The 72,089-nt window shown below is 47.1% G+C and overlaps 1 protein-coding gene across 5 annotated transcripts; it reads right to left on the reverse strand.

The window, feature by feature from the left end:
- Positions 1 to 15,984: 15,984 nt before the first annotated feature.
- On the reverse strand, positions 15,985 to 44,879 carry HNRNPH3 (heterogeneous nuclear ribonucleoprotein H3). Of its 5 annotated transcripts, none has more exons than XM_069610602.1 (12): positions 44,770 to 44,876; positions 43,532 to 43,622; positions 43,139 to 43,294; positions 41,553 to 41,699; positions 40,888 to 41,026; positions 40,260 to 40,450; positions 38,608 to 38,703; positions 32,364 to 32,479; positions 31,705 to 31,840; positions 29,020 to 29,121; positions 24,770 to 24,853; positions 15,985 to 16,235 (listed from the first exon to the last, which is right to left on the reverse strand). In XM_069610602.1, the coding sequence occupies exons 2-12, from the start codon at positions 43,608 to 43,610 to the stop codon at positions 16,153 to 16,155; spliced, it is 1,329 nt and encodes a 442-aa protein (XP_069466703.1). In that variant the 5' UTR covers positions 43,611 to 43,622; positions 44,770 to 44,876; the 3' UTR covers positions 15,985 to 16,152. The 5 variants fall into 5 exon arrangements, with proteins under 5 accessions (XP_069466703.1, XP_069466702.1, XP_069466704.1 ...); XM_069610601.1 differs by having other exon boundaries at positions 43,532 to 43,618; positions 44,770 to 44,863; XM_069610603.1 differs by lacking the exon at positions 40,888 to 41,026 and having other exon boundaries at positions 44,770 to 44,801.
- Between the last annotated feature and the right edge of the window lie 27,210 nt (positions 44,880 to 72,089).

Here is a 72,089-nt window from a genome sequence, read left to right on the forward strand (position 1 = left end):
TTCCGCCCTGTTTCCTGATGTAAAACATGGTGGTGGTGTTGTCGGTGAAGATCCTCACCACCTTGCCCTTGAGGGACGGAAGGAAGGACCTGAGGGCCCAAAACACTGCACGGAGCTCCATGACGTTGATATGCAGGGACTTCTCCGTCGGGAGCCAGAGTCCCCTTGCGTGCGGATTTTCGGTGTGCGCTCCCCACCCTTCTAGGGAGGCATCCGTGGTCACAGTCACCTGGTGGGCTGGGGTCTGGAAGTCCATGCCCGCCGTCAGATGCGCGCGGGTGCCCCACCACCATATCGCTCGTCGGAAACTCTCGTCGAGCTTGATCCTTTCCTCGAAGCTGCCCGTCGTCTGGATCCAGCGCGCATCCAGGAACTCTTGCAACGGGCGCATCCGGAGCCTGCACATGGGAATGAGGTAGATGCAGGAAGACATCATCCCGAGGAGGGACTTGATGGACCTCACCTTGGCCGCGTCGGCCACCAACATCCGTTGCACCTTGCCCAAGATGGTCCTGGTCCTCTCCTCCGACGGGGAGGCCAGAAGGGACACTGTCGAGCCTCGCTCCCAGAAACAGTGCGACTTGCGCGGGCACCAGGTGGGATTTGGCGTAGTTCACGGAGAATCCCAGGTCCGTGAGGAGTTGGACGGTCCTTGCCGTGTGGACCACGGCGAGCTCCCTCGTCTTGGCGCGGATGAGCCAGTCGTCCAGGTAGGGGTAGACGTGAATCCCCTCGCGGCGCAGCTGCGCCGCCACCGGTGCGAGGCACTTGGTGAAAACCCTGGGTGCCGACCGCAGTCCGAAGGGAAGGGCTTTGAACTGGTAATGACGCCCTTGGACCACGAATCTGAGGAATTTTCGGTGCCCCTTTAGGATGGGAATGTGGAAGTAGGCATCCTCCAAATCCAACGACGATAGGAAGTCTCCTTCCTCCAGCTGACCCAGGACGTGCTGGAGGGTGACCATCCGGAACTTCTGCGCCTTGATGAACTTGTTCAGGCGTCGCAGGTCCAGGATGGGGCGCCATCCTCCCGTCTTCTTCTTCACGAGGAAGTAACGCGAGTAGACTCCGGAGCCCCGAAGCCTCTTTGGGACGAGTTCGATGGCGCCCTTTCTGAGCATCGCCTTTACCTCCAGGAGAAGTTGAGGGACGTGAAGTTCTTTCCTGGCCACGGGGGGGACGCGCGGGCACCTTCTTTGAAACTCGAGCGCGTGGCCCCGGGCCAGGGCGTCCAGCACCCAACGGTCGGTGGAGATGGACTCCCACACGCTGACGAAGCCCGCCAGCCGGCCTCCCACCGGGGTGCTTCGGTGGGGGCCCGACCCCACGGCCGGTTCAATCCTGCTTGGACGCGGCCTTGCCGCCTTGGCCTCCTTGGCGACGACGGCGGGGGCCGCCAGACTTGCCTCGTCCTCTGTAGGCCTCTTGCGACGACGAGCGGGCCGCTTGACGGTAGGAAGCGAAACCGCCGCCGGAACCTTTGGAGGCGCCCTTGCCTCCGCCGCTCCGAAAGGGCGTCCGCCGTTGCTGCAGTACTCCAAGGGCCCGGGCCGTCTCAGTATCCGCCTTGATGGCCTGAAGGGAATCGTCCACTGTCTTCCCAAACAGGTTGTTCCCGTCGAAGGGCATGTCCAGGACCCTGGTCTGGACGTCCTGCCGAAAGTCCGTAGCCTTGAGCCATCCGCGACGTCGAAGGCAAACGCCGTTGCCCATCTGGCGGAACCCAGTGTCGGCGATGTCCGTCGCCACGGTGATGGCGTGGTCCGAGGCCACCTCACCTTCCTGCAGGATCTCAAGGGCCTCCGCCCTCTTGTCGTCCGGCAGAAAATCCAGCAGGGGAGCTATCTTGTACCAGAGTTCCCTGTCGTAGCGGGCCACGATAGCCAAGGCGTTGGCCGCTTTAATCGTCGTCGCCGCCGACGAGATGACTCTGCGTCCCATGGCATCCAATTTCTTTCCCTCGCCGTCCGGCGGGGAAGTCGACGTGGAGGCCGCACCCCCCCCCGCTTTCTTCCTGGCTGCCGCGGAGACGACGGAGTCCGGGGTAGGCTGCGCCCGGAGGCATAGGGGGGCCGAGTCCGGGACCCGGTACTTTTTCTCGTACCGGTCTCTTTTCGCTGGCGTCGTGGAAGGGTTCTTGAGGAGGGAAAGGCCCTCATCCCAAATGTCGTCCAACAGAGGCACTGCGAGGACCGTCTTCCTCTTGGTCTCGCGCCGTTGGTAAAGGAAGCCTTCCTTTTTCTTCTCCTCAGGGCAGAGTTGGAAAAGCTCGGATGCCCTGGCGATCATTGAGTGGAACGATCCAATCTCGTCGGGCGGAGAAGCCCTGGGGGGAGGCGACGACGGAAAATCCTCGTCGTATGCCTCGTCGTCCGTACCCGTCGCTGCCGTGTCAGTCCCCGTATCATCCCCTCGGGTGGACGGGGAGGAGGGCTGGACGGGGCGCGACGGTTGAAAAGGAGGCGGTGGATGGATCCTTCTTTTCTTGGTAGGGGGAACACCAGAAGGTCCCGGTTCTGGATCCCCCGACGGGAGAGGTTCCTCCGTCGGTAACGGTAGTCTCGTCCTTATCTCGGAGCATAAGGACTGTATAGCCAACAAAATGGCCGCTGAGTTGTCTTGCGGCGCTGGCAGAGGGGAATCCGACGGGCGAGCAGGGGCCCCGTCGGTATCCTCGACGATGTCGTCGTCGTCACCTGCGTCGGGGCCCATTCCGACGGGCTGGTCTTGTTCCACGCCTAGGCCGTGGCTTAAGACCTCGATCAGTTCCTCTTCTGAGGTTGAGGCCGAATCTACGACGACGCCCTGCCCCCCCTTCTTCCCCACGGAGGGTTTCACGGGGGTCCTATCGATGGGCACGAAAGAAGACTCCCTCCGAGGAGGCAGGGAGATTCTGGGCCCCGAGGCCGCCACCACTGGTGCAGCCTCCACAGGCTGGGCCAGGGCCGCCGCGACCGTTTCGATAGAGGGCTTGGTCGAATGGATCAAGGCCTTCACCACCTTAGGTGCGCTCACCGCCTTATCCTTGAGGGAGGGGGCACTGCCACGCTCCTCCTCTGCCTTAGAGCTCGACCGGGGTCTCTCCAGGAGCTTCGCCGGGTGCTCGGCCTTCCTCTTACCCGACCCAGAGCGTTGGCTCGTGGTTGATGGTGCCGGGGAGGGTGCGCCCTGCCTGGCGCCCGTAGAGCCCGACCGTTCGGCGCTCCCGGTGCCAGCGGACTCGCGGTGCTTGGCCTTATGTTGGGCCCCCGTCGCCGGGGCGCCCTCAAAGGTCTTAGAAGACCGCTCAGATTTCTTCTTCTTCTCGCCAGACGGGCTCTTACCCTCCAGCCAGCTGGCGAGACGTTGATGGCGGTCCTTCATGGTCCGTTCCGACATGTTGCCGCAAAACGCACAGTCCTTCTCCACGTGCGTCTTGTCCCCATGAAGGCAGTAAAGGCAGAAAGAGTGTTCGTCCTCCTTGAAGACGTTCTGCAGCTGGCATCCAGGGCAGGCCCTGAACAGCTTTCCGGGCGTCGAGCTTCCCTTCTCCTGGGCCATCTCCGAGACCGGGCCTGAGAAGCTTCTGGAGTCCTCCGAAGTGTAGCTCGACGAAATCTTCACCCTTGAGGGGCACAGATGAATCCGACACGGGTCCCCATTGATCGGATGTAGGATCGGTGGAGCTTGAGGCTCTTTTGACCGAAAGAATCGAAGTTTTTGTGAAAAAGCGCGAAAAAATAGCACTAACGCTCGAGAGCAATAGCACGAGGATCCCAACACATGAACGTGCGGTAAAAATCTGAAGATGGCTGCCAGAGGCGGTGCTTAGGTAGAGGGCAGTCATTGGCTGTGGTCAGTATGACGCAGAGACCAGTGATTGGTTATTACTACGAAAGACAGATCAGAAACGAAACTGATACTGGTTTTTTCTTTACCGAGGATTCCCAGCCTGACGACGGGGAATATTCATGAGCATGTGAATCCATGCCAGACCCCATGCTGGAGAAAGAACACTACGAAAGCTACCTGGAACAGTATCCTGTCTTCAATCCATCGTTGACTTCAGTTCCACTCACCTGAAGGTACGAACTCCATCATCCGGCACCGCATGCATCCTGGAATACCAGAACCTGGAAAGAGGAGAAAGACAGCTTAGTAAGCGTTTATCCACGTTTCCTCCCGAATGAAGAAAGCCACACAATTATTACCTGGGTAGTCATCTCCTAGTCAGTATCATTGCTGGAACATTACGGCGCTCGGCGAGGAACATCGCAACCTGCAAGGAGAGAAAAGACATGTTAGCAATATAAAATGAAAAACAGCGCCGCACATCGCGCATCACTCACCAGACAGCATAGCGCACACCACGCTTTCGCCTACCGGCCCATGCTCATCTTCAAACTGCATGACACCAAAATACCTTTCCATACCTAAAAGGAAATAAGCAAGACATTATTCGAACTAAGAGGAACATAAAAACTGCATATAAAGACTGTAAAGCAGCAAACCTACGGAATAGCAGCAGGCCTGGATTCCCACAGAAGGGCTTGCACCAGTGAAGTAACTTGGTCGCTGCTCACCCCCCACAACTACACGCCCCTGCCACAAGGAGCAGGACGGAGAATCGACCTTTTACAATATTAAGGTGAGAAGGCCCAAGGCGGAGGAAGGAGTTGAGGCCAAGGGAGGTGGGAAAACAAAGACCATCTGGTATTGAATCTAGCTCTCCTATACTGCAGAACCATCTTTAACCAGAGGCATTACCAAGGGACCGGGAGAGGGTTTGAGTGCGCAAATCATCCAACCAGGGCTGGGTGGCGTCCCCGTGGATACCAGGTGAGCGTAACTCTCCCACTATACAGGTCTCAAATCTAGTAGGGTCTTGGGTCTAAATTGCACTGTGATATTTAGATTGCATTGATAGGCCTCATACAGGTCTCTCAAATCTAGTAAGGTTCTGTCTCCAAACTACACTGTATGATACTCAGATTGCATTGATAGGCCCGTCTTTCAAATCTACCAGGGCTTCTGTGTCCAGATTACATCAAGGGAGTAAGTCTTAGCTGCGTCCCTCAAAGTCACTCCTCAACCAGTGCATGTCCTTCCTAAACCCACATGGCTAACTCACTGCAGTGAACCACGTTCAGGGAGAGACTTAAAAGAACCACAGTTAACACCCAAATATAACCCTTAACCTCCCTACCCCCACCAAGACAGCGACTGAGCGGAGCGAATAGGCAACTTCAGCTGGAAATACCACCTACAGACTAAAACCAGTAGCAGACAGCATCCACACCAAGTACTACACCACAAGACAACCAGACCAAAACAGAACCAACTGGAAATCAGCAAACAAACTATAACTAAACAACTTTGAATGTCATAATGCCGCGCAAACTACCCATCCGAAGGAAAGAAGAACAAACTCAAACTGCAACCAAGAACCGCAACAGAACACACCCCCACAGACAGGACCAAAAATCGAACCAACACAGAAGAGACAAATCCCTCTACCTAACTCCATACCTCGCTGAGAATTGCTCACCAGAAGCAGCAACGTTAAACAACCTAACAAAATCACGAAGAAGGATGAACACCAGAAACAACCAACACGACCGAAGCGATAACACCTTACATCACCTAAGCTAGAAGAACTTCCAATCGACAACTACAACTCCTGGAAGACGAACCCAATAAAAACAAAAACCCAAGACAAAACCTAGAACTAGTCGAGGACGCTGACCACCTGAAACCTACACCTCAACAAGATCAGAAGACTATCCTAACAAGAAAAGACAAACTAAACTACACCTCCAGACTCCAATGCAATCTAATAAACGCAAGATCTATGTCAAAACACTACAGAGATCTTTGACCTACTTGACAATGGCATTGACATCCTATTCAATCACAGAAACATCGCTGAACTACAAAATCACTCCAAAGCTGCCTTCCAGCAAACTTCAAATGCATTCAAACAAAAAAAAGGAGCCGGCATCGCAATAGCATTCAAAGAATACCTAAAAATAACAGACGAACCACTCAACACCCTCAACTGCGAATCCATGGTCATACACCTAACAGCGAGCCCAAAAACCAACATAACATTCATCTTGGTGTACAGACCACCAACTTATGATACATCCTTAGTCAACAACTTCTTAGAAGCCATCACCAGCATAGCCATCAACCACGAACACCTAATGATCCTGGGGACTTCAACATCTGGTTGAAAGGCAGTCACGCCAACGCGCAAAACTCACTGAGCAACTTCCCACCATGAAACTTCGACAACTAGTAAAAGGGGCTACACATTCGGAAGGACACCCTGGACGCAATTTTTGCAGAGGAAAAACACAGCCGATACAAATACTGTGGAGTGACCATCTCATCATCCCATTCGTGATAACTGCCTACTCAAATCTGAATCCAACCTCCTAAACTCACATCCACCACAAAAAGAAAATGGAAAGACGTCAAAGAAAGCAACCTATTCGAACAACTGGAGTTAACCAAACCCTCAACTACAGAAGTAGAGCTAGCTGACCTAGGCGGGAAAGTGGAGATACTACACAAATGGATTGCAGATACAATTGACAAGATAGCCCCAGAAAAACCATTCACACCAACAAAAGAGCAATAGCTAAATGGTTCACCCCACTATTAAGCACCATGAAAAAGGAAAACAAAAAGATGTAACTGGAATGGAGGAAAGAATACAACCCAGACAAAAAAAAACTGTTCAGAAACAAATCTGCGCATACAAGAAGGAAATTCAAAAGGCAAGAGAAGGCATTATGATGACAATTACAAATGCCACCAACACTCAAAAAGAAATGTTGCAACGAGAGAAACTGCAACGACCTTGCAGACCACTTCAAGAAAAAAAATCAATGACTTCCGATAAACCATTCAACAGGGACCAACCAACAGCAACATAGCAAACGAACCTAACTCCGAACCTCAGCACACTCAAAAATGTTCCTGAAATATCAGCAGAGGCATTTGCAATGCTGGTAAAACAGCAAGAAAGCTGGTTCACCCATGGATCCCTGTTCCCCGGAAATCTACAAATCAATCCTTTCACAAGGAACGCCATCAGAATATTACAGAAACGTAAATCTATCACTAACAGGAAACGTACCGAGGATCTTCAAATTAGCTTACATCAAATCACTTCTAAAAAACACAAGCAGCGACGTAGAAGTAGTACAATGCAGTTTGGAGACAGAACCTTACTAGATTTGAGAGACCTGTATAGTGGGAGAGAGGCCTATCAATGCAATCTAAATATCACAGTGCAATTTAGACCCAAAACCCTACTAGATTTGAAACCTGTATAGTGGGAGTGTTACCCTCACCTGGTATCCACGGGGACGCCACCCAGCCCTGGTTGGATGATTTGCACTCAAACACTCTCCCGGTCCCTTGGTAAGGACTCTGGTACAAGATGGGTCTGCAATATAGACTCCGCTTGGAATTAAAACCAAACCTTAAGAAAAAAAATACTTGGCACCTTGTTCCACTACTTAGCCGCAACAACCTGGAACATCCCAAAAGAAATAAACCAAAGATCACCTAAAATTCAGGAAATTACTAAACCTGGCTCTTCAACACTGCAGACTCGAACTGAAAACTGAAAAAAATGACTAAACTGAGAGGACACCGACAGCCCCAGTACGGACGGGGAAAGCCCCCATGGCACCTGGACACGCCAGCTAGTGTGGAGGACAGGCAGCACCCATAGAAACAGTCAACAACCTCTGCCAATCCCACCCTTAGGTGCTACTAGGTACCACAGTGTTGTGGAATTGTCGGGATATCTGCATTCACCACACTAGTTGAGTTGTGTACATGGGCAGGTCCGCTGGCCTTATGAGTGGGAAGGAGGAGACCTGCGTTGACTGATCTGTGGTTGCGGCGGGTCCCCTCCTCCCACAGCGCCGGCCATCTTTGGGGACAGTCTGGCAGCATTTTCTTGGATTGTGCGCGGGGCCGGGCCACCTCGCCTCCTTGCAATACCTGCCGACCCCGCTGCTCTGGGGGGGCGGTGTCCTGGAGGCTGTGGTCGGCAGCAGCTCGGAGGCGGACGCAGCAGAGCGCGAGGGGGCTCTGTTGTGCACCGAGCCAGCTGCTGGTGTGGCCGGGCGGGCTTTGGCCGCCTGGTGGATTTGATCCTGTGGAGCTGGTGTTTGTGAGGCGGAGGCCTCGGCGCGGAGCTCAGGACCGGTAACGGAGGACTTGTGATCCTTGCGCCGAGTTGGGGGATCCAGGGGGAGACTGGTCCATTCTGGCCCTCCGGGTGACAGTGTTCCCCCCCCCACCCCCGCTTCATCTCTGGAGGCTCCTACATCTTCCCTTTGGAGTACTCCCAGTGGCTGTGGGCCGCTGGGGCCCCTTCCTGTGGCTCAGGACTCTCGTGGCGCTGTTGCGGGGGGGGGGGCTGCAGGCCTCTTCAATCAGAATTAGTAGTAGTGCCACTTAATTTGTTGGATGGAGCTCAGCTTCTCTTTATCTTGCCTTGGAGTTGCACTACTGGACATTAGGGGCTCTGCAGTGCGGTTTCATCTGAGAAGCAATGCAAAGTGATCAGTGTGACATTCTGAACCCTTCCTTGCTTCCTCGTGGGCTGCTTGATACCCCACTGGCTCTTGGTTTTATGTGGCCCCCCCACCCCCCTATGTCATGAAGAGTTTGCCCTCGAGTGGGAGTTCGTGCCTGTCTTTACCATTGCGCTGATGGAACACTGGTTCCTCCGCTGAACGCCGAATCATTGTGAGTTACATAACACGCGGTGGGCAGCTTCATTTTGGCCGAGCTGTCTCCTGGACACCAAACTACACTCGGGCTCTGTTGCCTCACCGCCAGTCTCCATTTGGGGTGTCTGTGGGGTGCTCTCTATTCGGTGTATACCATTTGGGATATGGGGAACCAGAAAAAAGTCCAAGATGGATCACTATACACGCGCTGACCCTCAACGGCGAGGTGACGACCCTGAGCCCCCTCAACTGGACATTTCTACACTTCATAAGTCCCTGCTGGTGCTTAAGAGTAGCATGCACAGTCTAGGTGCAAAAATAGATGCACTTACCTGTAAAGTTGATGTCTCAACAGTTCAGATCGATAAGTTATGCGGCAGGATGACTGAAGAGCGGATTGGGTCCGGTGAAGGTAAGATCACGGACCTACGAGAGGTGGCCTCATTGCAACAGTGTTAAAAAGCTGGCCGCTAAGAACGATGATTTAGAGGGAAGGTCGAGGAGAAACATCAGGATCACCGGGGTTGCTGAATCTACTCCGATAACATGGAAGTGTTCGTGGGATACCTACTTAGAGATCCTGGAGAATCCACCAGTCAGACATGTTTATGGTGGAGTGTGCTCACAGGTAGTCAGCCCCTCTGCCTGGGGCCCTCGAAAGAGTTATAATTGCCTGTATTTTTACTGAGAGATACACTGCTTCGGCAGCACAGACCAAGGGGCCGCTGAGGTGGGGCTCTGCAACTATCAGACAGTTTCCGGAGGAGCCTGAGAAACTTGGAAAGAAAAACCGCAGCGTTTTCCAACACAATAATGTATTTATGGTTGCAGTCGCTCAAAAGTGACCGCAAACTAATACGTTTTTAAAGCTGCGGTTTTGTTTCTAAGTTTTCTGGGCTCCTCCAGCCCGGAAAACTTAGAAAAAAAACGCAGCTAGTGCTATTTTTTTTAAAAATAAATAGCACTTACCGAGATTCAGCTGCAGCTTTCCTGCTCTGGTCCCCGTCCTCCGCGTACAGCACTAATGAAGGGAAAGCCACCCAGCAGTAGCTTTCTTTTACTACAGCTGGCTGGCTTTTCCTTCATTAGTGTCGCAAAAGCAAAAGCCAGCACAGGAGGGCATCCATTTCACAAAATGGATGCGCCCATGTGCTTGCTTTTGCGAATTTTGAGCTTGAATAGCTCAAAATTTTACATAGGAAGTTTTAAAAAAAGAATGCTAGTATTTTTTTATGTTGCCCATCTATTTTTTAAATAACATGTTTTACTAGACCATGCCTTTAAGTTTCATAAACAGGTTCTGGATAGTGAAGGGAGGTTCATCTTGGTGGCCGGGGAGATTACTGCTTGGTCTGTTAAATTCATAAATATTTACACCCATAATTTTAACACCTGATTTTTTTTACAGGCATTTTCAGAACACCTGCAGGGCTTCAAAGGTTATGAGGTGGGAGATTTTAATTTAGCCCTTTCCTCTTCTCTCGATAGAAGAAGATTGGCTCAGGAGGCAACCCCCCCGGGCAGCTCTAAAATGGCAATCGCATCAGACTACTCGTGGTTTGATATTTGGCGGTTGCTTCACCCGGAGGCGTGGGACTTCATGTTCCATTCTGGTGTTCATGGGTGCTCAACCCGGATCGATTATATCTATATGTCCTTGGGGCTATCCCGGGTGGCAGATGAGGCAACGATTCTCCGGCATACTCTATTGGATCATTCCCCGATTGTGAGATTTAAGGGTCCCTCCTCCCTGCCTAAGACACTTCAATGGCGGTTTCAGGCTTTGGAGGATGTGGCGTTCCGGGGGGGGGGGGGGGGAGGGAAGATCTGCGTCAGTCAATTGCAGAGTTCTTCCAGCTGAATGCGGAGTCTGTCCCCAGCCCGGGTGTGGTTTGGGAAGCTTTTAAATTGTTCCTGTGGGGATGGTGCATAGCACGCACCCTCAAGAGTATTTGTAGGGCGATCGCTCTGAAAGAAAAAAAAATTAAAAACTTAAGAGCTCCTTCATGACAGGGGTGCTCCCCCCTTCGGACCGTCCTAGAGACGAAAAGGCAGGAAATATGCTCTCTAATGGATGGGGAGGCGCGGTATCTGGGTGAGCACATTGCTGCTGCACGGTACACAGAGGAAGATCATTGTCAGAGCAGAACTCTTGCCTGGGCCATTAGACAGGAGAGCCAACTGGTCCCCATACTAGAAGTCAAGACCATGGGTGGGGATTCCACCAGGCATGCAGTGGAGATGAGACATTCTGCCAATATTAGGGAGCAATTATATTCTGCTCAGTTCTGCAGGACAACGCTATCGTCCAATATCTTCACAGGGTGGCCCTGGGCTGGCTGGCACCGGAGATGTGAATTCTCCTTAATGACCTCCGACAGAGGAAGAAGTTTGTAAGGTGATCAGATCCGAATGGCAAGGCCCCGGGTATTGATGGGATAACCGCTGAATTATATAAGGCCTTTCCGGATCTACTTAACCCCCACCTTTGTAAGATGTTCGAAGAAGCAGCATCCTCCAGAGTACTTCCGGAGTCCACTCGGACCGCCTTGGTCATGGTGCTACTCAAGCCTAATAAAGAACCCAATAAATGCTCATCCTATCACTCCTCGTCATTGATAAACACGGACAATAAAATTTGTGCAAAGTTACTCGCTGACTGGCTTCCCCCACATGCCCGTGCTGATCCTCCCAATCTGCCCAGGATGAATCCTGCATGATCTACTCAGAACAACCTCCGTAGACTTACAATGTGAACCCAAATGTCCCTATTGCGGTGGCGGCCTTGGGCACGGAGAACATGTTTGACTCCGAATGGCCTTTCCTGTTTGAGGTCCTTCGCTGCATGGGCCTGGGCAACACGTTTCTTCGTTGGATTCGTCTTTATTCTGCCTCTCGTGCACTGATATACACTAATGGGATCCAATCCGTTCCCATTTACCCCACACGGGGAACTAAACAAGGGTGCCTTTTTCTCCTCTCGTGTTCGCTCTTGCCATCGAGCCAGTGGCTTGTGCCTCGAGGGAGTTCCACTCTCACCATGGGGTAAAAATCTGCTCCCATGTTTCCATAGTCTCCCTCTACGCGGATGACCCTCGGAGCAACTTTCTCCCAGTGATGGAGATAACATTTGGGGAGCTGTCTGGCCTACAAATAAACTGGTCTAAATCTTAAGTGCTTCCACTCACAGCTGGGGTGGTGCCACAGTATGTGTGGGAGTCTTTTGCGTGGTGCCCACAGGGTATTCGCTATTTGGGTACGAGTGTCCACCCCCCCACATTGTTCAATGAGAATGTCACCACCCTGACAGCTGGAGCATAGAGTAGACACATGGGTGTGTCTCCCTATCTCAGGCGGCCCACATCTCCCTATCTAAAATGGGGAAATGTCCTGGTTTGGCCTCCTGTCATTTTGGAACCGCATAAAGTCCCTTATGTCCAAGCAGATTTGAGCGGGGAAGCATCCCCGCATCTGATTGTGCACACTATGAAGCACGTGTGCCCATGGGGGGTTGGCGGTTCCCAACCTGTTTATTTGATCTGGGCTACCAGAAAATATTGTATTTGGTGGTGGTCAGACTATGAATCCCCACTCGTTTCAGGTCAATCGCCCAGACAGAGGATCTCGGAGGCTTCCTTTGGGCAGCTCGAGCATCAGCGGAACTCCAGCCCTCGGAGATGGGATCAGCTGGCTAAATAGGCCGATATTGTTCTGTGGTACTTTCCAAGTTGGCCATATACAATCGCCATTCAGAATTTACAAATCACTCCCTGGGAGACGTAGCTCTGCAGGGTAAATTTATAACCTGGGAGGAACTTAAGGCCAGGGGTGACTGCACTCGTTACCCTGCTGTTGTATTTCCGCCTCCGGGAGGTGTTGAAAGTTAGGTGGCCCGACTTGCCCAGAGGTGTCTCCAGTATTATGAGTATCCGGTGGCTCCAGCCTCCCTTAAGGGGATGCTCTTGTCCCTGTACGGCCTTGCCCGGGCACTTGGGCCTTCTGCCTTACCCTCGTGCAGGGACAAGTGGGAGAGCTGTTGGCTAGCTCACCATCACAATGGGGTTATATACTGGCTTAGATCAAATCTATCTCCAACAATAGATTCCGTCTGATTCTTTTTAAATTCTCCAGTTATATTACTCTACACAAACTGTTCCCTCTTAGATCTTCAAACTAAGAGATTCAGCTGATTTTTCATGTGGTTTGGTCCTGTTCTTGTATTCAAATTTTTTGGGCAGAGGTTATGATACAGGTGGAGGCCTGGATCCCTTATACACCGGAGACCTAGGTACTGACCTGGGCAGACCTGCAGGCACATAGTGATAGGCGCTTCGTCGGTATGGCCGCAGTCGCAAGATCATTGGTGGCATGCTACTGGGGGGAGGGGTCAGCTTTAGCTCCTTCTGTACATCAATGCCTGAACCTCATGGTGTCTTGTGAGCGGATGGAGACATTATACACTCAAACACTCCCTTTCCATAGTAGACCCAAAGACTATTGGCAAGAAGTTTCATGTCTTGTGAACTGGGCTGTGAGAAGGATCCGCTGTCTTCAAATAACTGGAAGTTAAACCTATGACAAGCTGATAGCTGGTCCAGTCTCTAGGCTCGGGTACAGGACCCGGTTAGGGTTTGTATGATACCTGGACTGTATTAGCTTGGTGATGTGGGTTATATCAGGGATACATATTTTGGACATAACTGCATGCAATCTGTAACGGGGTGGGGTGGATTACCTTGAGTGGAGTTACTGTCGATTGTTTTTCCTACTGACCTTTTGGTCCATTTGTTGGCTTTTGATCTGATGCATTGCTTGTATTTGAAATGTAAGTTTTTATTTAAACTACAGGAGGCATTTAAGGTTGATGCGCTATAATACAGCATGCCTACACGCGTTTCAAAACGCAACAAGGGAGGGCGCAAGGGAGGACAAGGCAACGATCTCACTAGGCCAAATGACATAAGATTACAAAAGTGTGAGGGAAGGGGGAACAGTGCCTGGGGAAGGTGAGGAAAAGTGGGGGACATCGATCAAGAAAATGCATCCAGAAGGTGGCAGTGCAAAGTGTTGGGTAAGTGCAAGTAGGGGGATGCAGATACAGCACCCAAGTGCAGGGCTGCCATGAGGCAGTGCAAGTGTGCAACTGGGAGGGCAGGGACCCGTGTCTATGATTCAGGGGGTGACCAGATAACCAGTGCATATCATCTCGATCAACAGGGAAGTGGACACAAGGCAGAAGCAAAGAAAGTCTTTAGCTGCATCCAGAACCAGAGATTTTCTGCTCAAGTTTGATATGCAGACAGGCTGTTCCAACGGGAGGGGCCAGCCGAACAGCAATCTGGCCCCAACTTGTAGCTTAGAAAATGGACCCCAGGGAGGTAGAAGAGGTCCCAGGCCCCTGAAGGCCTTGTGGACATTGCAAAAAGTCTTCATTTGATCCTTGCAGCCACTGGCAGCCAATGGAGTGCTGGAGCGATGCAGTCCCTGGCCTTGAGGCCAGTCTTGCGGTTCTGTTCTAGTTGCAAGGAGCACAAAGCTGAGTGAGGTTGAGAAAGGCTTTTGCAGTAGTCCAACTGAGAACCAGGGCTCTGGAGACAATGAGCTGCTGGGAGAAGGTGAGAAAGAACCTCCGAGGTGGTTGATAGTTTAGAAATGTGAGTTGAGAACACAAGTGGAGTCAATGACCAAGGTTTTGCGACACAGGCTGGTGCGGGGCAAAGGTAAGCCAGCCAGAGTGGGAAAGCAGGAATCCCCGCCCCATTGATAGGAAAGTAACCAGGTACACCCTCCACAAGGTTTTATAAACTACTAGTCAAGAACGAAGTGAGCTCAGGGGGATGACGCAGGAATGACCAGAAGGGATGGCAATTGGACCATGGTTGGGATAAGAGGGATCCTGGTGTATGAAAATGCCAATGAAAAGTGATGGAAGACCTCCCCACTCATTCCCTACACAGCATACTATCAGTTAAGTAACAAACTGGCTTGACCTTAATCTATTTGCTATATTGGTTAGAACAATCCAATGGGAAAGCTAGTGCTCATTGAAGCTATAGCTTTCTCACAGGCCAGTGCGCAATATTACGCCTTGCATTGATCCATCAGGTTACACTTATGGCTTCCCATGTCATGCAGTATTTTTGTACATGCATGTAACTAATATTTTAAAACTTGCACATCCCCAGCCCTTCCTACTACGCAGGTGCACTTGCGGTGCTCATGGGGCAACAGCAATGATTGCATATAAAATTCTCATTGGCCCAATATCCTGCATAGATCCTCCACTATGCAGCACCTGGACGTGTATTACAGAAGTTGCCAGAGCCTCGCTGGACTGACACCAGTCAATACTGCAACGTTACCTGAACGTACTGTACTGCTCCTATCAGTTACTGTTAGGAGAGCTTCAGAAGAGACCATTGCTTCTTAAAATCATAAAAGTCTACAGTTTTAACCTTGCACCATCCAACTTCAGTTACACAACTCGTGCAGTGCTCATACACTGCACTTCAAGTACAAGCAGGTTGCAAAAAAAGATAGGCAACTACAGCTAAATGTCACCATCTCTTCCGATTGTCAACTCTCACTAACCATTGGCCAGTGGAGTGCACATTTACAAGTTGACTGAGGTGCAACTGGTTGAATTGAGACTAGCAATTGGATCCTGGCATCAGGTCAATAAATTGTTCAAAACCGAGAGTTTGCAATGTATGATCCCAGGGCAGCACAGAATATACCATCACACTGGGTGAACATTACACCATTGATGTGGGGGAATGGCTGTGGGCGAAATCTGTCCAAGCCGGCAGTGTTTGCTGACAAAACAATCCTTCCACAGGTGACTTGCCAGAATCCAGCCCAGTGAGTTGTGATCTGCCCTGGCTAAGGTGAGACCACTCACTGTCCAGGCCAGTGCTGCCCAGAGTAAAATTAAGCCCTAGTGCAAGGACCAGTTAACCTGTTTAGCAGAATCTACCTCAGACCATGGTCCCGTGGGAAGCCAAGACTCCACAGAAACGGGTACCAGACTAGTCAGTAAAGAGAAAACTGGTTACAGCTACAATGAGCCATGTTGGATCCACAGGCCAACTGACGCCAGACACCTACGTCTATTTGCATTAGAACAGAATCAGGACAAACAAATGGACACAGAATTTGGACACACCATGTACTAAAAAGTGGAAGCACCTTGCCACTGCTGGTTACATAGATGCTGGAAATTTAAGATGGACCAGACCGAGAGTTTGAATATAAAATTTATTTAAAGTCAACACATGGAATAAAACAATTTAAAAAAAATCTACAGAAAGACAATTTCTCATTTAGGTCCGTCGTCAACATCTTCCAGATGAATACATCAAATAGTACAAAACAAATCTCAGTAGGAAACTTCCAGGATACCAGTCATTTGCTAGTACATGCCACGCCATCCACTTCCAGCCATACCACCTTGCTGACCATAATAGCCTCCACTTGCAGTGCTTCCACCACGTCCTGCAAAGAGAAGAAAAAAGATTGATGCAGATGCATAATGCAGGCCGCAACTGACCTTGCACCAAAGAGGAAGTGTTACTCCTGCAACTACAGCTCCGATTCCATGAAAAACACAATCCCATCTAATCACGCTTCCTCCATACTGCTACAAAATGTTCCCACCTCTGACATGACATATCGGAGCGAGAACACCCCAACTTGAATGTACAGCAGTGCACTTGGCTCTGCTCCACCAGTTTTGCGACACCTGGGTTGTGTAACCACATGCATCATGCATCCAGAGGCACTTTCCAATCACACTAACGCTGGGCAAAACTTGAAACATAAGCTGTTTCCATAAGCAAACTACTAAAAGACTAAAGGGGACACGTAACAAGTTATAGAACCTGTTTTGGGGCCCAACACTGGAGTGACATGCCTGATGGTTTTATGCCGGAATCAGGTAGTCTCCCACAAAACCATGTCTGTAGGGAGAATCTAGACTCTGCATTTCAACAGCACGTCACTGCTCTCTTGTACTGTTCCTGCTTCCTCCCACTAACTCAACCTCCCCTCCTCTTTCAGAGCCGCCAGAGCGCCAAGGAACCACTATGTCCATTAACATTCATCCTAGCGAGGGTTTGACCTTCAACTAGAGCCAAGGGTGCAACTCATTGCTGGACTGTATAATGCACAACATAGTAGAAAATGATGCTCCATGATGCTATTTTAATAGCCTGAGCCGAATGAAAAAACCACCATGAAACAATATACTAATTAGGTTAACCCCATTTGACATTTAACAGATTCCCATAACATTGGGTGCAAATTAAGTATGAAATAAGCATGATGCAGAATGAGCTGCATGATGCTGTGAAAAATGATTTAAACGTGCAGGCCAGATTTGTGTTAGCTTAGGCATGGACGATCTGTTACAATAAAATGATGCATTGTATTGGCGGAGGAAGCACAAGAAAGATGCACGAGAAAGTCAAGGAAATTTTAGTGGGACGAACTGGTCACTGGGAGGCGCTCTTCACTGACAAGGAATTTGAGGCAGAGTTAAAAAGGCATGCCTTTCACTCCCGGGGGGGGGGGGGGTTAGCAGAAAGCCCCATGGGAGAGGAAACCCAAGCCCCACTCGGCTTTTCAGCAAGTGTATTTGCTACAGGCCATTCAGTTCCACACTACTCTGTGACAACAGCCACACATGGTAGTCTACTGGCTCCTCTTCACTAAGAGCAAGCACAGAGAAAGTTTTGGCCGGCCTAGGCATAAACATATCAAAATGCTGCTCTCCAATGAAGATTAGCTCATGCTATATGGAAAGAGCGACCATTTTTTTAATCGCTTTTATTCCCCAAGCTCAAGCAACACCTTCCATGGATTAGAACTCTTGCCTCGGCGCTGGTTAAGTGTGCAGCATTTTAATTTAAACTAAGAACCTCCCACACGACTGCTGTCATCAAGCGCGTCCAAGCACATTGAGGGCAAAAAAAAATTAAAGAGCGCTATATAAAGGAGACTACAATACAAACCATGGCCCACACCCCACCCACTCCCAATTACACATTGAATTCAGTCGTGCAAGGATTGGAGACATGGACACTTCTTCCATGTCCTCAGTGGAGGCTTCAGACTACTGCAGATCAAACATGGGGCAGGCAAAAGATGCACTATGGCAGAGGCAAGGAAGGAACAAGTAACTTACCTGCAACTTCTCCAGCATGGGTCTGGGGTGGATTCTCATGAATATTCCCTTTAGTCAGGGTTGGGAATCCTCAGTAAAGAAAAATCTGTTTCACTTCTGAACTGTCTTTCTAACAACCAATCACTGGTCTGTGGGTCATATTGCCCCCAGCCAATGACTGCCCTCAACCTAAGCCACTCTCGCAGCCATCTTCAGATTTGGTAGCACGTAAAGTGGCAGGACAAAGAAGAGCCGCAGATGGGTAGGGTTTGCATGTGAATCCATGCCAGACCCAATGATGGAGAAGAAACAAGTTACTTAGCTGTAAGCAACTTGTTTCTTCTCAAGCATTGGGTCTGGCATGGATTCACATGCTCAGAGAATACATAGCAGTACACATGCACAACCACACAGGTGGCAAGGCACAACATTAAGCATCTTACCTCCTCACCAGGCTCACCTTCAAGCGAACAGGTCGTGCAGCACTGCTTGGCCGACTCTGGACAAATCCCTGGTGATGCAATAAATCTTTGCGATGGTGTGCATCGACCTCACTTAGCAGCCCTGCAGATGTCCAGCAGGAGCACACCAGACAGGAATGCTGTTGCGGTGATCGCTCTGGTCAAAATAGGCTCTCGAAAGGCCAGGCAACTGTTTGCAGAGACATCTGGAAATGGAAGCCTTGGGAGAGGGCCTTTTCTTGGTTCATAGCCCCAAAGTTTAAACAGTTGACATCTTCCGAAAACTTTGTGCAAACCGTTCAGCAATCTAGCCACATCCAGCAAGTGCAAAGTCCTCTAAGCCGGCGACAGGAAGAACACCAAGGGGTTGTTTGAGATGATTAAGTCAGATGCCACCTTGGGCATGAAGGGAGGGGTGTCATAGCACTACCCTAGTCTCGTTAACATCAAGTACAGTGGTTTACAAGAGGGCCTGGATCTCTCCCACTCATGGAGGTGATGGCCAACATCTTTCTCCACAATAAGAATTTCAGTGGTGCCGAAAGCATAGGCTCAAACGGAGGACCCATGAGGCTAGTCAGCACCACATTGAGCTCCCACGTCGTGGCTGGAGCCTTCACCAGCAGTAAAAGTCCTTTAATGAACTTGACCAGGCGGTGTGACCACACTAACGACTGTCCTGGAGTCCTGGTGTAGCGCGAGATAGCTGCCAGATGAACCTTGATGAAGCATGCGCTAGCCCTGCAAATATGGCAGCACCTGTGGAGCCGTAATCCATAGAGGGTCGATCTTCTGTGCATGGCACCAGACTGCAAACCTCTTCCACTAATGTCGGTAGCATTTCAGTGTATACGGGCAGGCACCTCCTTGCAGTCTGCCAGGATATCATCCTCCAAACTCTAGCGCTGCAGTTGCCATGCCTGCAAGTGACCCTGGGTCATTATGCAGGATTGCGCCTCTGGTGAGAAGATCTGCGACCACAAGAAGCTTAACAGGGGATGCTGACAAGTCCAGAAAGTCCGGGTACCATATCTGTCTCGGCCACGCCGGTGCAACAAGGATCATCCTGCACCGAGACTAGTCAGAAGCAAAGGCAGCGACGGGAACACAGGAATGAGAACGTGTCCCCAGGCTGGGGAAACCTGCTGGCGAACCTCCGGCACTTTGTGTTCGTCACCATCGCAAACAGATTGATGTGGGGATTGCCCCATCTCCAGAACAGAAGATCCACTTGGTCCTGCCGAAACTCCCCGTGAGGGTGTTCCTCACTCCTGCCAGATGAAATGGGACAAAGATTTCCCTGGGCAACGGGCGAGTGCCATAGGGCCTGTGCCTCTGGTGAGCGTGGGGGGTCTGGTGCCCCCCCTGCTTCTGGATGTAGATCAAAACACTGGCCGTAGCTCCAGTACATGCAAAAACGTCTCTGGTAGCCACAGGCCCTCTTGCGTGGAGACTTCCGCACCCCACCCTTTTAGGGAGGTGTCCGTCATGACTGTCTGAAGTCAGCCCGCCGACAGTTGCGCGCAGATTCCCACCACCATCGCTCAATTGAAATTCTCATGAAGAGATCTTGTCCTCGAAGCTTCCCGATACCAGAATCCAATGGGCATTGAGGAACTCTTGCAGCAGCCGCAGCCTGCACAACCAAATGAGATGTATTCATGACAATATCATGCTGAGGCACTCTATGGACCTCACCCTTGCGATCTTCAGGGTCAGCCGTTCTACCTTGCACATGGCAGCTAGCCTCTCCCCCGGAGACGCCAGGCACAACACTGTTGAGCCACGACACCAGGAACAGCGCATCTTGCGATGGCACCAAGCAGGCCTTTGCACCAAGAACCCCAGCTCCGTCAGTAGCTGGACGGTCTTCGCTGTGTGTTCAACAGCGGCCTCCCTTGATTTTGCTCGGATTAGCCAGTCGTCCAGGTAGGGGTATACATGGATCAATCAAAACAGCACCAGGTTCTTGATGAAACCGACTTAGGGAAGGGCCTTGAACTGGTAATGCTGCCCTGAACCATGAAGCGCAGAAACTTGGTGTCCCTTGTGAATGGGGATGCAAGTAGGCATCCTCCCAAGTCCAGCGACTACAGGAAATCCCCTTCTTCCAGCTGTCTTAGCACATGCTGAAGTGTGACCATCAAACTTCATGGATCTGATGTACTTGTTCAGATGGCAGAATACAAGAATGGGCCTCCAACCACCTGTCTTGACGAAGTACCGATTACACTCGGGAGCCTCTTTGGGACAAGCTCTATTGCATCCTTCAGCATGGCCCACACCTCCAGCAAAAGCCGAGACATGGTTTCCCTGCCTGGCCATGTGTCTGTGGGCCAGAGCGTCCCAGCACCTATGAAATTCCACATGCTGATGACTTTGACTAGTCAGCCTCCCACCAGGTGCACGCATAGGCACCGATGTCCCAGTTGGTTCAATCTTACCTTGACGACAGACCTATGGACTTGCTGTGGCCCCTATAGGCCTCCTGGGCCGAAGAGCGGGACAGTTGACTGTATGATCATGAGCTTCTGCTGACGCCCTTGAAGAAACCATGGGACTTCATGAAGGTCCAGAAGGACAGCCGTCGCTGTTGCATGGTGCCCTCTAGGCATGCACCATCTCGGTATTCACCTTGATGGCCTGGAGGGACTAGTCTATGGTCTTTCCGAACAAAAATCCCAGTCGAAGTGCATGTCCAATATCCCCAACTGCACCCTCCTGGCGAAATTGTGGCCTTCAACCATCCCATGCCGATTGGCTGTATTGCAGTGCCCATGGCCAATGCCACTTCGCCTTCCTGCAGGATCTCCAAAGCCTCTGCTCTCATCCTCAGGAAGTTGAGGGGGGAGCGATCTTAACCATTATCTCCCCGCTGTACCGCACGGGCGCTGGCAGCCTTGATGGTCATCGTCCCATGGCGTCCAACTTCTTCCCCTCACTGTCCAGGGAAGAGGTAGTAACGCCGCCGATTGAGGATTTCTTATTCGCCGCAACTACTGACTCTGGGGAAGGCTTGGGTGCAGAGTCTGGGCACCCTGTACTTTGTACTGGTCCCTCTTCGCCCGGGGCCGACGACGTGACAGACCCCCTCCCAAATGTCACCCAGCAGAGTATCAGCAGCACAGTCTTCCTTTCCCTCGCGGCGTACAGGAACCCCCTCCTTTTCCTCTGGGTCAATTGAAACTGGTCTGAGGAATCATGGCATGAACGAGCCCATCTCGTCAGACGGTCTCCTAACCCATCCGTATCCTCCCTTGGAGGGGAGGCAACTGGCAGTGGAGGGTTCACCCGACAGCCCTGGTGCTGTGGGATCTACCGGCACCACAGGATCCTCGTCAGCAGAAGGGGCACCCTCGCCCCAATCTCCAAACCCAAGGTGTGGAGCACCTTGAGTCAGCTGGGGTTGAGGTGGTAGCGGAGGTGGCAGGAGCGACAGTGGCAGCAGGGTGGGGTTCTCCAACTCCAAGGCCGGTTCCTCACCACTCTCGCCGTCTGTCGGGGTCCCCTCCCATAGGCCATGGCAAATTTTGGTCTGGAGAGCAGAAACTCCTTCTGTTCAACCAGGGGAGACGAGAGATGGGCATCACCTTCTCCAGTGTCTTCACAATGGGCTGGGAATGACAATTCTCACATGGCAGGCAGGGAAACTCGTCTGGGGACAAACCCTGCGAACCCATGTCAGTGGCCTTTTCCAAGGACGCCACCACACCTTCAATACATGGCTTCGCCAGGTGAATCAGGGCCTGCACAACCTTGGTCAAGCTAGGAGCCTTCACCATTGGGGGGGGTCAGTGTCATGCTCCCCTTGGCCTCAAACTTGCCCGTCGGGCTTCTCCAGAAGCTTACCCGGGTGGTCCGACAAGAGCGTTTGTGGTTGAAGGTGCTGTGCCCACCCTGGCTGCTGGAGAGCCTATCGCAATGGCACTCCTGGTGCCCCCAGACTTGCAGAGCTTGGCCTTCTGTTGGGCCCCTGGGACACACTAAGGTCTTAGAAGACTGCTCAGATTTCTTCCTATGGCTGGGAGGCATGCTGCCAGGACTCACCTGTAGCAGGGGCCTTGGCCTACAGCCACTCCGTGAGACGCCTGCACCTATCCATCTCCTGGCAAAAGCGCAGTCATCCTCCATGTGCGATGGTCAGAATGCAGGCAGTAGAGGCACACAGAATGCCAGTCATCCAAGGAGCGGTGATGTTCTGCAGGCCACATCCTGATCAGAGGTGGCATAGAGCGAGGGCTGCCTCCAAGGGGCTACTATAACCCTTTGAAGATAGTCCTGGCTTCCCTCTTGAGGAGCAAAAGGACAAGGAACTGTCGCTGCTGCAAGGTTCCGAGAGACTGTGCGTGCCGTCTGTCCTTTATCACTGACAAAGACTGGTCGGCTGCTGCAATATCATACGGCATATCATGTACCTTTTAACACCCCGTTCCCCATATGGTGAAAATATGGGCCTGTGATTTCCACCACTGATCAGAGGCCACAGAACCCTCTTGAAATGAGTTCCAGTGCCTCAATCTTGTACCAGAGTTCTTGGTCATAATGACAAAATGGCTAGGGTGTAACAGCCTTGATGGTAGAGGTTGGTGTATATTCACTTGCCCATTGCATCCAGCTTCTTGCCTTCCTTGTCCAGTACCATGGCTGCCAATGACCAGTCCGTTTCCTAGGTGCAGCCTAAACTAACGAATCCAGCAAGAGCTGAGGTAAGGCACCTGCCTGCAGAGTCAGGTACCCTGTGTCCAACCTGGCGCTGTTACAAGGTATCGGCTTAGTTACAATAACAGTTATTTTATGCAGGGTGCACAGGGTTACAAAGCATGCAGCACATACATAGCACATTACATACAGTTCAGTATGCAGTTGGCTCGGCTTGGGAACTTCCGTGGTTTGTTTTAGGGGGTGGAGGGGTTAAACCAGATGGTCTGGTTTTGCGAAAAGCGAGGGTTTGGCATTCCCTTGGCTGTGATGAAGGGGAAGCTTGCACCACCTTCTCGGGCCAGTTTGACTACGGGTACTGGTAGCACATTGGAGTAATCGGGGGTATGAACTTGCTGAGAAAGGTGGGGCAGGGCTGTGAGAAGAATGCATTTGTGGGTAAGGGCCAGTGTTTTGAAGAGAACACATTTGCAGACTGGCAGGCAGTGGGCTTGTAGTCTGGCTGTAGAGATGTGCTCCTTTTAGGGATGCCTATGGCAGCACATGGGGTGCTGTTCTGGAAAGTTTGGAGTAGGTCGGTTTTTAGTTATGGTGCCAGGGAAGAGGACAAATCTCAAGCTGTTAGGGCTCTCGCAATGGACAGTTTGCGGTGGAGAGGAATGGCCTGGCAGAGTTTAGCAGTTTGTGTGGTAGGTTTGTGTGGTAGGCTGCGGAAGAGGCTATGGCGTGGACTTGCCGGTTAATTAGAAGACCATAGCAAGTGAAGGAGATTGTGTTATGGGCCCAGAAGACAAGAATGACCAGAGTATGGCCCTCGCTGCAGGTCTATAAAGCTATAGTGAACTCCCAAGTGCTCTTACTGCCTGGGAAACTGGGATGTGGTATTGGGGCTGTACTGTGATTCAAGGGCCAGGAAGGGCCGAGTCTTCCTCTGCAACTCGTATCATTGGTACAGGAAGCTGCCCTTCATCTCCTCTAGGGACCAACAATTAAGGCCCGTGAGATGACCAAGTTAATCCAACTTCGTCAGGGGGGGGGGGGGGGGGGGGAGGGAGCTTGTCTAGGTGTGGAGTCTCCCAGTTTGCTGCAATGTTAGCTAGTCAGTACCAGTAGTCGTGGTAGCTGTGTCCATACCGGTGGTGGATCTGGAGCACCAATGAGTGTTGTGACAAGGTGGCACTAGTGTGCCAGCGCTTGGCCTTCTCTTGGACCCTCTCCCCACACAACCCCCCCCTCCTCCCTCCCCTTGAGGGGCGTCCAAACAATCTTGGACCTGGATGAGAAAGTATTTCTGCATTGACAGGACATTGTGGGAGCAAAGTCATGGTTGTAGCAGCGTCTGTACATTCCAAATCAGTGTGCAAACGTTTAAAGATAACGCATGGAAGTATTTGGGCACTACTCATTCTCTGTAGAATATACATGTTGCATTGGAAACGGCTTAAATATTTTAACTGGTGACCAAGAGCAGCCCCAAAGAGTGGCATACAGCTCACTTGAATGTCAATACATGGAGAACAAAATCCCAATAAAAGCTACACAAGCCTTTGCACTTCAAGCAACCATTTTCGGCAATGCAAGAGCTTGCCATAATAAACAAACCTTAACAAATGAATAGTTTAAAAAATTCTCGTAGTCGCAAAGTTACTCCCATCAAAAATGATATCAAACAGACATGTAGCCCTGCCAACAGGTAGCTTTGCACCTACAAAGTTATTTATTTCTGTATATTCAAAAATGCTTACCATAGCCACCCAAACCATCAGGATTTCCATACATCCCACCGAAATTGCCAGTCATACCCATTCTTCCATAATTTGCTTGATTATCTAAAATAAAAATGAAAGGTAAATCAGTAACTAGGCTGACACAGAAGATAGCCCTGCAATGAACAACCCAAGTTGCCATTCTACACAAAAGAAAAGTTACTCACCATAGTAACGCACAAGTCCCCTTAACCGGACCTGCACATTTGCACCACAAACTTTCAAGGCGAGTCGCATGGGCTGTGCTCATGCATACCCTGACTCCACCTTCGAGCTACTCCCACCAATCCCCTGTGTGTTATGGCAACGGTAAAGTGGCATAAGGTAACCAAGGACAAAGCAGTTATGGAGACGTTGTCCCCTTTCCTCCATATGGAAGCCTATGAAGCATGTAACAGTATTTGAGAAGGCAGTTACCCAACTATTGTTCCCCATCATGGGTCTGGCATTGATTCACGTGAACTGATTTTCCTGCCTCTGAGCTCTGTCATACTGCCCGCATCCAAATGACTGCCCTCTCCCTAAGCCCCTCCCAATGGCAGCCATCAGGTTTGTTACGCTGTGCCAGTATAACCAAGAAAAGCCGGAGAGGGGGCATTGGGAGAGTTCGTAATGTGAATCCATGGTGGAGAATATTTACAGGCAATGTTCCTTCTCCAGCATGGGGTCCGGCATAGATTCACATGCTCATGAAAATACATAGCAGTATTAACAGAAGCAATTACCTCCAGAAAAGGCTGCTTAGCACTGCCCGTCGATGCAGTAGAAGGTGTACGTTTACAGCAACTATCACTTTGGTGTCATGGGCTCTGGCAAGGCAGTGGTCGGTTTGCCAACCGATTACTGATACAGAGCCACCTGGAGATGGAAGCCTTGGGGCAAGGCCTTCCTATGGTTTACAAATAATTCTGCAAATTGTGCTTGCCACATAAATTCAGAGCATGAACTACATCCAGCAAGTAAGTCCTTTCAGCTAGCAGAGGTTTCGGACTGAACAAAGGCAACACCAAAGGCTCATTAGAGGTGGAATTCCAATGGAACCTTGGCATGGAACACACCCTGTGAAAAGTCAGATGAGGCTTGCAGGATAGGGCCTCCTGGCAGAGGTAATGGCCACAAGGAAAGCTATTTTCCACGAGGAGCCTGATGCATAGGCTCAAAGGCAGCCCCACCCCATGAGCCTCATTAGTACCACATTGAGATGCCAGCACTCACCAGTGGAACCATTGAAACAGTCATTTGAGGAACTCTTGACGAGACAGAGGGTACAAAGAGACCATCCTTGAGACCTGCTGTAGCAGGAGATAAGCCACCACCAGATGATGCGTGATCCAGCCCGCCCTTGGACAAGTATGGACACTCTGCAGGGCAGATCTTCTGATGGCACCATGTAGCAAAAACACATCCATTTGGTGCCTGTAGCACTAAAAAGTCGATGCCCTGGCAAGGACCTCCCTGCAGTCCACCAACTCCTACCCTCTGAACCCCAAGGCTGCAGGAGCCAAGCATTCAGGTTTAGAGATCCTGGTAGTGATACAGGATTGCACCTTCTTGGGTGACAGAACCACAATTAACTGGTGGTGACAGACTGACGGTCTGGGTACCAAATCTCTCAACCTTGCCAGGGCAACAAGGATCATCCTGCATCAGCACAGTTAGTCAATAGAGGGGACTCGTAGGATAGGCAATGGCTAGACGCCTTCCCACGTGAAGGAAAACTCCCCAACATGCTCCTCGGCTAGTAGAACTGTGGCATTTGAGGGTCACTGATCTGAGGTCCGCCCCATTCGTGGATCCTGTTGAAGCTCCCACTCATGGCAAGAGTAGCTCCCTGCTGAGGGAGTTGGAAATGGTTTACTACCAGGTCAACAGTAATGGGGAACATCCCTTGGGCAAGTGCCTACTGCCACAAGTCCTGGCCGCTGAAAAGCGCCGGGGATCTGGTGCCCACCCCGATGTGGAACATTCTGGTGGTATTGTCAGAAAATATGAAAAGAGGGCACAGAACACTGCCCGCAGCTCTAGGACATTGATGTGGCGATACTCCTACCACAGCAGCCACTGCACCCTGGCACAGATGTAGGGTCTTCCATGTACTACGACATGCAGTAACTTCAGATGGGGAATTATGCATCCTAGCAACATCAGTCTCCTTCCTCCAGGTGGCCAAGCGTTGATACTGCAGGTCTAGAAATGGGCCCTGGCCCCCAGTCTCCAGTACCTGAGTAGACTCAGAGCGCCTGAGTCACTTAAACCGGCCTGTACTTTGGGCAGGAGCCAATTGATTGTGCTGCTCGTCACTAGAGGTAGCTGCGGACACTTCTGCCGGATGTTTGTGGGCGAGAGCGTCCAGCACCCATCAGTCAGGAGATCTTCCACCTGCCGAAGCTTGGGAGCAGTAACAGCCACCTACACCAGAAGCCATGAACAGCCTCTGTTGACCTCCTGGGTCGTGGACTGGGAGGGTTGATGGTATGGTTGATAGTAAACCTTCTATGATAGGGCATACTTTCTGCCAAGACATGAAAGGGAGTGCCCAACGCACTGGCCGTCTGCAATGACTCAGCCTGCCCAAAGATGTTGTCCAGTACCCTCAGTTTCCTCATCTGCCAGAACCATGTGTCCAGGGCCACTGTGATGGCATGGTTCAATGCCACTGCCCCCTTCTGAAGGACAGCAGTGCCTAGACCAGCTTGTCATCAGGTAGGAACTCCAGCAGTAGTGCCATTTTATACCACAGCCCCATCTGGCCATGATTACAGAGAGTCCCAAGACTTAGCATGGATTCCGGCACAGTATTCCAGCCAATCCTCTAGGCCAGGGCTGTGTCAAAGTGATGTGGTAGGCTTACTGGGCCCCTGGACCAGGTCTGCCATCCCATCAGGATTTTTGGTCTCCCACATCCCCCTGATCGTGTGGACGGACGATTGTCCTTCGTCCTAGGAAGGAATATCTGTCTATGTTGAGGCCTTGCCCCTTTACTCCCAGGAGGTTGGGGCTCAGTGATGGCATCCTCTTCTCTGGTTTCCTCTCCCCCGGCTTGCCTGATGCCTCCTTGAAGAGTGCAGCCGCCACAACTCAAGACTATGGGCCTTCTGGAGTTGGTAGGTCACCTTCTCCTGCACCTAGTCTGGCTTTTCCCACGGCTTCGCTGTTCAGCCAATTCCTCTTCTAGGAGCTGGAGCAATGGAGGCAGATGGTGAGTTTTGAGAGCGCCCTGCCCATCGCAGGACCAGCTTGTGTAGCGGCCCCCGACCCATAGATTGAGCACTTGGCCTTGCTGGTAGCTAGTTTGGGCAAGGCATGCCCCCACTTGCTGCAGGGAGCAGAGGCATTGGCGCCGAGCCATGCCGCCAGCCTACTGTGACAATCCTTCACGTTTGGAGAACCGTGAGGCAGCTAATCTGCTCCCTGTGATCTAGAGTTTGCCCTCTACCAATACATTCCACAGCTGGAGCAGGGCTCGAAAAGGAAGCTTCACTCCAACATGGTGCGGAATAGCCTTCGAGGGGCATTGAAATTCATTGACAAACGGCTGCTGAATGCACACTGGCTCTGTTGACAAGAATCTCACATTTTAACCGAACAGAGCAAAACATGAGGATGTCAGAGGAGGGACTTAGTGACGGGGCAGTCATTGGCTGGGGCAATGCTCAGTGATGGAGAAGTGCTATGGATTCTTGGCCCGACAGGGAACAACTAGAATGCAACTCTGCCAGACCCCATGCTGGAGAAGAGGAAGGTTACAATGTTTTTTGCTGTTTGTAGATGGGGGAGGGAGGAGGGAAGCATGATGCATGCACACTGTCTCAGCATATTTTGCAGTAATAAGAGTAAAAGCCTTAATGACTATTAGATGCAAATTCAGGAATGCAAGCCCCAGGGCAGTAATGAGCCCGGCCTAGTAATGCGATCTGGCTTAGACCCTCTCGGGCTCAAACACTAGTTTGAGTCAAGCACATATGGCTGTCCCATTTACTGATACGGCACCATCCTTAGCACAATGTTGTCAGAAACAGTGGGAAAGAGTTGACAGAATCAGCACAGTAATCACAGGGTAACAATGTATTACAAAGAATTGTCAGCATAGGATGAATTTTAACTAAGCACATCATTGATGCATGCATTTTCTCTGCAGTCAAATTATAATTAGTGGTTAGTCACTTAATTCACATGCACTAGCCAAACACCGGAAACACTGTTGTTTCCAGAGAATATCCAATACATACCCATTCCATCTCTGCCATAGCCCATTGCTCCCATTCCAGCACCCACACCAGGGCCTCCTGCACTTGCCGTTGAATTCAGAAAAAGTTCAATATAACGATGTTCTACAAATTAAAAAAAATTACAGATCAGTTTCAAACTACATGCAGTAGGTGATTACCAAAAGGACATTTAACACAAATGATTGTGCCAATACTGTTAGCTTAGAATACAGAATATAGTGTCAAATGCAATAAAGACAGGAAGATCTCCAGGTGTAGCATTAACCATTGGTTAGGGTCTAGTCCCAATGGCCAGTTAAAAACTAAAACCTACTACCCATGCAGACACCGAGGGACCAGAGCACAAGCAAGCCATCCAGGACTGATGCACAATGCAATGTGTCCTGCAGGAAAGCAAGCTACAGAAGAACCTCTAAAACTTGCTCCATTCCTTCTTGAAGTTAGGTCTGCACTCAACACCTAAAGAGGCACTCCAACCATCACCAGCTTTCTGGGCGGGATCCTTGACAAGCAGTAGCTATGAAACTTACAGCACTTCTAAACCTTGCAGAAGATGGGAGAATGGATATGAAGGTACCACTGCCAAATAAGTGTGGTGGATTTCAATCAGATGAGGCGATTGAACACCTGAGGCACTTTTCCCTGCATCCAAGCTCAGAAAGTGGCCATGTAGTTTGTGAGAAAGCCCGACTCCACAAACTGGAAGTGGGTAGTTTGATATCCCACCCCAGTAGGGGGGAGATGCAGCAATCCAGGGGGGACATAACCTCACTAGAGGTCAGACAAAGTCCCCCCCACGAGAGAACATTAGTGATGGAAATCTTTACGAACAGCTAAGACTCTCACAACCAAGGCAGATTAGCCAACCTCCACACACCACCCTCCCCTGAACCACAAGCAAGCAAAGCTAGCTGTGAATACCTTTGTCAAACTCGCTGCCTACTCACAGCTTCCCACTAGTCTACAGGCCGAGGACTACCACACTGCACTCCCTGTATCCAGGTGTGCTATAAATCATAATACCCCACTCAGGGGCAGGTAAATTGGTTGTACGTGCTCATCAACTAGGCCTACCCCTTGTCAGCCTAGAGGCACTCAGTATATCACAAGCCACATGCACCTACACACCATTTTCAGTTCTTCCCGCCTACTCTCCACCCAAAAACCTCTCATCTGGACAGACCACTGCCATTCCTTGCCAAGGCGCTGCTATGCGCCCATCAGAGCTCATGGCTAATTGACAATAATACCCCTTCCAAGTCGGCTCCCTCTCGCAAAGGACAAACCCCAAATGGCTCACCCCACCTGAAGAATCTAGAAGGCCATAAAAAGCACAAATGGTGAGCCTCCAGAAGCGCAAATCACCCACCACCGAAATTATAAATCAAGACAGCCCAAAAAATAAGTATTCGGAAATCGCTGCAGTGGCAGCAAAGAGCTCCACAAGGTCACAGAATTCCTGAAGCCGTCCTGCACCGCTGCCCTGACTGCCTCCTCACAAATAAAGCTGCAACTAACATTTCCAGACACCAGCGCTACAAGACTCAACCATCTCTCCCAGAGAACCCTTCATTCTAACCTTTCAACCCAATCTCGAGCGAGGAGTTCGTCAAACTATCCATCAGCCAACCCTTCTGCTCCCCTCCCTTTGTCCCGCCTGTCTCCTCAAACTATTCGGCTACTAGGCGCCCCTACAAACAAATTGGATGTCAATACTCAAGTTTCTACTTGACTCATCCTTCAATCTTTGCAAACAGGTGAATGCGACAGCCTCGGCTACCTCTTACACAAGCAAGCTTGCACATGCCTGCAAACCACAGCTGCATAATTCTTGCAAGAGCTTCATCTTACTTAAACTTGATTGTTACTATGCAGGAGCAAAAACGTTATACTTTAACAAAAATAATGGGCTTAAAGCCGCATTAAAGAGACCATCTCTGAAATTCGAAGGAACCATAAATAGCGAAGACAGGATCAACTCTAAATTGGTTGCTAAATCATCCCGACCAACAAGGTCCACCAATGCCTTCTGTGTTACTGTCCCACGATTTCTACCAAAAGAGCTAGAGGGACCAGTGTCCTGGTTCATGCTGCATTAGCCTAGAACGCGCACCCCCCCGCCCCCTCCCCCCAAGGAAACAATCTTTCCAAAGCTTTAGATCCAATACCAAAAAAAAGCCCATTGAGAATGACACCCCGCCTAGGAATATCTAGACATCCGGATTAGAGGATCCTGCCTACTCATCTTGCTTTATTATGCACGTCTGCCGACCCGTTCAACACTGCCTTTACTACTTAATGCTGCCCTTATATACTTTGTGTCCGATCGTTTTCTTCCCCTTCAATCTGTATTGTTTTTTTCCTCCCAATCTGTATGTACTTACTGTGGGTCTAACGGTCTTGTAATGCGCCCAGATACCCCAGGGTTTATAAATAAAACAAAACACTGATCTAGACTCAGGATGCAGAGCACCTGGATTTAAAGCCGAGTCTGCTTGTGGAGTTTAGGGCTGTATGACGGGAGTGGTCAATGGGGCAGGAAGCAATAAGAACATAGCCGTAGTAGTAATCACTAGAAGGTGCAAGACCGGATTGTCTAGGTAGTCTGGTTGAAGCAGGCAACTACTAATGCAGGTTAAGCAAAAAAGGCCCCAAGCGTTCACTAAAATCTAAACTACAACTTACGCATGTTACTTTTATCTTTTGACATGGCAGCAACTGCATCTTCGTGTGTTGCAAACTCTACATCAGCTTCTCCACTCGCTCGTCCATCAGCACCAACATCAATGTGAATTCTTATAGGATTTAGTGGTGAAAAGAACTAAAACGAATACAGAAAGGAAGGTTAAGTTTGGATCAAGACCCTAGGTCAGAGGTTCTGCACAATTAATACGTGCTAGGATTGGATATGAACAGAACATGTGCCAAGACAAAATGGGTGCAACTGCTGATGGTGCTATACAAATCGTGTTAACCAAAAATAGTCAAACCAGAAGAAAAGATCACACCATACGTTTCACAATTCAAACCTAGTCAAAACACGGCATGGCCGTATGAAGCAAAAAATAAACAATTGCCAAATGGATGAGAATCATTTTGGATTGCCCCTGCTTTTCCATTCCCATGAAAATGCCACAAAAATAGTTTGCCGTCTACCCTCCAATTACAGGAAATCACATTTGAGTGGTGGGAGATTTGAGGCTTCATATTACATACCATTCAAATATCACAGCTGCTAGTTAATGATTTCATTTTAAGCAAGCTTGGTGGGGCATAGCAGGTTCTGAAACTACAGACATTTCAGCAATTACTGCCTGCCACCACATTTATTCTGGAATACTTACACTTGCTATATCATTTTCTGTAGCTCGAAACGGAAGTCCCCGCATGTGAACAAAATGCCCACTATGAAAGCCAGAACTTGCATCTCCAGCACCACCAAAGCCTGGTCCTCCCATACCTAAAAGCAGAAACCAAGTTTAGTGTGGATGTACAAATATGCAGCACACAGGGCAGAGCAAAGTAAAAGCCATAAACCTCAACTTCCCTGAAGTTTAGCAAATAGCCTTCAACGAAGGCAACAGCAACCTAGATATCCGCACTTACAATCGTACATCCTTATCTGTTAAAAAACAGCTATGGCCAGAGGGAAGAAAGATACCGTCAACCGCAATCTACTTTTCACAATTCTCTTGGGAGGATGTGGTAGTTTGCAGTCAGACCGTGGTCTACTGCAGCCAGCCTGGCATGTATCCTCCCCACGTGTGTATGTTTTGAAGACCAAAGCTGCCGCAGCCTTCGATGAAAATTGGGGGTGAACTAGTTTTAGGAGAAGGGATTGTCACCCCGCACATCAGTTCCAATTCCCAATGTATCCAGGGTTCAAATTCCCCAATGTATCCAGGCTCGGGGTAGAGCTATGCAATGTCACCACCAGTTAAGGACAACAGGAACAGCTTGGTGCAGACACTGGGTTGTGCTTTTCCTGTGAGCCCTTCAATTTGTGCCGTGTTGGATTATGAGAGGAAGGGTATTTCCTAGATTGAACCTTGGACTATTGCAGGACACCCCCCGAAAGGAAACCCAAAGCTAGACCATAGCTTAAGGTTTTATGGTCTATGCACCAGGGGCAAAATATGTCCAGCTTCCTTGTAGTCAGAGGACTAGGTTTCAAGTAATGAGATAAGCAGGGATACAGACCACCTTTGCCAAATCAAGCAGCCCAGGCAGTGCATCGATAAGCTCCTCCAGGATGTATAATGGGACACCATATCCCCATATATACACTGGTACACTAGGATTGGTCTGCAGCTAGAGCTGGTCAGACTGCATGCTGCTCATACCTACAAGATGGTTAGTTCTGAGGTGCTTGCACTACACTAGCAGTTATCCAATGAAAGGTTGAGACACTGACATGTACATCTGCTATTTGTAGTAGCAAGAGGCCATGCTACACATCGGGAGTGATGTGTGCCGGTACAGAAACAACCAGTGCAGGGTGCAAAATACACCCGCAGTGGCAGGAGCTCAACAAAAACACTGGCCCAGGGGTGCTCAGGCAAGACCTCAGCACCAACATGTAAACATTGGCTAGGTATTTTCAAAAAAGTGGTGCGGTTGTAGTCACTAGGGGCCTTTAAGGAGATGAATACAGTTAAAACCAAGCAGCGTCAGGATTCGAAATTGCTGGGGACAATTTAACTTGTTATCGCCAAGGAGAGCTGTGTTATATGTGATTTGAACAATAGTTTTGGGGTGAATAAAAGACTAGCCTAAGGGACATAAGCACTGTATAAAATGCAAGTTAGTTGCATCTACGCGCTATGAGCAGACTCCTGGATATACAGATGTAGCTCCTAATGGGTGATGCTCTCAATACCCAGGAGCTTCTCTTTGCCCCTGGTCAAGTCAGTTTCAGCCCGAGATCACCACGATTCAGCAAGTGTGCTCTGCTAGCTCAGTGACTTGGATGGCAGCAAAGTTCCGTGTGGGCTATGGATGCCAAGATGGTCACGATGCATCAACGAAGCCAGAGAGACCCAGAAGACAGCTACGCAGCAAACTTCAACACACGGACTGCAAGGACTCCAAGAACTCTGCAGGACACCTATATTGGCAGGCTTACCAATGATTCAACAATTGGTCCAGTTGAGCAGCAGCGAAGGCATGGTGCCAAGAAGCAGCAACTGGCCTACGACAGCAAGTGTGCTCTGCTAGCTCAGTGACTTGGATGGCAGCAAAGGCGCCCAACCAGCATGGAGGCTGGTTCAGAGATGCACGAGTTGTGGGTTAATTTCCGTTTGCTGCGAGAACCAGTCCAGATGTATGTCTCTTAACCAAGAATGCATAACCAGGAATGCATGTAACAAGCATGTGAAGGGATCACATTTAAGGACTGGGGCACCATTTTCTCAATTCCAATACGACTTGTCCTGCCAATTATCCAAATATTTTATGGATACTACTGCCACAGAACAAACAGATGGCCTCACAAAGTGGGAGTATTTTGAGCACTAGCAAAACCCAAGATGGGGAGACCCCCTTCCCTAGTCTGCCTTAATCAAAAGGTCTCATAAGCACTAATTTGGCACTTGGGACTACCCAACACGGTTGTTGGTACACCCAGCTGAATACACAAGACCCCATCACTGATGACTCACTGGTCAACAAGCCAAGACAGCCCATTCAAATCCTTTGCCGTCATTACCTGCCTGTAAATATTTTACATTGTAAATTTGAATGAATTATTTTTTAAATGCTTATGTTATTTGACTATAGATTTACCTGTAAATATCTGATGTCAATCTTTTTGGGCCTGTATATCTGATTATGTATGACCTCATGCGGAACCTAAGATATGTGCCCAGATGCGCCTTTGTGCCAGGTGCGCTATATAAAGAAATAAAATACAAAATGTTGTTCATCAGCAGGCTTTCGAATGCCTGCCCTACGTGGATAGAAACTAATTTTACCTTTTTGGTGGGTCCCACAAACCCCCTTCTTCCTGCACCTATTTTCCTATACCCCAACCCCACAATTATCTGCTCTTTCCCAATTCCATAATTCCATCTAGTTTTTCGTTATTCAGTACAAGTTTAAAATGCAGGCATTTGAAAGCCTGGCGATGAAAGTACAATATACCCAATAAAATGTTCCAATTGTGCACTTTTAGTAGTCATGACAAAGATGGTTAAATGCCAGACATCTGGTTCAACTGTTATGATGTAGAGGTCCCTACAGTAAAAGCAACTGTGTCCAGCTTTAAAACTGCCCCATTACCACTGCAGAACAGCTGCTCAATATTTTCACAGCAATGTATATCGGTGCATTCTACTTTTTGGCACGGAGCAGTAAAAGTAGGGTCCGATTAGCAGTCGGTCTTCTGTTTTTTTGTGTAGGAAATTTGAAGCGTGCTATGGAATGACTATGAATGGAAGCAGCTAGCCAGTTGGCTGTAGTAACATTAAAGCAAGTTTGGCAACAAGCCCAACACAGGGTAGACAAACGTCTACAACTAGTCTTTCGCACACCCAGCCACTTGTAGCATGGGGACTACAAGGGCGGGGGAGGGGACAGGTAATAGGAGTTTCCCAAAAATGCAATCATAGTGGCAAATGCCATCACCTACAGTTACTAACGGAGTAGCACTGCCGTCACTCCGATTCTGTGCACAAGTCTCTTCGCCCCCTCCCCCCCCTTCAGTAAATAGGTCAGGCACAGAATTGAGAAAGCAATCAGCATGGTGAGCCGTTTTACAGCATTCTCACCATCTGCCGGCACAGGTGAGATACTGGATAATGTAGCTTTCGACCTTACAGAACTTGCCAAGAATTGTGTGCTAGTGTGTCCAATAGCTCACACAGTGCAACAAGCAGGCATAAATAAGTTCAGACCAGCAAAATTGTGTACACCACAAAACAATTAAATCGTGCGACTTTACAGAGAAATCCTACCGGCTGGCCAAAGGCCTACAGGAAAGAAGTGTAGCTACAGTAAACTATCCACTACAGCAGCTATCCAGACTGCAGCCTCAGACCATTCAGCTAACACTCCACAAAGTCTCCACCAAACCCATAGAAACAAGCTTCAGAAAGCGTCATCCTGTGAAGGTTAGGTTTTGTATCCCACTCAAAATTAAACTCAACCTCCGATTCTTACAATCTACATGAATACAATAGCCAGAGGTCAGCGATGGCAGAATCGTGCAATACTTCACCCAGAGTATTTGTATTTATGTTGTGCACGTGACCCAAAGGCATCTGGGCGCATTTCTTCGAGGTACATGGTAACAGACAAGCAGTACAATTACAAAGCGGCAAAACCGCCCTAAATACATTCTTAGATTTACAGATAAACAGAATTACAGCTGTAAAGGTAGAAGAATTAAGTTACAAGCAAGAAGATTAACAGAAGTTGTATATTTAACATCAAATTACAATAGGCTACATAAGTTAAGCAGTAGAATATACATGGAGATACAAGTTAAGTGCATGTGGGAGCCTGATCCTGAGCCAAACTTTAGCCTTGCACTTGAAGTGGTAGGATGGTTCAACTCAAGAGTTGGGAAGTGTATTCCATAATATGGCGGCGAGGACTGGGAAGCTGGATTCACCCGCTTTGTCGTCCCTTAAATCTGGCCGTTGATAAGGTGAGGACTTGGGCCAATCTCATCGGGATGAGGAGCAGGGAAGGGGGGGTGTAACGGTTGACCAGGTATGCAGGGGCCACATCAGACTGGCACTTTATGGGTGGACAAGGGATTTGAGGGATATTCTGTGAGCAACAGGGAGCCAGTGTAAACTTACATTAAAGGACATTACTTGCAGCTTGTTAATATTTCTTTGGCTAGTCCCAAGGTAGAGGGCATTGCAGTAGTCGATTTTAAGAGTTCTGGCCAGGATGCTGCAGTTAGCAGCAGTCTGTATGTAGTGATAAGTATGCATGTGTAGGCTGAGGCCAAGACTACAGCATTGGTTTATATTGTAAGGGATAAGGTAGAATCAATAGTTTTGATATCACTGGATACTGCAATAGTATTGCCATCAATGAGTGATTTGAAGAAAGGATCCAACTTAAGTAAGACTAATGTGGGAGCCTAGGATAAGTAACTCGGTTTTTTCATCATTTAAGCGAAGTCCATGATGCACCATCCAAGCCTGGATCACTAGGTAGACATTAAGTGTTTGAGCCGGTTGCGTAGTCACCAGTGATGGGGATAAGTTGATATCTAGGTGTCACCTAAGAGTGGCTTTGTGAAGACATTGTATAGTGTGGGCGAGACACAGGACCCTTGAGGGACCCCACACAAGACTAGCGAGGGTTCAGCAGATGCAGAAAAACCTGCATGGTTATATTTGCCAGAAAGGATCCAATTCAGGAGGTAGCTTCATCAGAAGTGGACAGCAGTATTTGATGGTTGACCAGATCAAGTGCTGCCAATAAATCTAGCAGCAATAAGAGGGCCATCTTGGCATTGTCATTGTGACATAGTCAATGAAGGCAGTTTCAGTTCTGTGATTGGTTGGAATCCATATGGTCAGAGGCCAAGGAGTTTAGATATGTTGCACAGTCCAAGATTTTCAATAAGAAGGTACTGTACCTATTTATAGGGCGCCAGAAAACCCTTGGGTAGCGGGGCGCACAGATCAAGAATGCTTCGAACTTGGTTACAGGTTGCTGGTAACAAATTGTTTACAGTTCTTGGATCTAAGGTGGGTTTAATGATGGGACAGGAATGGCCTTGGCAATGCAACGATTCAGCTTTTTGATAATGTTTTCCACCTCTGCAATTGAGGTGTAAAGCAGAAGGGTTTGATGGAGTGTCATGAGTGGTGTTTTGTTGAGGTGGGCGTTAGATAGCGAGTAGAGTCAAGACTGTATTCTTTGGCATTTTGTTGTGTGGATATAAGGAGAGCTTTTTGGATATTGGTACACCAGTTGGTGTTAGTATTACAGACGTCAAGGGCTATGGGAGGTTTTTAGAATCTTGAAAAGAATGTTGGATTCAGCCTGAGTGATATGCTCAAGTATCTTTTTTGCAAGGAGTACTGTTTCTCTATAATTGGAGGCTAAGATTAGGGAATATGGTAAAATCCGAAGGGAGACCTCCCCTTGGTGTTTATTTTGTGCAGATCTCTCAAGTGTGGTGTGAAACATGAATTTAGATGAGCGCACGGTTTAGGTTTCCGTAATTTCAGTAGGGCTATGATATTTAGCATTTTGTTGAGGAGAAGTCTCGATTGTGATGTCCTTGTTTCTGGCATTAGTGGATAGATATATTTTGTTTAGGGCTTTGGTAGCAGGATTTAATGGAAAAGGTGATTTTGTGATGATCAGATGCACGATGTGATCAACAGTTGATGCTACCGTTCAGAAAGCCAATCAATGGTTCTACCTTTGTGTTTGTGGATGTGATGGGTGAATCTCCCAAGTCTGTTAAGTGCTGGCGAGATGGGCTTTGGGATCAATCGGGTCTTGGAATCCTAGGTTGAGGAAATTGGGTTTGGTATTATCTCCGAGGAGATTCGATCGGTAACTTTGCGAAGGCATTCACTAATCAAGGTTACAAGCAATAATGAAAATCCTTACCTCTACCATCACGCATTCTATCATCAAAGGCATCGTTTCCGTAGCCAAAGTTGTTAAATCCACCTCCACCACTATAATCATCAAAACCACCATAGCCTGCAAAAGGAATACATGTGATCCAAAAGCAGCACAAGATTAGACTACATAAACCCACATTTTGTGAAAACATACAATTTTGTAAAATGTAACTCCCTCCACTATTCAGTTGTAAGTGGTGGTGCTTGCCAGATCATGACTAGGGAAAAAAAAAAAAAAAAAAAAAAAAAAGCCAGCTAACACCCATGCTTGCTCGGAAAAGCAAAAAGGATCTAGTTAAAGCATCGAGCAAAATGCGTTAGTACCGAAACTTGCTTGGTAGTTAGGGTGCTGTATACAGCAACTGTCATCTTTCTGTCAAGAAGTTTGTTATGCAGAGTAGCATAGCACCTGCTCTCCTTAAGGCTACGGTAATTTATGCCCTTCGGGCAAAGATAGGGTGCTTCAGTCTGGATTACTGAAGATGCCAGAGCAGAACGGGTCAACCTTCCACCGATTCAATAGCTTAGAGATGCAAGCATAAGTTTTAAGAGGATGGACAAGACCATTTTGACCAGAATGCCTCACAGGTGATCAAATGACAGGCGGTACCACAGACGGTGGGGCCCTGTTTTTCCTACAAGTGTCAGCAGAGAAACCCTTGGCTAACGTCAAAACATTGCACCACGTGTTCGCATTAGCTGATATGGCATCCATAATGGGCCTGTTCCCAAGTTATCTAGGCGTGACAAAAAGAGGGACCAGAAGTAGGAGAAAGACGACCTTACTGGCCTCGAGTCTTTAGATCACACGAGGGCAGGGAAGGGCTGCAGAGAAAGACTACAAGTGCTACGGTGGCAGTGCGCAGGGAGAGGAAGAGAAAGCTAGACGGCCTTTAGTGGCTTCCAGAACCGGAGGTGATTCTGTCTGGTTCCAAGTGCGAGGCAGTCCCAGAGTGAGGCCCCAGCTATAGAGATATGCTCCCAACTCTGCTTGGAAAGGTGACTGCCATTTGGATGAGCAGAGAGCTGGAGGTAATGCAGTGCTAGGCCCGAGATAACCTTGTGGACGAGACGATGCAGAGGGTCCTTAAATTGATCCTTGCTGCCACTGAGCCAATGAAAAGATTTCACAGCCGGAGAAATACCATTTGTTTCACAACCATGATTGATTCTGATAAACTAGTGTCCAACATGAGTTGGAAAAAACACTTTTTTCCAATCAGCCCCATATTTAAGTGTGCTGCCTCCCAAGTGACCACAGGACCAAGTTTCGTGCTCCAGACAAAATCTGGTTCTTGATAGTTTACATGAGTATTTATATATTACCTTTTATTTATTGTGCATTAGGCGCTCATTCATTAAGTCAATTCTGTTTCAAAGTGCCCCTTACTTTATGATGAGCTGTAGAAAAGTGTACATTCTGGCCTTTTAAACGGGCCACTCAGGTCAGCAGAATCTAAAATGGTCTTTTAGTAAGGGCCGTATATTGCAAATCGAGCAATGGTCCAATCCACATACATCCCCAATTCCCATTGAAAGGGGCAAGTTCAGTCTGCCGTACCCATTGCAAAGCCACCCATCTCAGAGTTCTAGCCTGCAAAGAAGAACATACGTCAAAGAGTTGATAAAACATACCACCGCCATAGCCCCCGCCTCCTCCACCACCACGCATCCGGTCATACATATTGCCACGTCCAGCTCCATAAAACCCGCCTCGTCCTCCAATGGGTCTGTCATACGGTCCCGGTCGTTGTCCCATCATCCGCCTTGGTGGATCATACGATCCTCTGATTTCACTCCTACTACTTTTGAAGATCTCAATATATCTACACAAAGGTTGAAGAAAAGGCCATTAGATTCTCAGTCACTAAACAGTTATCGTGTGAATGTGATGTAGAGCTACATGTGGAAATTGTACTATGTATTTATGATATGGGACAATTGTACTATTTATGATACGGGCCAATTTCTGCATGCTAGTGTCAATTGTATAATAGTAGTAATCATACGCAATTGATTATTTAACATTATATGCATCTACACTGAAATGTAAAAGACTATAGTTGGTAGTTACTAGCTTGTGTGAAATTGTGTATCGACTCATTCAATGCAAACCCTATGAATGTGTGTAATCAAATCGTAAACACCCACCACAATGTTACTTAAATTCAAACCCAAACCCCTCCACCCCCACCCCAAAAGCATTACAATGTTGCCCACATTCCCAAAATAAAGATTACTGTCCCAATCTGTCCATCCCCACCTGTGCCCTATTCTTTCCTTGTGTTTCCCCAGAGCATTTTCTGCTATCTCCTTTGAAGCAAACTGCACGAAGGCCTCCCCTGTGCTTCGCCCCTGGTAGTCCATCGTCAATGTTATCCCATTTGGCACGATTCTCAACCCTTTAACCCAAGGACAAATAACCCCATCAGGGGGGACAGTGTTAAATTCTGCAACATTCCCATCAAAAAAAGTAAGAGAAAACAAAGTTAAACCCAGAGCCCCCCCCCCCCCAACCACCCCGTTAAACAAAATGATAACACTACATACACGACGGATTATGTCAAACTAAAGATTACATATTGGACATCATTTACAACCTCCACCCCAATAACAACCCAAATAATGATTTCATGTGCCCATGAATATGACATGCTATGCGGACTCCTCTACATAGCTCTGCCAGTTCATAATATATAAACTATGCAAGCGTTGGGATTTTACCATTGTTCTCTAACAAGCGAAGCTATGACTCCTAATAACCACCATACCAACGATGTAACCATGTAATAAATAAACTTAAAACTAGTTTAGTGTACTAAACTAAAACTAGATGGCCTCAAAAGATTAACATTTTGTAGGTTAAACATTCTGTATGTCAACAAACTGGGTAAACACTAGACCATTTTACATCTAAACTAACGATACCTGAAAAGAACTGAACAATCTCCTCTTTGCTGCAACCAAACGGGAGACCACGAAGTCGAACTGTTCCATCGCTAGACGTGTCCATCTCGTTAGAGCCTTGATTTTGTTTTAACAGCCAATCCATCTCAGTCTTGTTGGACTTAAACACTACAACACAATGCATTCAGTAAATAGACATTAAATCCCGCATGCACTGCATCAGAATAGAGGATACATCAGCCACCGACCAATTACAAGGATCGTACATAACGCAGTGATGGGAAACATGCAGTTAAAAAAAAACACCAACTGACGTGCTGACCAGAGCATTTCATGAAACACGTTTTACAGCATGGAGGGTAAGGGGAAAAAAGCTTTGACAGATATTGTATCCAGGACAACTAGCCATGCCTTATATTCCACGCATTAAAAAAATGCGGTGTTGAAATGTTAAGTGTTAATTACTGCTGGAACATAAAACATTCAGGTTGACCAAGTGATCCGTTTACAAATCGGAGGCAAGAGCAGCCATTTTATAATACTTTGGTTCATCGTGTCAACAAAAGACATGTACTTAGCCTTGGTAAATGTCTCCAGTCTTGAAGCTAGATTCTTTTGGTTCTCATCCAACATGGGGCAGGCAAATTGAGAACGAATAATGAGGCGACGTGTCCCCAAAAATCAAGGACACGGGAAAAGGTTACTCCCAATCTACCGGCCAAAGAAACTGCGCGCCAAGATCAAGAAAGTGAGCCGGAACTAGCGTTATGTTTCAAATGGGATAAAAATGCTATGGACACGGTGAACGTGGGGTCCCAGTCACCAATTACTAGTCATTACGGTTATACATTGAAAGCAGCCATTTGCTCCTTTGTCCAAAGGAAGGGGTTGTGTCAGTATGTGCGTGGCCACTGACCACAGCAGCAAAGTCCTAAATCACTTGGGAATGGGTGCGTTCGTTTTGTCCTTCCATGTATTGGCTCAATTGGTGGAATTTAAGAAACGCAAAAGACAGGGTCACGTTGACGGAATGCCAAAATGCATCCAACAAGTACACAAACGAGTGCTTGTTTCGCGCCTTAAAACACTTGTATATAGGCGCGTTATAAATGCCATGTCAACAGACCACATTTTAAAACGGTATTGACTATAGCGAGTCAATGAAAAATGTAAAAGACGCCTAAAAGCATTACCTTCATTTTGTACAGTTGCCTCATTGAAAGCCACGGGAAACAGCTAATGTTTTGAATGCGCAGCATACGAAACAAGCCGATTCGGCAAACTAATGGCCACCAAGAAAGGGACCACGAAGATTAGCTGCTAGTGTCCATGTGAGCATGGAACGATCTCGCCCCCATTTCATCTCAATTTGCCATCCCCATAAGGAGGGAAGTGATATTACAATTTGTAAGTAAAACTAGGTGGGAAATAAAAGCCACCCAACGATACAATTTAAAGACACCCAAAGCAACACAGTTTAGAAGATTAACCGCCTGTTCAAATATATCCCGACCCTCCTTGCAATAGGAAGCATCTTCCAGCGCCAAGTACAAGACATTCCGTCAACATTAACTCAAAACCAAATTGAAGAATGAGTAAATAACCACCTTCGACATATCTATTGCCCATGTATTTACGATCTTTGCCCAAGGCCTTTTTCAAATCTTCCGAAGTCTCGAACTCAACAAAAGCCTCTCCAGTGGGGCGTCCCTCTTTGGAAATGGTGAAATGAATTCCATTGAGACGATCGGTTATGCTGCACTCTGTTAACATACAAAAATACAATCTTAAACTCTTTAGCCCAACCCCCAAATGAAAACTTACAAGCTGATCAATTGGACCAGTTAGTTCTCTTAAACCATAATTAAGTCATACAAAAACCATAAAAGGCCAAACTCATTCAAGCAGCCCATGTTACGGTCGACATGGTTCTTTAAAAAAAAAAAAAAAACTAGGTTAGGCTCTGAAGTTAATGTTGCACTGGGGCGATTCATACGCACCTGCGAAAAATTCCAGTACTTCCTCTTGTGCACAGGACCAGGGCAATCCTCGAATTTTTACTATATGTCCGTCTGCCATTGTAAAGTCTGTCTACAATGATAATGAAGGTGCAATTATAAAATAGAACTTTACCACTTAAAATAAAGCAACCTAAGAACTTGACAGGCCACTACACAATTTAAAGCCAATTCACTTCAAAAACACGATGCAATCAGCTGCTTAAACCGATGAGCCACCCGACAACTACCAAATCGCAAGGGATAAAGTGGGCCACTATGCTGCATGAATCACATCGACAAAAAAAAAGCACACGTTAGGCACCAAGCAGACTACAGCCACATATCGCTAACGAAACGGTGCACGCTTTGTAGAAGAATGGCAACAAGTTTATAATATACTTCAACAGCAATAACCAGTGCAACAGAAGCAATGTTACTACTAGTTGAAATGGTAGGATTGTGTTTGAAATCACCACTGCGCATACAGTGCCATTGGGAAAACAGCGACAATGCCCCGATTTTCAATTAGTCTTCAGTACCACTGGTCGTAGTATTACTAATATTGTCGAAGTACTACCGGAGAAGCGAATCTGATAGAGAGTAGGTGCAGCCTTTTACTGCGCTTCCTTGATTAATGGGGTAGGGTGTTCACAGAGCCCGCCCTCACTCCCACTAAAGAGATTACATAGCGGAGAACGGGGGGGGGGGGATTAGAGGTTTACTGGTGTATAGCTCTCCACCCAAAATGTACAGTAAAGAGATATCCGGGACGTTTAAATTACTACTCGGGCAACTTAATAGTAAACCATAAATTGAATACTACACGCCCAACTCCCCCGCGTTAGAAGTCACCGTTTCGCACGATGAGGCGTTACCGAAAAATAGGCGCCAACACGGAAATCGAACAAACGAAATAAAATGATGTTGCTGAGGGGCAACCAAAATCGCTATAAAAAAAAAAACGGATCGAGAACGTCACTAAAGGTGCGAGGCCACTTCAGCAAGCTCGCGATATAAATCAAGGAGGGGGAACACGCGGGGTCACGGCAAAAGATGTCGCCGTAGCAAAATGGCGGACACGCGCGTCTAAGACGACATCGTAGCCTGTATGTGGAATAACTTCACTTGTAACCCGCAGGGCTCTTATAGTACGCGAGGTGCCGTCAGTTACACAGTGGGGAGATTCCCTGCAAAGCGATTGGGAAGGGGCAACGCATTCATACAACCATCTACCTCACCTGCACTGAGCACAAACCACCTCCGCTCCAACGATGACCGGTCTGAGGACGAAAAAAACGACGGCTTCCCAGTATATACAAGTCTCGTGTAAGACGTTCTACGGAATACGTAACGCGCTGGCGTCACAAAGGTGGGTGTTCTCGCGAGATGAAATGATCAAGACGTTAAAATGATGCTCATGGAAAGTACTAGAATGATAGTGTTTCGCATGGAAATTGCAGAGAGACGAACAATGCGCCATTTTGAGACAGGGTTTGAAAATAGTTGATTCCTAAAATGGTTGCCGTAGGAAAGCGTATCCAGGGCATAGCGTGTATTCTTTTACGAATCGTTTTCTGCTGACTTTTTTGGAAGTTATTTGCGTTGTGAGAGCATTTCCACATAAAATACAAGTTATTTCAGTTTAATATGCTAGTTGCATTTTATGCGTAGACAACAAATAACTCTGAGCAGAGTACTACACATTATGGTATTTGTTCCTGATTGTGACACCGTATTCTATTGCCCAGATAACTTACTGGTAATCTTCAGTACTCATTTCCCACTCTCCTTCGTCCTAGTACCTTCCCCCACTTTTATGGTTTATTGAGGTTTTAAAAAACGGTGTATGAAAGTTACCGGACAAAGCATGTATCATCTAGGTGATGTGTTAAACAACAGATCTTGGCATAGCTCTTAGGTCGAGGGATGAGCCAAATATTGCCCTTCCATTCCAGGCATCTATGTGCTGCAACCACCATTACAGTTCCTCTTTCGCCTCTTTAGAAAGGGGTATCCTTTGTTCGTGGGATGCTCCCCTCCTGAGGTGTTGGATTTTTAGTCTCTGAAGGGCCCTGTAATGTAGTGGGCCCGGGAATTATGTTAATCTGTTCTGTATCTCTTTCTTTATATCGTTCACCTTGCTCAGGGAGTGTGGGGACATCACATGATCGCGGGAACGTGTTCTCGCGAGATCTCGCGAGCCCACGCTCCGCGGGAAAACGTTCCCGCTTCAGAGTTGGCGCTCGGCCAGCTGAAGCGGTCACAGAGGAGCGCTGCTCCTGATTACATGATAAGAAGCAGTGAGTCACAGAACTCACACCACAGCTTCTAGGGCGTAACACCACAGCCACAGGAGGCTTCATGGGGGCCCTAGAAGTTTACAGCGTGCCACCGGTGAGCACAACCTTTCCACAGTGAATCAACTGGGAAAGCACAGGACTTGATCGCAATGAACTGTAAGTAAGCGCCCAGAATCACCAGGCCACCTTAGAGCCTTTCTCCCTGTTGTCAGTCAATAAAGACTGTTAGAAACCCTACAGCGTCCTGTCATCTATTTAGGCCACAACAGGGAGGATTAACGTTCCTTGCACTGTGCATAAACTGCAGCCCAGAAAGTCCATGTTTTGGGCTGCCTTCAGGCTTGGTTTCTCCCAGTTTATTAGGAAGCCCAGTTGCTGCAACAGATCTATATTAAGTTCTACCTGTTCCTTGATCAGCGTTTTTTCCTGGCACATTCTACAAATGTCATCCAGATTAATGATTAGTCTGCTCCCTCTTTCTCTGAGGAAAGTCACTACCGGTTTCATCACCTTCGAGAAGCACAAAGGGGCGATGCTAGACCGAATGGTAGGCAGGTGAATTCCCAAACCTGCCCTTGCCAGCGAAAAACCTCAGAAAATCTCAGTTGTTCCACTGCCATAGGCATGGTCAGATTATCGTCTTTGAGATCTATTCCTGCTAGCCAATTCCCTTGTTGCAAAATGTCTCTCAGTAAGTGTATGCCCATCATTTTGAAATGTCTGTAGATTACAAATGTATTTAGTTCATTTAAGTTTATTATCAGCCTTGTCTTCTGACGATCTCTCACTATAAACATGTTGCTTATGAAGCTGTCTCCTATGTTTATTACCTGTTTTATGGCATCTGTATGAGTTGGTTGTCTTATTTCTATATCTAGTAACTCTTTGTCTGCTGAGCTGAGCATCAATGTCTTTGGCCATTTCTCCTGTTTTGGTAAATTTAACCAATCTATGTGGAAGCCCTGTATGGTGTCTAACACCCAAGAATCTGAAGAGCTCAATCTCCATTTCTCTACATATTTCGCTACTCTCCCCCCTACTGCAGGAATATGAGTTTGTGTTTTCTGCACCTGCGCATTCATTCTCACCTGTGTTAGACTGATGTTGGCGACCAGGGTGTCTCCGCCCTCTTCCTCTTGACGGGAAGAATTGGTTTGGTTTTCTTTCATCCTGTTTCCAGTGGTATCTGTCACTTTGGAAGCGGTTACTCGTGAAACGGCTGGCGGAGCGGCCCTTGCCTCTTCCAGCCATGTCAAAAACCTGTAAGCAAAATACTCTCTTCGGGGAGGCTTGTGCTTTTGTATATCGCCACATAAGAGTTGGCGAAGTTCGTTAGCTCTTTTATAAAGGCATCTCCAAAGAGCTTCCCTTTCGCTGAAGCTGCTGCCTCAGATGTGGCCAGCTCACTCAGTTTGGGATCAATCTTGACCAGAATTGACCTTCTTTCCGCCATAATTGCACTGTTGGCATTACCCACTAGGTATATAGCCACCTGGTCCCAAACTGATAGAATAGTCGGGTCAATAGACTCATTTTTTTCCTTTCGCCTCTTCTGTCATTTCCATTATTTTTGTAAGTGGTCCGACCACATCCAACATTTATCCTGGCATGAGTGCCAGGATAGATCTAATCCTTTTTTTAATATCTTTCACATACCTCCCCATGAAAGTAAACATACGGTCATCAATGTCCAGGGTCTCTGCGATGCCTTTCCGTAGGTGTGGCCTTGGGTCCACATACAGTAAACCTTATTTGACCTGCCTCACCCGATCTTTCTCTTCCCATTCACAGAGTTGCTCCTTCGACATCAGTTGCAGAATTCTTTTCCGGAAATCAATTTCCTTTTGAACATCTCCAACTATAAAATTCTTCTCTGCCAACAAAGACATTGGTGCACACGATTCATTCTTAATACTCCCAGGAAAGCACTGAGAGAATGCATCTGCCTTCCCATTCTGACGACCTGGCTTGAACAGAATCACAAAGTCGTATTCAGCAAAAAATAACGACCAGCGTAACTGTCTTCGGGTCAGTCTTTGCAGAACAAAGAAATGTCAAATTTCTGTGATCAGTCAAGACTGTGGGCCTCATTACGACCCTGGCGCTCCCGTAATGAACGGTGCTGGTATGGGACCAGCACCGCTCATTACGGGATGCCCTATTACGAGGTCCCCTTGCAGGACACGCTCTGGACTTCATTAACGGGCCCGTTGTCAATGGGAATGGGATTGATTTTTACCGGGGCCAGGAAAAGGGCAATTACTGGGTCCGCAAAGGTCAGCATAACCCGGTTATTGCCCTTTTCTTGGACCCAGTAAAAAATCATTACCGGTGGCAACTGTGCCATTAATAAGGGCATGGCTACCGCCAGGGTCGTAATGAGGCCCTGTGACTCGATGTCGTCTTCTGACAAGATAATGCCTCCATTCCTCAAAGGCCGCCTTGATGGCCAATAATTCTCAATCCGAAATTGTATAATTTATTTCTGCCAAAGTAAACTTCTTTGAAAAGAACACCATAGGATGAAGCTGACCAGTAGCTGGGTGGTGTTGCGTCAGTACAGCTCCCATGGTGCAGTTGGACGTGTCAGCTTCAATGAAAAAGGGTTGATCAACAACTGGGTGTAGCAAAATTGGTCCTGTAACAAATCTTTCCTTCAAAAATTTAAACGCCTTCTCCTCCTCATCACACCATTCGAACTTCACTCCTTTTTTCAGCAACTTTGTAATAGGAGAAACTACTTGAGAGAAATTCTGAATGAATCTACAATAGAAATTTGCAAAACCGATGAAGCTCTGTATATCTTTCACTGAAGTTGGTTGCGGCCAATCCTTCACCATTTTTACTTTAGCCGAATCCATCTTCAGACCCTCCAGCGACAAAACAAATCCCAAAAATTCCACACGATCTGTATGACATTGGTTCTTTTCAAGCTTTGTGAACAGATGATTTTCTTGTAATTTAATCAACACCTTCTTGACATGCTCAATGTGCTGATCTAGATCCTTAGAACAAATGTATATATCATCGATATATACCACTACAAAAACATCAAGGTATTCACGCAGGACCCGATTAATAAAAAACTGAAAAGCTGCTGGAGCGTTACACAATCCAAACGTCATGACTTGATACTAAAAGAGTCCATAACAAGTCCTAAACGCAGTCTTCCACTTGTCGCCCTCTCGTACCCTCACCAGATGGTAAGCTCTTTGAAGGTCCAACTTTGTGAATATTTTTGCTCCTTGAATCCTGTCCAACATTACTGATATCAAGGCTAACGGGTAGCGATTCTTAATTGTAATCCTATTCAAGGCTCTATAATCGATGCATGTCCTCAGGGTTTTATCCTTCTCTAGCACAAAAAACAAGGGTGAAGCCGCTGGTGACTGTGGATTTCAGATGAAGCCCTTCCCTAGATTCTCATCCAAGTATTCTTTCAGATGCTTATTCTTCTTCTCAGTCAGAGCATAAATCCTTCCACATGGAATAGGTGCACCATCCTCCGGATCTGTCTTGCAGTCATAAGGACGATGTAGTGGCAACTCATTAGCTTCTTGTTTGCTGAAAACATCTTGGAATTCCAAATACATTTCTGGCAAAACCCCGCTACTTCTCCTATAGTGTGCCCCTTCATTACTCCCGCAGCTAAACAAATCCCTTGAGCCTCAAAAGCACCTTCCTGTTCTCCCTCCTCCATCTCCACTGTGCATTGCTCCTTACAGAAATCTGACTTGAACTACACTTTTCTCCTTCCCCAATCTATCAATGGGTTATGTAATGTAAGCCACAGTATCCCAAGAATAATTTGTAACTGCAGTGCATCAATAAGTTCAAAGCCTATGTCCTCACTATGCCCCTCTCCAATTGTCATTGACCAGTCATTTGTGTAATCAATCCAGAGGTAAGCTGTGAACCATCAACCGTCCGTACCTGCTCAAGGACCCCCCCTTCTGAGCCAAAGTAATATCCATAAAGTTCCCAGTGGCTCTCGAGTCAATCCCACACGGACCACCACACTGAAGCTTACCTTCCCAAAACAAGGATACAATGAGAGTGATATACGGTACTGCCATCTGAATTGTATTGGCCACCAGCTGTCCTCTCCCAGCTATAGATGGAAATCTCTTTGGTGCACGTGGCCATCTTCCTACAAAATGAGTACTGTCACCACAGTATAGACACAAGTATTCCTTACGCCTCCTATCTTTCTCCTCATTAGTCAATGGTGCCCTAGCTTGACCTTCACGCAATGAACCCCTTACCTCTCCCAAAGACTGCTCTGTCCTGATTCGCTCACCTCTATTCCAAACTTTAACTTCAGGAACATTTCTCTGTCTTTCTGACCTTCCCTCGCCCAATCTAGTATCCAGTTGGATTAGTAAAGAAATCAAATCTTCACACACTGGGTCGCTATACTATTGTTGCTAAAGCATCCTTTAAATAATCTCTTAGACCTCTGTAAAAAAAAAAAATCGAAGCCCTCTTCTCCTCTGGCAAACCACTCTCCAACACCAAAGCTCTAAACTGAGTAATGTAAGCCACTAATTCTTGGTTCCCTTGCTTTAACTCCAACAACTCCCCATCAATACTCTGAGGTTCCACCACTACAAAACAGCTATCACCGCTGCCAAAGCCACCGCCTTCAACACACAAATCTCTAATGCCAAATCTCATTCTAAAGAAATCTTTGCCATTTTTAAAGAGCTCATCTCCCCCCCCCCCCAATACACCTGATAACATAATCAAAGATGAAGCCTGGTGTGCTAGTATCCAAGCTGCCATGTTACACAAAATTGACCTTCTCCAAAAGAAAATCAAAGACCATTGCAAAGCATTACCCCAACAGACAGGAACCAAGCCTACCAACTCCACACCCGCCTCGTCTAAGCCCACCATACCTGACTTCTCCTTCAGGGACGTCACTGAACCAGAAGTTATCAACTTACTAAAAAATCTCAATCCCTCCCCTTGTAAAGGCGATATATGCCCGCCCAAGCTCATCAAAGACTGCACAGACTGCTTTGCGCCGCTCTTTACGGCCTTCATCAATGCGTCCTTTAAATCAGGCATTATTCCAGCTAGCCTCAAAGAAGCCTGGGTCCGCCCCCTCCTAAAAAAACCTACCCTCGACCCCCTACAACCCAACAGCTACAGACCGATAACTACAGTGCCATTCCTTTTGAAATTACTGGACAAAGCCACACACTGCCAAATCCAACACTTTCTGGAAACCCACTCCATCCTAGGGACCAGGCAATCAGGCTTCCGGAAAGGACACAGCACCGAAACAGCCCTGGTGGATCTGAAGAGTCAGATCACCCAAATCATGGATAAGGGCAAGCCAGCCCTACTGCTCTCTCAGCCGCATTCGATCTGGTTGATCTCAAGACCCTCACCTCACACACTCAGCCAATTTCTCTAAAGAATCAGCTCTCTGAATCACCTCCTTCCTCGAGGGAAGAGCCATGAAAGTCTTCTCAGACACTGCTAACGCCACACCCACTACAATCCATTGCGGGGTCCCTCAAAGATCCTGCACTGCACCCACACTTTACAACTTGTTCACTAAGCCTCTCTTTGACAAACTCGACTCACATGTAACATAAGAAATAAAAAATGCTACCCTAGATGTTCCTGTGGGGAAAGACTCGGGCCTACACAAAAAATGCAATTCACATTGTATAATAAATGCCTTATATTTTCTTAAATCTCTGCCAAAACGTTCTGGAGGCGCCAATGGAGTAGACACTAAAGAGAAACCTGGAGAAATAGTAATCCTTCTATCCCTTCCAGCCACCTCCTTAACCCCCTCCAAATCTCCTTCAGGATACAAAACTGGGGGTTCTTTCCCATCCTCCAAATTCAACCATGATGACAAAGCTGAACCCATCTTATGCACTATTTCACTTAATTCCTCCAACTTAACGCCAAGGGTTAAAATCTCCTTCCTTGTCTCCTTCATCTCTTCCCTCATCTCCATCAATAATCTCTCTAAAGCCCCGAAACTAAAACTTGACTCAGGGTTCATCGTCACTCAGGCAGGATTTAATTACTTGGGCCTTTCATTCTGTCAGATCTGCCATTTCTTCCCGCGGGAGTGACGCTGCCCACCAGACCCCCTAAGTCTGCCGAACCAACAATTCCTTTCTAAACAATTATCAAGCTGGCAAACCCAAGGGGAAAAGGGATGTGGAGAAAATAACAAACGCAGACCTCTTCTACTGCTTGTGTCCTCTGCTCTCTTTATCGACTGGAATCTTCAGTAGAAGACCTATGACAAAGGACAACGGATTACTCACTTAATTGCTGCTACTACCTCTTGAATCTATCTTTAACCCAATTCCCCCTCAGTACCTGCTTCCATAAGCTGTTATAGCTGTTAGGCTTGTATTAATATCCCAGGCTGCTACACCTCTGCAGGAATGTGTGTTGCTGAAACTGCTCTGAACAGCTACTTCTCAGTTGCCTCTTGCGGGGATATTATGCTTGACTTTACTCTTGGGTAAACAATAATGTCTTTTAAAAACTGCTTCGCCAATTCATTTGGTTAGAAACGTTTTCACAGCTGTTGGCATGAAGCTCTGCACAATGCAGCCAGACTTACCTCAAGAGTAAAGTGAGCAGTAGATCAAGTTACACAAAGGACCAACAAATACAGTGATTCAAACAAACACTTACTCAAGGTTTCTTGTTAAATGAATATACATTTATTTACACAGTCATTTGGAAAGCATTACACTAGCAAGAGCAGGCCAATATCATATACTAATATACTACAAATACACAACCAATAAGTTACTGAACAAGTTCAGCTCCCCTGAAGTGGTAGCAAAATGGCACTTCAGTTACTTTCAAAAGGGGTAAAAAGACAAGGTTATAAGAAATGCAGCACAAATACTTTCAAAGGCAAGGCAAAGGGTTTCAGTTAACTGCAACCAACAATTCAGTTCATAGGCCTGGGCCAAAGTCAATGGTTCAGAGTCTTTGTATAGGATAGCACAGTTCTGGTAGTAAACGGTTAAGTCTTTGCCGCAGATCTTAGAAGAACTTGGTCAGACGAAAAGTTAGATGTTGGTTTAGGGAAGGAGAAGCCATCAAAGTCGAAAAAGTTTCACAAACTTTCATCGTGGCCGAAAAGATTTCCGGACCGCGTTTGCACAGTACCTTTAAAGTGAAGAAGAGCTGTAGCTGAGGCAGTTGTTCCTGACAGTTCGAGCCGATCTCGCTGTTCCTGAGCTTCAGTCGTGGGGACTGTAGTGATACACGAAATTGCAACCTTGCCAATCAGGGCTTTAGATGACAGCAGTAGCCGCTGAAAGCCAATAGTGTATTCAAAGTATGTGCTAAAAATGCTGACAGTAGTCTGTTGTAGCACTTCCATTATGCAGTAGTGAGCTACAAGGAATATGCAGGCCTAGTATGAAATAGGTCACATTATGCATTGTTGATAGACAGGCAGGGAGAGGGCCCCTAGCTCTGTAGCTAATAGGTATTTTTGGAGTGTTTGGAACATCATGGCACCTATATAGCGCTTAGATAGCCAGTCTTAAGCGCTATAAACACTAAGCTATGAGTGCATGCCTTTTAGAGCTTGCAGATGGGGTTAATACATCCCTGCTTCCATCTGAATATTCTGCCTTTCTAACTGTAGCCCTGCATGGCTTTGTAAACAAATCCTGTTCCCCTGAGAAGGCCTGGTACGGCCTTGCCCACACGCTGATAAGGACATTCCAGTGCTTTCGCGGAGAGGGCTCCAAGGGAGGGGTAGGAGCGAGCAGGGAGCATCTCAGAGAGAGTTGGGTTTTTTCCATGAGCAAGCCCATATTTTGCACAGGGAAAGTTCTGGAACTGTGCGTCATGGTGACTGACAGCACGAGATTATAAAATATCCATGCTCCCATGACTGAGGGGGAGATCGTCCTGTGGACTTGATTCGTGCAGAAACAAGTGCCCGGAATTGGCTCTGACGGCGTCCTGCAGCATTGTTTCTCTGAGCGGGGCTTGTTTAGAGCTAGCTTATGAGAGCCCAGGGTCTCCCAGTGCTGATTAAAGGGACGTAAGACTGTGTTTCTCTATGCTTCTCTATATTTCTCTATGTTTATCTAAGTTCCATGTTTCACTATATTTTGCATTTCTCTAAGTTTCATGCTTTGTAATATTCTCTAACTTGAATCCCAAATGTATATGAAATTCACTGCTTAGAATAAATATGCTAAAACTTTGAAAGTGTCATTTGTCACTAGCATGAGATCACTGCTCAGCACAATAGAACCTGTATTTTGGGCTGAATTGGGTATTTTTTGCTCTCAAAGGGCTAGCCCCGAGGAAGATTTTGCCAGATCACGACATTTGGTGGCAGCTTTGTGGGATTTGTGAAGAGCAGTGCCGTGCTGTGACATGACAAATTGTGTGAGAGAACACAGTGTAGAGTGGGGAGCAGGCTGTCGCATTTCCTTGGTGGTCTCACTGCAGCTCTGAGACTTCAAAAGGCAGCAATGTTGTGTCGGCTTGCCGTGGCCGATAGCTTGTGTGGTTAAGACTCCCTTCAGTAAATCAGTCGTGACTGACTTATTGCTTGGGATGGAGCCAGGGAGTACAAGGCGATAAACAAGCGGGAAATGGCTTTGTTTAAAGCACTCCGATGAATGGTCAAGAAAGATGTATGCTCAATTAGAAAAGAATTTTATCATGCGGTTTCCCCAGTTTAAAGTTGTAATTTGAAATGCATAGTGAGACGGAGTTCTCATCTCTATTCTGTCATGAGGGCAGGGAAAAATAATTGAAGGATTTGACATGCAAATTGTGAATAGTGATTTAACCATTGACTCAGCCCCAGTGTGCTAGCGAGTGGGGGCTGTAATGTTCGGAGGCGAAGGTTCGCTTTTTTGATGTTTGCTTTTGAAGTGTTGGCATTCCAGAAAAAATAACGAGGGGAATAATGCCATGCTTAGAAGAAAGAGTAACATCTGTGCTGAGAGCCTAAAGGGTTTGTTTTTTTCTTTTGGCAACTGTAAATTCCATGTGCTAGTGGTGGCGAATTCTGTTTTAAAGGAAACACACTAAAATGGTTATATTGCATTTTAAGCTGTGCCATGCTTATAATGGGTGAGAGACTCACTTAAAAAAAGAAAGTGAGTGATGTCATTTGGATTTTCGATTTTTGTGTATTGATTTGAATTTGCAGAATCAGTTTGCAATGGTTTGGGGGGAGAAAAAACAATTTATATTTTTCTAAATTGCCTCTAAATTGCCCCTGGAGTATTTTTGACTGTTCCCACGCTATGCCATGGATTTGTGCTGTTGCCTTATAAGTGATGTATGATTTGGAAATAGTGTCCTGTTGACTGTGGTACATGGTGAAAAATGTTGTTGACACATTTAACAGCCCACAAGCAATATAGAGTGTGGGTTGCTTATGCAGGAAAACAGTGCAGAGAGCTGCACTAAACATGGCATTTTTATTTTTTAAATGCACTGAAATAAGTGGTTATATTTTGGCAATGGTACAACAGAATGAAAAATCTGTGTGATAAGATAGCACAAAGATTTAGTGGGTTGTGGGTTCATTTGAAAAATCGCACTGTGAATTGGAGTGAATTTGTGAAGCTAAACTACAAGGTTACGAGGAAGAAGAAGAAAAAAAAACGTATGCTTTTAAATGAGACATTAATCAGTTTAAAACAGGCAAAAAGACGCTTTGACATTTTGCAAAATTACATGGAGTAGAATCTGATGACAAGAGAAAGTGCATCTTTTGAAGATAAGAGTCTTGCTGTGTGTGCAGAGCTTGTGCCTTGAAGCTGTCTTGGGCGAGGTGCGCGAAAGGAAGGCAGACAAAAGCAGAATACTGCACTCCTGTGAAATGGTGCTTCAGATATGAGGGCTTTTCTGAGTTGCTGGACAAAAACAGTGCAAGAGAGTTAATCTGGATGAACTGTCTGAAACGAGTGCTTTCCATTGAAGCCGCCACAGTGTAAGAGTTATAGGCAAAGAGATAACCTTGCTGCGTGCTCATGGCGCTGCCAGGTGCACACGAAAGATAAACAATGACATTCCTGCATTCCTGAGGAAGGGGGTGCAAAGACAGAGAGCTGTTCAGAAGTAAAGAATTTGCCCAGTAACACTGTGGTAGGAAAACAAACGCTGCATGCAGGATGGCAGACGGGCACATCACATCTGAACATTTGGGGAACCTATGCATCTGTGAATGGGCCAAGAAAAGACAGCTGCCCATTCCAACAGACATTACTGTGCAAACCGCATTCCAATGTGATGTGATGTGAAGTGAAACGCTATTGCTGTGCAAGCTGCATTCCCATGCACCATGTGATGTGAACTGAAGTAAAGCGCTGTGCACTGGAGAAGAAACCTCTAGGCGCTTTGAGAAGAGAAAATACACATCTGGCAAACTGCAAGCTACATTGCCAGGGATGGAGTAACTGACAAAGACATTATGGCATTCCAGATGGAAGCAAAACTGACAAAAGTGCTTAGCCGTTTTGCAAGAGACAACATGCAGAGCGGGGCTTTGGAGTACAACATGAACACTGCACATTAGCCATGATCCAGAAGCCTCACGGCTTAGTGCAAGAATGAATGATTTGTTGAAGCAACAAAAGAAACTGACTTAGACTATCGCACTCAAAAAGGGGTAGTCCAAGAAACAGCAAACCCCCTTTGAAAAAATGACAAGTGAAAAAACCAGAGGCTTGAAAGACACTAGCTGTATGGAGAAATAAACAAAGCTGCTTGTACAACTGCAGGCGGTATTGGACTGAAGGACTTTACCTTTGAAAAATGGAGTGATGCCAGCAGGGCAAACTAAATCAAGATCATGAGACACTGGAAGCAAGTTGGCGCCTGGCATTTGTGATCGCTTTGGTGAAAAAGAAAAGCATTGTGCGACCTGGGTACTTATTATATGGCTTTTGTAAAAGCACAGATCAGTCTGAGGTACCATTGACCAACTATGATCGCATTGCACAAATGAGTTTGTGATTAGGCAGTTACACCCCGTATGGTTGAGTGTAAATAAGCCCCCAGAAACATGCAGAAGGGTGATAAATAATTGCAGTAGCAATGATAAAGTGTGTAGTTACCTGATGAGACTTTTTGGAGATGGGGGTGGTGTTCAGGGAAGGGGTGGATAACGCTGATAATGAAGTTTTGATGACATCCTAACATGAAGAATAATGATATTGAACTTTTGATGAAATCCTAACATTTCTGTTTGTATTTTGCCTAGGCAAAAAAGACAAGGCATTTCACAATAACAGAAATAGATGTGTGCAGTTTGTGGGTGACACTGATCTCGGAGAATATGCGAGTTACTGATATGCGAGTCAACTTTAAACGTGCCCTGCACCGCACTCAATGCTGCTGCAACCTGCGAAAGGTGTCCAACAGAGTATTAACTTTTGCTGAACTGGCACGGTGCAGACTTGGCTAATTATCAAATATTTGATGCTACACATTCAAATGATTCAGTTGCTGGAAATAACTTAATTGACATGGCTTGCCCTTTCTTGTTTAAAGGACTATGGACAATGAGTTGTGGACTGTAACATCATGCACCACAAACAGCTGTGTGACACAGCAATTGAATGCTAACACATTGAAAAATGGTTTTTAAATGCACTGTTAAGATGAATCTGAAAAAACGAAATGGTTTTGCTCTTCCAACTGAATTGCTTTAACCAGAGATGTTTTGCTTTTTGAAAAAAAACTTCTTCTACGTTGCACGTAGGCAGGAAAATGATTTATGAACTGTTGGGGCAGTAGAATTATGCAAGCAGGAGCGTAATTTATTTTGAGATAAAATGAGTGCGCACATCAAAGTCACCTGTGCGTAGGTTAAGATTCTTAATTGAAGTAATGCTGCCAAGTGTGTGAGCTCTAATTTGAGATGGTAACTTTTGAAACACTGGATACTTTTACAGCCAGCTTAAGGCAGGTAAATGAAACCATGACTGACTTGATGTTTGATTTTATGACACAGTGTGTGACACGGTTTTTGTTAAACCAACCAGTTTCATGTTTTTGTGGGGACAGCTGTCTCCAGCACACTAATGCAAAGAGTCACCTTTTGATTGTAGACATTTGGAATAATTCTTTGGAAAAGCGCTACAAATGAGTATCCACATGGAATTGCTAGCGTACTGGCCTGGCACATTGTCGGGCATCTTTTGTCACTGAATGGATACGATTTGTTTAATGTGATGTTTTTCTGATCAAGAACTGCAGCGAGTGCTCTCGCCGAGATTTTATGGACTATAACTTGACTAAATGCATTTTACCATGGTGTGATGAAACAGCCACTGCCGGATAGTAGTATGGTGTTTGTGGCTAAAGTTAATATTGTATATGGTAGATATCCCACTTGAAGAAGGGTATTCTCCAAGTCACAGAAGGTAGAAACTGCGAACATGTTAGATTTTCCAGTAGTAAGGCAACATGTAAATTGTAGGCTGGTAATGCACACCTCCATTATTACAGTGATACACTTAGACATAGATTTATCATGAGGCAATGTTTCCTTAGTACTACCAAGCTGCTACAAATGGAGTCCATTTCTATGGCCCATCACTAGAGTGCGCATAGCTAGGGAGCTAGATTCATTAATTGCAGGAGCTTTATATGCTTGTGACATAGAAACTGTGCACAATAAGCTAGCCACTATGGGTTCTGATGCCAGCTCTGCTATAGAACTTCTGGCCTAGTGGGGCCCATTGATACGCCCAACACTGCTACAAGTATTGACAACCACTGAAGATGGCAGAATTTTAGGTATGAAGACATTTTTTCTGCCATAGGGCAGGTCAACAAGACTGCTAAATACACACGATGCATTGTATGGCAAACATTGTTAAACCAGCAGGTGTTGGCTTTTTACTGGGTGGGGGAGACCATCCTCCACACACTGGCACGCAGAGCTACAATTACCAGCATACATATGGATCAAAATGCTTGCTTTTGATTGCATGGATAACACATGCCATGCTTGATGTAAATTAGTAGAATTGTTTTTATTTAGATAACCTGGTGCCCATGGGTTCACCTTGTTCACGAAATTAGATGGTTTCTGGTTGGGTTCCACATACATGGGGGAAGTGTCTAGTCACACAGCCCATAGTCACGCTTGAATGCCCTGGGATCAGGGGGAGGTAGGCCCTTAGAGTGAAAGGCTGCCAGGTTTTAGAATTGGTAACCATACATAAATGCAATAGTGCATTGTAGATTAGACTACACTGGATTGCCTTGACATTCTAACTGCATGCTGCTTTTTAACTGACAATCAGCTATACAAAATTGATTTAGGTATTTTTGTGTAGGCCAGGTTTTGGCTAGAGTAAATGTCCATGTTCACTTTGTGTAGGTATTTTTGTGTAGGCCAGGTTTTGGCAAGGTTATATGTCACTGTTCACTTTGAGTACATTTTTGTTTAGGTAGTGTTTTACCTTGCATGCCACGCTAACTAACCACTAGAAGGTAGTTTGCTTAAACTTCTTGCAAAGCCCCAAGGTCTTTATCACTGCACTAAATACTATATTGATAGGTATTAGTCAGCATTTGTCGCACACACGTTGAATAGGGGTGGAATGTAGTGATACACGAAATTGCAACCTTGCCAATCAGGGCTTTAGATGTCAGCAGTAGCCGCTGAAAGCCAATAGTGTATTCAAAGTATGTGCTAAAAATGCTGACAGTAGTCTGTTGTAGCACCTCCATTATGCAGTAGTGAGCTACAAGGAATATGCAGGCCTAGTATGAAATAGGTCACATTATGCATTGTTGATAGACAGGCAGGGAGAGGGCCCCTAGCTCTGTAGCTAATAGGTATTTTTGGAGTGTTTGGAACATCATGGCACCTATAAGCGCTATAAACACTAAGCTATGAGTGCATGCCTTTTAGAGCTTGCAGATGGGGTTAATACATCCCTGCTTCCATCTGAATATTCTGCCTTTCTAACTGTAGCCCTGCATGGCTTTGTAAACAAATCCTGTTCCCCTGAGAAGGCCTGGTACGGCCTTGCCCACACGCTGATAAGGACATTCCAGTGCTTTCGCGGAGAGGGCTCCAAGGGAGGGGTAGGAGCGAGCAGGGAGCATCTCAGAGAGAGTTGGGTTTTTTCCATGAGCAAGCCCATATTTTGCACAGGGAAAGTTCTGGAACTGTGCGTCATGGTGACTGACAGCACGAGATTATAAAATATCCATGCTCCCATGACTGAGGGGGAGATCGTCCTGTGGACTTGATTCGTGCCGAAACAAGTGCCCGGAATTGGCTCTGACGGCGTCCTGCAGCATTGTTTCTCTGAGCGGGGCTTGTTTAGAGCTAGCTTATGAGAGCCCAGGGTCTCCCAGTGCTGATTAAAGGGACGTAAGACTGTGTTTCTCTATGCTTCTCTATATTTCTCTATGTTTATCTAAGTTCCATGTTTCACTATATTTTGCATTTCTCTAAGTTTCATGCTTTGTAATATTCTCTAACTTGAATCCCAAATGTATATGAAATTCACTGCTTAGAATAAATATGCTAAAACATTGAAAGTGTCATTTGTCACTAGCATGAGATCACTGCTCAGCACAATAGAACCTGTATTTTGGGCTGAATTGGGTATTTTTTGCTCTCAAAGGGCTGGCCCCGAGGAAGATTTTGCCCAGATCACGACAGGGACAAGAAGGAGGACGTCGGGAGGTATCCGCACTGCCCAGGGAAGAGGCCGCAAGTTTGACAAAACGTTGTTTTAAGGTGTGAGTGCCTTAAAGACCACACACTGGTATCCTTCCCACTGGCTATCTGGTTTTCCACAGCACTCTGCAGAAAATTCGACCAGGAGGGGACAGTGTCCAGGCGGCTTGCGAGTTGGTTGTTCCCACCAAACTCAAGGGAAGAAGTTAACCTAGAAGGGCTTCTCTGTCGATGGAGTTTCAGGCAATTCAGACCTGCAGCAGGGCTTCACCGATCGTCCAGGAGTTGCTGCGGTCGTCTTCCTTCAGCTCGTCTTCGGTTATTTCGTTCCAGTGGTCGACTCTGCTTTCCAAGTCCCAGAGACCTGCTTTTAAACAGTTTTCCCCCATTCATTTCAGCCTGGCTGTCACCCACACAGCAGGGTGGCTGTCCTTGCCGGACAGCCAGCCGGCCAATCACACCTGAGTGCATTCAGGTCTCCTAGGAGACTAAGCACAGGGTGTTTCGGGCACCTCCCTCACATCCTGTCCACCCCAGACACTCAAGCGCCAGAGGAGGGCTTCAGCACTGGAGCCCGCCAAAGCCCAACAAAAAAAGGGACCAAACCTGGTTTGGCGCACAGAAGGACCTTTCAAAAAAGAAATGGCAAAAAAAGTTGACCGGAGTCTGTTTTTACAGATAGGTCTTGGGCGCCATATTGAAAAACATGGCTGACCTGATTTTTAGCTACTGTTGTTCGCGGTCGGGGGAAATCATGGTAGTTTGATCTAAACTACTGCCACCAGCCATTTCAAGTAGGAAAGGGTAACATTTGACTGTTACATGAGTGTTTTGACTCAGGGGATGCTAGGCAACCCCTCCAGCACTCTATAGGAAGACAGTGGGTCTGTACATTTAAAGAGACTAGTAAAGTCACTTTAACTTGCTCTGGGAGACAGTAGTCAGTTCCAGAGAAGGTATTTAAACCTTGAAAAGTCTGAAAGACATCCCTGTGCCACTGCACTGAAGCTGCTGTGTGACACACAGAAAAGGATGATGCCTATGGAGTTGTTTTAAAACTCCATATCCAAAGAACACAAAAGTAAAACACATTGAAAATGAAAAGTTCAAAGTCCCAAAATATAGCAAAAGAGCTGGAGGGCGCTAAGGTAGAGGGAATTTAGCACTTGGGTGAGAATTCTCCCTAACACTTGCGTCACGCGAAGACCTGCTGAGGAATTACCGCGGCTTCTACTTCAAACTAAAATGAAAGTCTTTCTGGTGGGCCGCTGGAGGAAAAATTTGAAATTCAAACGCTTCAGTTAAATGTTAGTAACGAGCGCGTGTTGCGTTCAGGAGACGCACACGTGACGTCAGCGGGTGCATTCCTCTTGTGCGCACGGAACGCAGCACACTAAATGCGCAAGGCCGAACCGACAAATCACTCGAAGCTCAGAGTGAAACGCTGAGTTCGTTTTATTAGTTACTGCCTCAACGCTAGCACCCGCTAGTAAATGTTAATTAAATTACACACGCAAAACCTAGCACGATAACTTTTTCTTATAAGTTACTGCGAACATCCATAAACTTCTAAACATGCACATTTAGCACTGCAGAACTTAATTCATAGCTTTTCAACTTGCTTTAACTCAATTTCTGATAACCTCGGTTTAACTTCAGATTTCTATATACAAAAGCAATTAGCTCAGTTTTTAGTTCAGCTTCTTTTCTCAGCGGACTGGACTCTTCTTCTTTCTGGCTCTGTTCATGGAAAACCACTCTCTTAACTCTCTAATGACTTTTCTCCACCTTGAAGTTGAAAACTCTTTTTCAAATAATAATTTTCTACAACTATGGGTTTTGTTGCTCTAAATTTACAGGAACTACAAAGGCTATGACCTGCTCAGTAACTAATGAAAGGCAGTTTAGAATTCTATTAAGAATTCCAGGTTACGTCATAAACAGCATAAACCAATCACTGCTGAATATTCGCCCCTCCATCTTGGCCTGGGACAACAAAGGCTTCCTGAGAAGGAACATTAAGGAAACATGTCTCCAAACCAACTCAACCACACAGGTCCTACCTAGACCATTCCCCCTTCCTATACCTCCAGAGAGAATGCTTAAAGCGCAGACTGTAACATGGACCCCTGACAGCCCTAAAATTATGGCGAAGGAAATGACAAACCCCGACAGCCTCGCCAATTTACATGATGGCATAGGTAAATTCACTGATGGTAATTCTTCATATTGAAGTTCAAAACCCAACTTATAACATTCTGCTTTTGTTAGCCATATGATTTAGAACCAATCTTGATGAAATCCAGAGTCTTGATTCAGCTAGATTATCATCATTTATAAAATCAATTCAATCAATATCAGAAGAGCTTAGATCTTTGTGATGCTGGAAATGCATTGGTGGGACAGGGCCTCCGTATCCTTGTCCTTTACTGCTTTTTATTGTGTGTTCTGTCGTGTTTTCCACACAGGAGTTCATGTGGGACTCCTGGCAGTGCAGCTCTCTCTTATGTTTTGGGTGAACAGACCCATGGGATACCCTTACAGCACCCATGGGTAGGGGTACAACCCTGTGCCCCTAGTGTATGTTTTTGGGCACCCCACAGAGCAGGGTACGGGCTGGTGGCAGCCCTGTGCTGAATTGACTGGTGCCCTGAGCGTCCTCCATTTTGGGGTGCCCAGGCCCTGTCATTGGAATCGGTAGATTCCTGATGGAGACAAGATGGCCCCCGTGGCCTCTTGCCTTCCATCGCCTGTTACCTTGATCTTCCCAAAGTCCTGGTAAGCCCTGACTCTGTCCCTTCCCCCTGACTGGCTGTTGGGTGGAAGTTCCAAATATGGTAGTGTGTGGAAGTGCTGACCAGACTGGCTAGAGCCTTCTCAATGACCGTATGTTGTGGGTACGCCTGTGGGTGGGACCTGGGTGAATGGAGTGTGTGACGAATACGCATTCTGTGTTGTGGGTGTCTAGTATCTGGTGGTTGACACAATGACTGAGACAGCCCTGCCCGGAACTGGTATGAATGCAGTGTGGAGTGTTGAATGGCTGGGTACTTGTCCCAATACACATAACTTGTTGTGAGTGTCTGGAGAGGAGTGAATGGCCTGAATGCACCATGCACCTGATTGGATGCCTGCCTGCATGAATGCCCTTCTGACCGATTGCTTGCCTGAGTGTGACCCAGCAGAATGAATGGGAGATCAACCAGTATATCTGGGGGCCTCTCACTCCTAGAATTCGTGTTCAGAAGCTGAAGTCCACTACGACGAGTAACTGGAGTAACTGAAGCTTGACCTTGAAGCCCTGCTGGACGAGAAGAATTGCTGTTGCTCTCCTTCCAATTCTGAAAGCTGCTGTGCCTCCAAGGACTGACCCAGAGAGGACCTGGTAAAGCGCCCTCTTCCCGAGCTACGAGGGACCATTGTGCACCATCTGATCTTTGCCAAAGCTCCCTGGTAGACAGGCCTACGACAGGCTGCCAACCCGAGATGGGGACTGCCACGGAATCCCAAAGAGAAGCGTCCGCCACTGTCGAAGACCGCCGTCGCCGACTGGAGCCGCCGTGCTCCCGTTTGCCTAAGAACTTCATTTGATCCAAGGACGCTCTCGTCCGCATCGCCGCCGTGTCCTCCCGCTGGATATGGCCTAACCGTCAACGTGCCGAGGAGTATCCACCGGTGGGTTTCCCGCCATCCAAAGACCACAGACACGCCGACGACTCGGCGCCCTTGCTGGGCCACAGTTCTTCATCATCTCTTTGCGGTCCAGAACTATCGTCACCGAGGTGCCCCTCACGCCTCTTCCTTGCAGGACGCCAATGCTCCATCGTCGACAAGCACCGCTAGGGACGAAGCTGCCGCTTCACCGCCGTAGTTCACCATGTTCTCCATCGGACGATTTCCCGTCAACGAACGCTACACTTCCAGGTACATTGGGGCTGTAGAACTATTGAAGAAGGAAATAAGACTTGCAGAACAATATATGGACTGGGTTTGTGATACATCTTTGCTTTACAGGTTGCCCAGGTGGGGGGATCTCCACACAGATCTGTGTCTATGTATCAGGGACAGTATTCTGCCAATTGTTCCAACCAACTGCTTTCCTCCTATTTTCTATTGTTGGTTTCCTTATTAATTTGATCTGTGTGACATTTAACCTAAGTACAGTTGATGCACTTTAATGAGATCTGCTAATAGTTGTGGTACTACTTTAGAACTGTATATATTTACCATTATTGATTTTCTGAGCACAAAGTGAGTTATTGTGATAGTGTACATAACCTTGAATATTATATAAAGACTGTGTTTTAACTAATACAGTGTGTGGACATTCCTTTGTGGGTGCTTGGGGACTACACTGTACTTAAGAACCAGCCTGCATCACCTCCTGAGAAGCTAGGCCTTGATTGCTCGACCACGCACCAATAATAGAGAATCTTGGCTGGGGTCCTCTGTGCCTCTCCTCTACCATATAGAGAGCAGACACTCCCCTCCGGTCCTTTACAATCTTCTAAACTTGGAATTTCTTCAAATATTGTCATAATGCTAGGTCTGTTAAGATCATAGTTTTGAAAACGTGCCGGTCGACATCTTATAATTAGATTATAGAATTGTTTTTGGCTCGTTTTTTTAGGAGGTTTAAAGGATTCATTAGGTATAGCAGAATTGTGTCTCCCTTTTACTATGGGAGCATTTGAGGGATTGATGTTCAAGCATGTCTTGGAGCCAAGATGGTTAGTATGTTTAATAGCACAATCCTCAGGATGTGTCATTACTTCAGTCAGAGGGTTTTGATGTTTGAGACTATGGCCCTCATTACAAGTCAGGTGGTGGACCATGGTGCTATTAGCACCATGGTCCATGCCGGATTCCGCCATGGTGGATGGCGGAATTACCGCCCCATTGCAAGGTGAGTGGGACGGTAATTCCCCATTCACCATTTGCCCTTCCCCATTCCCATTTTTGCCCCATAGGGCATAATGGGGATGGGGAAGGCGCCAATTACGGCACCGTAAATTACGGTGCCGTAATTAGCACCAAGGTCGCTTAACGCCTTGGACTTTAACGCCTGCAAAAAGCAGGCTTTAAAGTGTGAATCAGGCGTTAAGGGTTGACGGCGCCGTTAAACCCTTAACGCCTGACTTGTAATGAGGGCCTATGTAACTTAGTTTGAGAAGACATGTACTTCTCAACTGTTTTTATAATGTCATCTTGCATGATAAAAGGAGAATTATGATAGTTTTGATGACAGCAAGTCAATGAACAATTCACCCTTCTTTGTTTATTTGTATCACTATTTTTTGCTGCCACACCGAAAGGGCTGGTTCAATCAAATTTTGAAGTTTATTAGTTGTTTCTACAGTCAGTGGATTCGAAGATGAAGCAGTTACATTGCATGGTGTATTTACAATAGTTTCATACAATGTTACAAGTGGAAGTTGTCTTTGTGCAATCATATACTTATCCACTTGTTTTCGGATCTCTGCACGTCTTTCATCAAGGTTCTGTAATGCATAGTCTTGAGTATGTGTGTCTAAGCTTTCGGTGGGTTTACGAGCGCCTTGATCTGCTGCAGCTGAGATTAGTTCATCTAGTGGCACATAGTCTAGAGGAAAAGGTTTTTTATGTCTCCACTTGTTTTTTTTTAATTTGTGTTATATTAGCATATATTTTTATAAATGCACCTGAAGCTTGAATAGTGTTTTTCTTTGGAATCGTAATAGACTTAAAAAATCGCTTTGTTGCTGCATTTGAAGGTTGCTGCTGTTTTCTACTATTTTTAGTTTTTTTTTTTTAACTGATTTGTTTATGTTATCACATTTCGATACATTTTTTTGTTGTTTTTTCTTTGTTTGATTAATAGATGCGAAAATAGTGTAAGCTTGTTTATTTACTGCCCCACTGGAGCTAGAGTTCGAGTTCGCCCCATCAGGTTTAAACTTATTTGATTCTATCACATCATCTTAGTGTCTAGTTTCTTTTCCGGTGATGTTAATAATTTCATTTATTAAAGGTTAGGACATTGGGGGTCATTATGACCCTCGCGGTAGGGTGTTAACGGGGCCGGTAGAGCTGCCGGCCATGTTATCCCCCTACCGCTTCATTACGAGGTCTCCTCGCGGGACCCTCTAAGCGTCCCGCGAGCAGACCAGGATGCAAACAACGGGCCCGTCATTAACGGGCCTGTTGTTTGCATCCTCCCCATTCCTATTTCCCATTGAGCCCTATGGGGGCTCAAATGGGAATGGTGATGTACCGGTATGGGGGTAGCCATGCCGCAAATAGCCGCATGGCTACCTCCATAGTCGTAATGAGGCCCATTGTCCCTGTATGGGTACTATGTCACCATCAGACTTGCCCTGATCTTGCTCATTCACCTTACTCCTAGAGCTCAATGGATCAAAGTAATTTTCCACTATAGGGGCCTGGTGTAATTGCACAGCAGGTTGCGTTAAATGTAGGTGCATATAGGCTGTCTGCCATTCAAGTATTTTATTTATTTGGATAAATTGTGCGTCTAATTTGTTAGACAGAGTTTCAAAAATCTTAACTAGTGACAAGATTAATTTCATTCAAAGCAATCTCAAATAGTGAGACAGAAGGTACATGTGAAATGGGGGAAGGTTCATGGGGTTTAGATTTGTCTGACCTCTGTGTTGGAACTGCATAAGAGAAGGCTAAAACAGAATCAGGTTTTGAAACGTTGTTAAAAGATAAATTAGGCGACTGTGACAGGTCATGCACATTATTATGCTCTGAAGCTTTCAACAAGCTTTGCTCCTTCTCGCTGGATCTATGTTGATATGACATGCCCGATCCAGCAGATATAGGTGACAGAGGATATGCAGAATTCAATGATATATGATCATTTCGCTCAAACAGTAAAGGTGCTGTTGGTGCAAGCTGATTTGATTTAAACGTATTTTCTATGTCGTCATTACATGGCTGAGCACTACTTGCAGAGTCGACTTTCACAGTGGTTAAGTCATCGACAGAATGTTTTATAGCAGCAATTTCTAATGGAGTACATGTAAAACCTGCAAAAACATGCGAGTCATTCGCCGATGCAACATTAGTTACAAAAGGATTAGCAGCGGCAAAAGTTAAATGAGGTTGTTTTAATGTTATACTTGGCGCCAATGCACTTGCTGTTTTTTCAAGAGAATTCAGTTTCCTTTCGGCAGTCCTATTTTTCTGTTTGCCTATTCTCTAATTAGTTGTCGATGTTAATTGTTTTATAGCCGGCGACGAGGCACTAGTGATGGTTTGTTATGAAGACTGCCTCGAACTACGTTGCCGCGCTGCTTTGCCATTTGCGAAGTCACAGAAGATTAATCACTTGCAGGCATATCGGATTTCAGAGTATATCTTTTTCACCCCAATGCGCAAATGTAATAGCAAGTGTTAGGATATACTACTCGCTAAAGATTAAACGGGGGAGAGGGTCACCTCGCCGTGCCCGCTATCTCATCCTTGCTTGTATTTGAATGACTGTGGCTATACGTCATGCCAGCTAGGTCTGTCTCACTGGATATCACGGGTGGCTGCAGATTTTAGGCACAGTCAAACGTCAGATTCCAGAAGTATTCTCATAGTGACACCTTGCCGGGGGTCAATTCCGATTTCCCCCCGCCCTCACTGCTCCCTGAACCTCAGTTCAGAGCGTTCACTAGGCTCATGCAATCTCTCACTGTGTTTCCAGAGATTAAATTTGAAGACCACTGTTCTCCATCTCCTTTCAGTGAATTGTTCTCCATCTCCTTTCAGTGAATTGGGGTGCTGTCACACGCGGCACACGCTGGACACAAAGGACTTAAAGGACTCAGCGAGACTACCCTCATCACTTGAGCTGGACATGCTGATTCTGATTGGGGACACTAATGCCACTGTATAAAACAATCACAGGAGTCTTTATATTTTAGGGCAGGTTAGGGCTCTTATTTGTCAATCAATACGAGTGTTCTCAGTGCTTTAAGTGGGGTAAGAAATTGAGTGGGGGGGGGCCCTCGTTTGGGGGCGTGGCGTCCAGTGTGGGCGTGGCCTAAACGTGCACACATCATAGTAGGTGGACAAACAAATATATAAATGTATTTGAGCATTTATATATTTGTTTGCGTACTGCTATGGTTTGTGTATTTTTCAAGCCTTTTATATAAATAACAATGTTACATATTTCTATGTTTATAAAAGGTGGCTTGAAAGTGCACAAACCATAGTAAGTTACACTTGTGTGTTTACCTTACTATGGTTTGTGTACTTTTCAAGCTGCCTTTTATAAACATAGACATTTGTAACATATGTCTATGTTTATAAAAGATGGCTTGTAACGTAGGCATATTTTATAAAGCGTTGAGGATGGACAAAACCCAAGGTGGCTTTGTCCGTCGACAAAGCTATATAAAAGATGCCTTGAATTGTGTACGATTCAAGCTGTCTGTTATAAACATAGAACTATTTCGACGTTTATAAAAGATGGCTTAAACATACACAGTTCAAGGCATCTTTTATAAAGCCTTGCCAAAGGAGAAAGGCGCCTCGGGCTCATCACAGACCCCGAGGCGTCTTTCACCCTCTGCAAACCCACGGGCTCCATGATCTAATCTGCATATGTTATGTTATGTTATGTTATTTTGCATTTATATAGCGCCTTATATACCATTGGGATGGTCTGAAGGTGCTGTTAGGTTGAACGCCCTTGGGAACCGAAGTTCATATCAGTAGAGAGAGTAGATATAGTCAAAAGGTGCGTGTGAGCACCGGGTATGTGTACAGCTCGTGCGGCATTGGTGTGATAGCTGTTTTCTAGCGGTGGGTGTGGTGGTTGAGAGGTCAGGAGTATGTGTTCGTTCTGGCCGGATTTATCCAGATCGGATGTGGCTGCATTAGGCCTGAGGAGAACACCTCGCTGGGGGGGGTGTAACCAGCAGTGATTACTTAGAATGATGTGGAGTAAGCGGCGAATGTTGATATGAGAACAGTTATACCGAATGGTGTCATAGTATCTCTGTGTTCTAGTTGAGTGGTGATGTAAGGAGAGAGTAAGCGTGTTTGTGAGATACGATGGGTTACATGCCCTTTCGGAGACTTCTAATTCATAGAGAGGCTATTGGGCATGCTTCTAAAATTCACAGAGAGTACATTTCTGAATTCAACTTTCACAGAGAGGCTAATGGGCACATTTCTGAGTTCAGCTTTTCACAGAGAGGCTATAGGGCACACTTCTAATCTCGGCTTTCACAGAGAGGCTTTTGGGTGCACTTCTAAGTGCAACTTTCCACAGAGAAGCTATTGGGCACACTTCTAAATGCAGCTTTCCAATTGTACTTCTGAATTCAACTTTCCACAGAGATGCTATTGGGCATACATTTAATTCAGTTTCACAGGGAGGCTATTGGGTGGACATCAGAATTCAAATTTCACAGGGAGGCCATTGGCCACACTTCTAAATTCAACTTTCCACAGAGAGGCTATTGGGTACACTTCTGAATTCACTTCTAAGTGCACTCCAAATCAACTTTCACAGAGAGGTACACTTCAAATGCAGCTTTTCACAGAGAGGCTGTTAACAGTCACCTTTCTGTCTAGATGCAACGCAAGCTAGGGTTCAGAGTCCCGAGTGAGGTGCATGCTAACAGTCACAGTTCCATTTCGATGCGTCGCGAGCTGCAGTTCAGATTTAAGTGCTAGTGTGGCACAAGCTAACAGTCACATTTCTATCTAGTTGCGACACAGGCTAGGTTCGGAATTCTATGTGCGGTGTATGCTAAGAATCATATATGCTAACAATCACATTCTGTCTAGATTTGGCGCAGACTAATCTTTGTGGTTCTCTCGGGGTATGGTACTGGTTAACATTATACTGCAGGCCATTGAAAGGTAAGTTAGAGTGGCAGGAGCTTTTTGGAGTAGAGTAATTGCTCTACTCCCCACCAATGCCAGCACTTACAGTTTTGTCGGTGTCTGGTGGCTTCATTGGCTTCCCCTGCTGACACCTGCAGACACTCTCTGGAGCCGCCATTGTGGGAGCCGCCCTTGGCCTTGGGGCCCTTAGCCGCAGGGGCTGCCGGGCAGAGGGCTGCCATGGGAGGGTTCAGGATATTGGCCTGTTGACCAATCAGGGGGCGATGGGAGGGTTGGGAGGCGGGATTGGGCTCGGGAAGGGGGGGGAAGGAGGAAGGGGACTAGAGCGCTGAGTGCGCAGGGTTCAGGCACACCAGGCACCAGGAAGAGGGGGCAGCCAATCAGGGAGGGTGTGGGCGGGCAGACAAGGAGGGGAGGCGGGCGGGAGAAAACAAAGAGAAAAAGTTACCGGCGAGCAGGGCCCAGGGGGCCACCGGAGGCACACTACAGGTCAGGATGGGGGCCCAGGAGGGTCTTATCCGTGTTGGAGAAGCTGCAGCACCCGCTCACTCCAGGATGGAAATGGAGCCCGCAGGTTTGCTGAGGGTCAGTGACCTGGGAGGGCAAACAAAGGGACTCTAACTTCCTATGATGGCCCCTCAGATGAGGGGTCATCAAAGGAAGTTAAAGTGACTGACGGAAGTGCCAGCCTGTCACAGCAACACTGTGCCTGGCTGGCACTTCTGTCAGCTTGTCTGACGTTAAAGTGGCGGGCGCATCTCCCGTCGTGGCTGCGGCCGCAGTGGGATAATGCGTCCTGCCATGGGTGGTGGGACCGGGGCCCTGGCAGGGCCGGCCCACTTAAAGCACTGAGTGTTCTTATAAATTATTAAAGGTTGTTATGCCTTTCTTATAAAACTTTTGACAGGCTGTTATGCCCTTTTTCAGCCACCAGGTGACACTCTTGTGGCGTTACAAGGTCCTATCCCTCACACGTTTGCTAAACTTGTTGATTTGAAGAACATGAATGCTCTGAAGCGTTCGCTTGTACAGCGTGTTTTCCCGCTCGCTGGATATATGAAACTTAGTGAAAGCACTAACTAAATCTGCTCTGACAGATGCTCGGTCTCACTGGCACTTCGCTCAGATGTCCCGGAAGTAATAAACGAGGAGCACCGGAACTCACTGTCATGCTCCTAGTACGTCTGTGACTACAGTGCCATACATGCCAACATTCTGTGACCAAAAATCTGTAGGAATCTTAAAGTTTCAAAAATAGTCAGGCGAGGAGGTAATGATAGGAATAGGGCTTCAGCAGCCCATTGTCATTGAATGAGCCCGCCACAATGACAATGAGGCGCCTGCCAAGCCTTCTGCCACCACGCCAGCTCAGGGGAGCCCTTGAAAGACTCCCCCGAGTCGGCGTGGTGGGGGGCTAATGGCGCCTTTTGTGAAAGGCACCTGCGGCGGAGGGGCGCCCATAGCCCACCGCCGTGGGCGCCTTTTACATCAAAAGCCTGCATGCCGCGCCTTCTCCCGCTACGCCAGCTCGGGGGAGCCCTTGAAAGACTCCCCCGAGTTGGCGTGAGCAAAAAAAAAAATGTAAAAGAAAAAATCAGTATTTGGTGCCAACAAATCGGTAGGCGGTAGGACTGCTTAAAAATCGGTATCCTACCACCTAAATCGGTAGGGTTGGCAAGTATGATGTGGTGACCGCATTTTATGT

This window comes from Ambystoma mexicanum, chromosome 8, assembly GCF_040938575.1.
Source record: "Ambystoma mexicanum isolate Mex_15411 chromosome 8, UKY_AmexF1_1, whole genome shotgun sequence".
NCBI classification, from domain to species: domain Eukaryota; kingdom Metazoa; phylum Chordata; class Amphibia; order Caudata; family Ambystomatidae; genus Ambystoma; species Ambystoma mexicanum.

Coding starts and splice junctions, on each gene's coding strand:
- HNRNPH3 (XM_069610602.1), bottom strand. CDS start 43,610: ATGGCAGACGGACATATAGTAAAAATTCGAGGATTGCCCTGGTCCTGT. Junction 38,704..40,259: donor AGGCGGGGGCTATGGCGGTG/GTATGTTTTATC, acceptor TTCCTTTTGCAG/GCTATGGTGGTTTTGATGAT. Junction 29,122..31,704: donor AAAAGATAAAAGTAACATGC/GTAAGTTGTAGT, acceptor TTTAATTTGTAG/AACATCGTTATATTGAACTT.